Genomic DNA, 60,948 nt, shown 5'->3' on the forward strand with positions numbered 1-60,948 from the left:
TGCAGTGAACTTAAGGTGTCTCAGGTGGTTTAGCAGTGGAAAAGTGTGGATGACTGCAAGCTGCAACATGAAGTTGCAATCTTTTCAGCTTTGTCCTCTAATGATTTGGAGTGATTCATTCATCATGTTGGCTCAGTCCCTGGTTTATTCTGAAGGAAGTGCATGCCAAAACAGACGGTCGTGTGAATATCTGCCTACTTTCCAACACTGACTGCCACATTTTTCTAGTAAATCAGAAACCCAAGCAAGCTTAATCCAGTTATGACTTTGATACCTGCACCAGTTATCTGTGCACCCAACTAAATCTATGAAATGCAGCTAGAAACATCATTGCTGTTTTTATTAGATGCTATTAATGTTCATATGTTGCATAAAGCAGTGGTGATCCATCAGGGCTTGCTAAAGATGCTGAGCTCAGACACTAGGGAATCCCAGTGCCCAGCCCTTCAGTCTTACCCCTTGCTGGACTTCATACAAATAGGTTCATACCACAAGATACATGGCGAGCAGACCATTAACCACGGCACAGGCTGTGAGCACCCTGGCTCACTGCAACATGCAGCACAGTGCTCTGGCTACAGAAAGCAGCGTTTCTGCAGTTCCAGCAAATGAGAGAATTACCTAAACTTCCTTCTGTCTCTATTTCATCCACAGACTGAGCTGGCAACACAGAGGCATGTATCCGCAACAATTATCTGTGGCAACCTTTGACATGATAATGGGAAATCTGAGGGAGCTAACTCAGGGAAAACCTCAAGAATTCATGGATCACCTAATATCTACCTGCCATACAGATATGGTGATGTATCTCCATACAGCGCTGCCCTCTGCTTTTTGGGACAAGTTATGAGATCATTGCCATCACATCCATCGGATGTATCTGCTAGCCTTTGCAGAGTTAAGCTTTACAGTGAGGGATTTTGAATCTCCTGCCTAGAAGTAAGTATTCATTTGCTGACATGGATGTTTGACTAGTATTTATGAAAGGGATCTCATCTTTAGCTTGGTTTCCTAAGAAAACAGATAAAGATTTTTACAGTATCCATCCACCCATCTGTATGTCCAATCACCTGTCCATCTGTACAGATGCCTGTTATTTACCCTCCAAAAATACTTGTAAGACCATTAGGCTTTTTTCAGTCCCATTGGATAAAGTATTAGAGAGAGCTCTGAGGCATTAAATGCCCAACTGCATTGTGAAAATCAGTGGGAGAGTGCAAGAGCAAGGTGAACAAAGGCCACCATCATCACACAGCTGAAACCAAGGATCCCATCCCTCTGGAGGAAAAGGTGGCACCTGCAGCATTAGCATCAGCAGCAGCATTGCCACCACTGTGTGCTGGCATTCACCCACCAAGGACCCCAGGCTTGGAGGGAAACCCTGGGAACAGTGGAGGAACTGGGCAATATAGAAAACGGGTGGAATTTAAGGAAAAGTAGGACAAAATCTCTAGGAACTCAGGGAGAAGGCTTCTCTTGTTCCTCTGTGCAGAAGGCAATCTGCACAGTTGTTAATTTTACCACATATTTCACTTCAAAGTAATAGAATAAATTGAATTAGCCTGTGAGATAGCAAGCTGATTTGTCTAATGGTTTCTATATAGCACTGAAATCCAGATGGCTTTTCCTGGTAATGCTGTCATTGCTGTTGCATGTGTATGTAAAAGATGCCCAGGTACATTATGTATAATTAAAGGTGAACTCCATTACTTATCTTCCTAGAACATAAACTTTGCTTTTCCCTGAGATACAGGGTTGATCCACAGATGCCTCACATATCAATACCATTCTAGCAAATGGAAATACATTCACAGACTGTCCAGTCTGGGCAATGTCAGGAGCAGGTCATCAGCAAATTATAAAATAGGCATTTTCACTTAATAGATCCTGTATCTGGAGATAATGTATAGGTGCTGAGACAGCCCTCCAGTTTCCAGCATGTCTCAAAGCACTGGAAACATTAACAAAATCATATTCATGTCTGCATTATTATTATTTATTTCTTTTAGGAGAAAACTAAGGCAAAAAAAAAAAAAGAAAAAAGAAAAAAAAAAAGGAGCATTGAACAAGAAAACATATAGCAAACCTGGGCATCAAAATTCACTTGTGATGATCCTACTGTTTACTCTTAACTCTGAGATCATCCTTCCATGATGTAGGAGCAGTTTCATCACAGATAGGCAGAGGATGAGAGAGAAACAGCCCAATACTAAGATCGCAGCTGTAACTGCAACCAAAGCTGGCTGCAGCTTCTCATACTAGAGGTCATGAGTTTGACAGGTTCCTGCTGTACAAATCCCTCAGCAGTACAGAAGCAAAACCCAGATGATTTCCATCAACTTCTTATAATTGTAAACAAAAGACAATGAGAAACATCAGGGAGTCACATTTCACTGGAGCACAGAGACGGTGGGGGGCATAATTAGCATTGGAATCACATCTGCATCGAATTGAAAATTAGTAAAAATAAAGGAAACTCTTCACTTTGCCACTTTTCGGATGAAAAGCAGCAATTCTTCTACACATAGCTTTTTCTTTTTTCTTTTTTTTTTTCTTTTTTTTTTTTCTTTCTTTTTTTTTGGGGGGTGGGGTGGGTAAAATTGCTTTCTTACTACTTACAGCATTTAAATAAAAGATCCATAAAAACAGACAATGCATTTATCCACCCATCCAAGGGCATGTTCCCCACATGTGCTATTCACGCTTTTAACAAAGAAAGGTGGATAGATACCTAATTGTTGCTGGATGATCATTTTTCAGCAGCAGTCGGATCAGCTCTTTTTGCTCCTTCCTATTAGATTATGATCACTTTAAGAAAGCTGATGCAGGCACAAGTCACACCTCAAAGAGACAAGACAGAAAGCAGAAATTTGCAGCTCCCCTGCTCTTTTTCTGCCCTTTGCCACCCAGATATTGAGCAGTGCCTGGATGTCTGTACTGAATCAGGTTAGTGGGGAGATGTGCTCTCCTGCACGGAGCATCACCCTGGGATTCAGAGGACAGAGAGCCTCTTCTGCCTCTGACACTGTCTCACTGGTGACCTTGGGGAAAAGCTCATCTAATTCTCAGACCTTGATTGCCTTCAGCTGTAAAATGAGGTCATTGCTGTCCGATTCCCATGCAAAAATTATGGATGAAAAGGTGTTGTAAGAGCCACCAAAGCACTACTTCTCCCCAGGGTGACAGGTGGCAGAAGGAAACCCAGAAGGGAGTGAAGCCCATATAGATGCTCAGGTCTCCTTTGTCAAAGTTATCTTTGGACCTAAGTAAGATGCAGTGTACATGTTTAGCAGCATCCATATTAGACAAAGCAATACCTAAATTGTTGGCCCCCGTCCCTGTTGGGGGTTCTCCAGATAGATGACTGGGAGATATGTCCCAGTAGGACAACCCAAAAGCCCTCTTCTCAGCAGGGACACAAGGCTCAGGGATGTCCCTGGACACCTCTTCCATGTTCATTCTGGATGTCTGAGTCAAGGCAGCGCATTTCTTTCCTCACTCTGTCGATACTGAGGAGCACAAAGCACTCCCTTAAGCCCAGGGACTGAGCTAAGAAGTGCTCAGATGTGAATTGTAATTCAAAGCTTTTACCTAAGCACTCTTTGCTAGCACAGATCAATGGTGGAAGCTGAGCTGACAGGTTAATCCCATTGTCAGGGGACTTCAGTATTTCCAAAGCAGGTTTTGTCTGGGTTTGGAGTGAAAACCCCGAGGCTGCTGTTCCTCCTGGGAGGGAGCAGATTCCCTGTCCGGAGAGCTGGGGCAGCCCTGGGCTGAGAAGCTAGTAGGAAACAGGACAGGGCTCAGCCTGGCCTGCACCCTGCCACAGCTGTTTCTAAAACTAACCTTTTGTGGAACATTTTGACCTTGTCAGCTGGCATTTCCAACAATGAAAATGCTTAGTCATTTTATTTTCTTTCCTGAGCAGCTCTATTCTGACAATATGCAATATGCATTTGTCCAAAAAGATATCTACAAACCACTAAGCTTGCAAATTTGCGTCTGAAGACTCAAAAGCTCCACGACCTCATTGAATATTTGGGCTCTTTCATTCGGCTGCTGTTTTGACAACGTAGATAAAGGCCCAGATGAGAACAGCTGCTCTACGACAGTTTTCCACACAGAGAGAAAGATCTAAATGCTGCAGTTTAGCACCCACCCTGCATACATCCCTTTGATTACACACATCTTTGATTACACACATCTGATCTGTACCCATATAAGCACAAGCCCAACCTCTGGCTAAGGTTTGAATGCCTCTGAAATTATTGTTCTTATCTGAACATTTGAACTTATTGTTCTTATTGAAACAACTTGCCCCAGCTAGTGGAAATCATTTCACAATAGCTTGTAAAATTATATTTTTTAACTACCCAAGCCCCAGCAATACAATAAGGTAATAAATCTCACCAATGAGTGATGTGTGGTGCAATTGACGGGAATACGTAGACAGAGAGTATAAATCTAAGAGTACATCTGGAGCATTTGAACAGGTGACGTGCACAGTGAAGGGGACAGACCCAGGCATATTGCACTTGGCACCTCTAAAATATTTTTGTTCAGCTTAATTATAAACATAAAATCTAATCTCAGTTTTCCATCATTCATTTGAACGTAACCTGATAATTCCAGTACAGCTGATGATGATTTTTGTGGCTGAAAAGTAACATTAGGTCACAACCCTTCTTCCTCGTTTTGATGCAAACTTGAACAGCATCTCTAGATCATCACTGTATCACTCCAGAAATAACTGTGTATGTGATGCTGCAGTAAGTCTGTGACACCTACACAGGCACGGCTCAGCTCAGATATCATTTCACTAATTTGTACATGGTCAGCTGGAAAAATATTGTGTTCCCTCCTGGTCACCGATAGAGTGAGTTGTTTTAAGGAAAAGGATTTTAAAGTGGGTTGAGGAAGGTAACAAAACTCTGCTTGCAATCAACAGTGAATTGTTTTTGGCAAATGCAGAAGCACTTGATAATATTAGCACACAAATAAATCATTACAAAGAACAGGCTTTCCATTGCAGAAAATGTTCTAAATCTCCCGGGTATTGAAAAATAATGTGCATTTTAGCATATTTTCTTGTTTCAGAGCACATTGTTAATAATTTCTTACCAAAATATTATGTAAAAAAGCCATCGTTTGTATCTGTAAATGAATGGCAAATCACAACTTAAATGAGACGGAAAACCAATCTGCTGTCTTTGTGAATCTGTCTCTGAATATTACTTTTTAATTTTATAAAAGGAAATCTTTTCCATCCAATAGAAGTGTTTTGCAGTTAGTTAGGTAAATTTACATACTGTGGAATGAGGAAAAAAACCAATCTCATCTCCCTTGGTGGAAGGAGATGTCTGGAGGTTGAATTCCATAGCAACACCAATCCTTCCCTGCTCTTGCTTTCTGTCTTCAGGTCTTTTCTCCTTTTTTGATGTTTTCCACCCAGCCAGGCGAAAACTGTCTCTTGAGTTAGTTAGAATATTCTGCTTGTCCTTCAGTCTCATCCTCCCCTGAGCTGGAGGTTGAATTTAATACAGAGAGAAGGAAGGACTGTGATTTGCGATAATGTCTCAGAGACTGAGGCGCATGGGCCCACAGAAATGTCACTGATTTGTGCTTTTTGCCTTCCCCAGGCAATTCAGAAAACTGTTCAGTCATGCATAGTCCTACCAGCACTGGACAACTCATGTGGTAGAGCTTTAAAGCACTTTACTTCGCTGCACAGTCTTCTTAGTAGGAAAAGTTGAAAATGTGGCCACAGATGTCTCACCATTTGAGGAAGTAAAGACTAAGATCTTTAAGCCTTTGGCTTAATTATTTCCTGTGATGTCACTTCTATGGCAGATTCCTGAGGGATTCATGAGTTTTCTTCCTATAGCTGTATGTTGTTTTTCCTTACTTGAAACTATTTGCTGGGCAAACACATCATCAGCCTGCAGTTTAACAGCTAGGCCTCAGAATAATTAATCATGCTAAATAAAATAATTACTTCATTTATTTGAAATGAAAGAAAAATAGGTTTATATATTATGCTGTGTTTTAGGAGGAAAAAATTTTATAATCAATCATGGCACATAAATTGCTTTAGGTATATTGTTTAGGTGCTCTTTGAAGGTGAACTTGTTATAATGCTTTCAAGAATCTAACAGAGTTTATAGGCTCTCACAAATGTGCAAATCAGGTTTCTATGTGTGTATCCTTTGGTTTCCCAGTTTACTTTTTCTTTGCTTTACAAACATCTGCATTCAAAGAGTCCATATTGCAGCATCAAGTTGTGGGAAATGAGTTTACAAATTGAGGTTGGTTTTCAAGGAGTTCCTGCATGCTTTGTATTTCTGTTGATGTTTTTCATAGTTGTTTTTTTTTATTTTTTATTTTTTTAGATAAAAAGAGGCCATGCGGTTGGGATAAAAAAGCACATAATCAGATATTCTGAGGGTGTTTTGGTTTCTGGAGAGGGGAAGCTCTGGCAGAACACTAGAACTTGCTCTGGAAGCTGCAGAGGACATCAGGCAGGGGAGGAAGGAAGGTTGCTGTACATAAGCAAGCACGAGCACTCAGTTCCTGTGGCTGGACTGTAACAGCACTGTAACGCTCAGCCCTGCTGCCTGCAGCACTGATGGTTGACTTCTGCGGGACATGGTGAATTATGGAGGGGAAGATCCTATAAACAAGCGAGCAGCACTATTTACTGATTTATGGCTTACTTGAAAGAAAGGGAAGAAATGGAAAGAACAAAAGTTAAGGCTCAAATAAGAGAGTACAGTGTGTCTCCACTGTGCAAGGCTTCAGCATCTCCAAGGACAAAATGGGTTATTTGTGTGCAGCATGGCGGAGATCTTAGCAACACACAAGAAACAAAAGCATCCCAGTTTGAAGCTAGTACTCCTCTCAGAATCACAGGAAAGGCTTCTCACCTGGTGTATGTCATAACACTGCATCTAATTAGATGTGTCAAAAAAGTAAAACTTGCAAAAATCACTTCACAACTGTTCTATTCTTTGATGGGAAGAAATTCTGCCTTCTGAGGATGCACACACAAACACAAATAAATTGCCCTGCTGGGAATTTTGGAGCTTGAGTGTTGTTATTTCTCATTTGTATTATTCCTTTGTGGGTGTAGCTGAATGGAGGGCAGTAAAGGCAAGCCCTAGCACTGGAAAGTCAAAAAAAAATGGAACTGTTGACCCTCTAGCCAGGTAGCAAATAGAAACCAAAGAGATTGATTCCCCTTGGGCATAGCAGGGAAACGCATCCTCCGCCCAGACTTCAGTTCTTCAGGGGCATTAATGCAGGCTGATTTTCATGCAGTAACAGTTTCTTCTTGCCAGTGCATGTCTAACAGCTCACCCTGTGGCTCTGCTCTATTAGCAGTGATGAATTCCAGTCAAGGGAGGCAAGTCAAGCTGCAGTATCTCTTGAACTTTAAAACAAGAGAGAGCATTAATGAGGGAGATGACTGGCTTATCTCCGTAGAGTGTTGCCTGACACTTCCTTTGTTTTCCTGCTCCCTACAAGTAGTGATTTGCTATTGTTTCTCTAGAAATCAACCCCTCCTTCCCACGATGTTGCCTACATGTTGCAATAGATCTTGTATGTTGCTGGGAATGACTTTTTGTCAGCTGTACCTGTACTAGGAGCCATTCCAAGGAGAGTGTAGAGTGTGAGAGCATGTAGAGCATGGAAGCCCACAAGGACTGGCCATTAATTCAGTAGCATGTGCTGGTTTCACTGCAAGCAACACACATGCTTTCTGCTTTGAATGCCTCCTGGGCCTGCACTGGAGATCTGTTTCTATTCCCAGTCCTTCCAAGAAATGTTTGAATACATTCTCCGGTTGGAGGATGAGCTGTAGTATACTCTTGTGTGTGTGTGTGTGTAGAGCTGACAAGGAACAAAGACACTCTGAAAACTCATTAGACTAAAAAAAACCCTGACATAATCAACATAAGAGCTAGCAGGAAAGGTTTAAACCCACCACAAAGGCTGAGAAGCTGCATGCTAAGACACAGCACGCTGTGCTTACCCCACATCACCCTGCCTTGGGGCTGCACTAGGCAGTGCACCACAGCCGCAGCAGCCTGTGGGAATGAACCAGGGTGGTGACATGATCCTCCAGGTCCCCTGGAGGGCTCTTGCTTTCTCCCATGCTTCCCCTCGCAGGGGAGACACTCCCTGCAAACACCTGCAAAGTCACCTCGGTTCTTTTCCTTCCAGTCTGCCTCCACACTCCTCTGCAGGCTGGAGGCAAGCCTGGCGGGCTGATCTGCAGAGGTGCAGCCTTTTCTCAACAGTCTTAGGTAGCTCCTGCTTCTTGTCTGCCTGCTGGGGCTGGGGCTGTCTGCTCTTCTGGGTTTGTGCAGCAGCTGGCACAGCATGGTCCATCAGGCAAATGGGAAGACATATCTCCATTTGCGTTCCAACACAGCAGCTGGTTTTAAGCTGCCTCCACAGTACAGTGGATTGAATCTTCATATTTTTCGTGTTTAGGCATTTTCTAAGCCAATACTCACGTCTATGCAACTGTCACATGTTCAGGAAGATTGTACCACCTTCGCCCAGGGCAGGAAAATTCACATCGAGGTGTCAGGTTGTGCTCATGAGAAGGAGACGCAGGTATGTAACATCAGACTTATTTGAGATGATTGAACCAGTACAACAAATGCTGGTAAGGTCATTTCTCAGATCTTAACTGTAGCCATCTGGAGTGTTGGAAGCATTGGGCTACCCTTTAACTTTTTATGTTTTTTAGTCCCTTGGGAGCTAGAATTTTTAAAGCCAAGCTAAATGTGATTTCCAGGCGAGCCAGGAGCGGTGCATTTCCTGACCATGTCTAGTAGAAGGGCACCTAATGGTGCTGTGGTTCTTGGCATGAGTAGCAGTGGATGAACTCCTTACTCCAAAGGGGTCTATCTTTTGCACTAATACCCATGTTAGTATGCCTTTCATTGCTACTGGCCCTAAGACTTGAAGAAATCTATGAATAGGAAGATGTCTATCACCCAGAGTCACTCGTTCCCTTAGCTGAATTTTTTTTCCTTCTAACGTTGTCTGTGTTCCCCCATATTGGTCTTTGTTAAAAATTCATGTGAATTAGCCTGATTTCAATGAGCTTTGCATTCCTTCCTGGAGAACAGGAAATATGGGAGAGGAAGAGAATTAATTTCAACTGATGTTAGCTATGTAAATGTCAGACGAGGCATCTCCACTGAACCAGTCATTCAGGCCCTGCAGCCATCAGTGGAATGCCGCCTCTGGAGATGGCTTTAGATTTACACCACAACAGATGCCCAAAGCTCATGGGCACATCCTCTGCACGTGCTCATCTCCCTCTGTGCACTGTGGAAAGAGCCTGGCTGACCTGATAGAACTAAACTACTCACTTTTAGGTCACTGAGGTCCCTCTTTGGGTCGCTAAATCCCACTCCCAGTGCCTTTAGCAGAGCCAGAGATGGCTGTTGGTTCAGTTGACTGATGTTAGTTGCCTCAAATAAGGATGGCTGGACAAGAAGTAGTGTATCAGGGTTTGTTCGATGCACACACTCTGTGCCAGTCAGACCCCACAGAGTCTGTGTACAGGGCCTGGGTTGAACATGTCCCTACAGACTGGTGGGGTCAGGGCTCTACTGTATTCCCACAAACTGCAGCTCTGTTTAACTCCTGTTGTTTGCCTTTCAGCAAAAAGTCGTGCTCTGAACTGGGCAAATACCTGCTGCTAGTATTTGACCAGCTCCTGGGGAGGTGCTTGACTCTCACTGAAGTGCACACACGGAGCAGAATATGCTCGCTGTGTCCGTGGGGCAGCAGTAGGACAGATGAGTGAGCCTGATGCAAAGGCAGCATTAATGGGAGGACTAGGCTCAGCTCTCCAGCAGCACTGCTGCTGATGGAATATCCAGCAGAAAGAGCAAAGTACTGCTAGGCAGCCCATTTGCCCCCATGGCATCTACAAACCACTCTAAAAATCCTGCATTTTAATCAGCAGCAAGGTGTTACTGCCATGGATGGAAAATCACCTCATGCCTTGCTTGTGTTGTTACTGCCTCCAACAGCGCAAGGGCATCAGGCTCAGTGAGCGCTCGTGCTGACTGATCCTTCTCCCAGCTGCCTCGTTCCACACGTGGCAGAAGTTAACAGTGCAAAAAATCAGATCTCCTCCTCCTCATGACACAGGGGCATTATCATTCCTCCCCGCAATATATGTATTTGGCCCCTCAACCACCAAAGAATCAAGTAATGTTGCTTTTGCAGCTCCCTGAGCAAGCATTCAATGATTTAATAGGTCTCTCCATTCCTATATTTTCACTGATGTCTTCCCTGCATTCTTTTCACTCCAGTGGCTTGTTTTTTGTGTTTTTGTTTTTTTATTATTATTTTTTTATTATTATTTTTTCACTTTATTTTATTTTATGCCTGGGTTTTAGTATAATTTTTTGACAATAACAGTTTGTAATGGACATCATGACAGATGTGAGGCTCTTAAAACCTTCCTTTACAGTGGAAGGAATGCTCTGATAGATTTCTCTTCCCATGCCAAAACCTAAATTGGCATAAATCAGCATGGTTTCATTGCCAGGCATGAAGTCTGCACTCATGTACATCAGCAAAGGATATGTCCCTGAGAACTTCAGTGCACCGTATAACAAGGTTAATTTTTTTTGTTATTCTTGTTTCTGAAACCACACTGAATTTTAAGATTTCTGAAATCCACCTCAGTACTCACCTCAGACTCATTTCTTTGAGTCAGAGTTATTGTCAATCAAATTAATCTAAAATGAACAAGAAGAGAGCTTGAAGAGAGTTTTTCTATTTTGGATGGGTTTTATTGTGTTTGTCCTTTTTAGTGTCCTTCCTCAGTCCTAAATCCCTCCCTCTTTCCTTCCCTCCTTCCCTCCTTCCCTGAAATCCTTCATGCTGATGCCTCTGAAAAAATTGGAAATCAGAGTACGTTCTTTTGCTTTGGTATTTTTTCCCCAGTTGTATCAGCTAGCACTGTATACATCATCATAATTGTGGTAAGATGCTGTCAGCATCACTGGCTACTTTCACAGATCGCTCTGCCTGCTTTCCAAGCATCACTAAGAATAACTAGAGACAGTGATGTATGAGGCTGAGTGGAAATCTGTCACTGCTACGGCTCCTCTCTGCCCATGGACCTCTATCAGGTATTGCAAAAAGAACAGCCTGCAGAATTTCCTCCGGAAGTTTGGTGAGGAAGACGTGGGCAAAAAGCAGCAGAGGTGCATGTTCTGTGTTCCTTATATCCTCTGACTCTGAGCAGCAGATACCATCTGAAGGAGGTTATCGGTGCACTGTTTGTTCATTCTGAGCAGGGAGTTTATTTATAATTGTTACTCTGTACGGTTGTGTTGCTTGAAAATCAACACAAATGGCATTTCCTAGAGTAATGTCCTTGCGAAGAAAAGCAGCACATTAAAGCTGCTGTTTATTGTGAAGTGTTCAAAAATGGTTATTCCATAAAATATGCTCGTGTCTTTCACTTCTTACAGAGACAGATGCAGTGATAAGTTCTGCCTGGCTAGAAACCACACATGCAGATGTGCACACTCCTCAAGGTCTGCTGTCGACCAATTCGTATTTCAGAGCCACAGAGACTTCTTGAAATGTGTGCAAACGCCTGCTCTTTCTTCCCTTTGTTTGACTTTTATGCCTATTAGTAAGGACACAGCTAATTAACTGCGGACCAGCCATTCCACTGATGAAATCTGCAAACCTGCCACACAGCTGTAGTGAAAGATAGTGCCTTTGGGGACAAGGAAAATGCAGATATTTTTTTTTCTCTCAGACTTCTGTAAGAGCAAATGGCCTTCTACCAATGTTTGTCAGCCTCTACTGACCTGTCTAAAGCTTCTCTTTCTGACAACAGGCTGAGACGTTCATGACAGCATTTGAATGACTATTTTTTCACAATATTTCTCTTTCCTTCTGTGCACGCAGTGCACAGCTACAGGAAAGGTGATGGAGCAATGGTCGGTGGTGGATGAAGGGTATCTGGGCTCTGTTCTCAGTGCTGCCATGCTGTCCTTCTGGATCACACAAGTCTCTTCCACCATTTTCATCAGAAAGTGGGTTCAGCTTTAGAACCAGGCTGATCACAGGGGGTGATACCTCTTGTGTTTTAGGCCAGCACTGGCATGTCTTCTGGGGCAAAAAGAAGAGAACCTGGGAGTGTCTGGATCAGCGTTAAGAAGCCAATGTCCACTCTGCAGCAGGGGTTAACTCCCTTTAGCAACTGGGACACATCTTCTGGTTTCATTTCATCCCCAAAGACTCCAGGCTGTGTGCCCAGAGCCTCCTCCACGATGTGAACCAAAGCAGAACAAAGCAGAGAAAACAGATACAGCTGATAGCTGCAAACCTCGTGTTGCCAGAGCTGGGCTGAGAGTCCCATCAAGCAGCTAGCTGTGCAAGTAGGACAGGGATGTTTACCTGATGCTAATTAAACTACTATCTGTAATACTGCCCATGACCCTTGTGTCAAACCACCCCCTGTCACTCGGAAGTTTGTGAGAGGGGACCAGGAAGGCAGGGGAGCCTCCCGAGGTTGCTATCACACTGCTGCCATTCAGGAGCTTGCCGTGAGTAGTAGAAGGGGTGAAGACTGCCAGCCCACACATCCTTCAGGGAGGAAGGCTCATCTCCACCAGATCCCCAGAGACAGCCGCAGCCTGCTGCTTTTCTGGAACGAAACTTGCAATTTTCCCAAGTAAGTACTCCCAGTTGTAGCAGCAATTCTTCAGTCACGTCATGTTTTACTAACTTTGCATGCCTTTTATGCTGGGTTGTCATCAAAGGCATACATATGCCTTGATTCAAAGTTATTCAAGATGTGGAACCTACAGATTTTATCAACGGAAAGGGGTAAGTTTACCTACAGAACTTTTTAAAAAGTCCATATCTTAAAATGCTGCTACAAAGGCATAGAGATGCTCCAATGTGCTTCTATCAAGCACCTGGTCTGAACAACTGCAGCTTTAAAAGTGCTGAATTCCATTCTCTTCAGAATTAGCTTTTGCCATCTATGAAATCTACAAGCAAAACCAAACCAAATCAAGCTTGAAATATCTAGTGCACCAGCCATTCCCAATTTATTGCCCACAATTTTCAATCTGAACCTGTGTGAGGGAAGAAACTTCCTCCTCCACCTCAGACTGGCATGGCACGAGGGCAGCCTGAACTGGTTTGGCTTACGTTCTCTAAACTGAACTCTGTTTCAAAGGAAAAATCCCTCCTAAAATAGTTTCTTTGATAAAAATGTGACCAGAGGGAGACCACAGGCCTTTGCTAATGCTACCAGGGTCCAGACCTATGTCCTTCAGAGGTAGGAGTCATTAGGCAGCATCAGACTGTGCCTTCAAGGAGGAGGAGGTGTGAGGAAACGCAGCTGGCTCAGCCTTCCTGGGTGTCCTGGGGGTTTCAGCAGCAGCTGGGGGTCTGGGGGTCTGGAAGGATGCCCTCCACGAGGGGCTAGCGATGGTGGGTGGCATGGCTGTGGCTGTGACTTCAGGGAGGCAGCAGCCATGCAGTACAGTCCGGCGTACCCATTGATGTGGCTCCTGGCACCACATCTGAGGAGAAGAATGTTGCACGGCTATTATTTCACCTCAGGCATTTTGCACTTGAAAGAGCCCAAATTTCAGCTGGTGTTGAACTAAAAATACCCTGTTTCCATAAAACTGTAGCCCCTCTCAGAGATCCATCCACCCAACAGCCGTGATGAAAAAGCACTGAGGAAATTATTATCTGCAGTCTAGGAACGGGCAGCAGGTGAACTTTGCAGCCTGAGTACATCCTTCATTTCTCTAACTTATCTAAGATCCACCCTGCAAATCTGATGGAAGAATATAGCCCTAAGAAATGAAGCCAAGTGAATAAACGTGAAATGAAGGATTAGCTTCACTTGATACCATATAACGGTAGACCTGTGTGCAAAAATGTACTTTTGAGAGAATCCCTTTTTTCCTCCCTATCCTGTTTCTACTTTGGAATATTTCATATGTCTCATCCAAGCTTATGGTATTTTTAAGAGATAAGCATGTCATCATCCAGCATGCAGCAAATGGTATGGAAGGACGAACAGGCAATATGTTTAACACAGTCTCCCTAAAATGGATCCATTTTATTCTTGATGATAACAATGTGTTTAATATCTTTAAACAGTGAGGCATTTTGTATATGGCCATCAGAAGCTTAGTTAATGTGAAACAGAAGCTTAGACCCAGAGCTGCAAGTGTGTAAAACAATCTTTCTCTCGGCCATCTCCTCAGTCACACACTGAAAGCTTGCCCAAGACTTCACTTTGAAGCTTACCTCAAAAGGGCATAACAAAACAGTAGAAATAGCACAGGAAAGAGTAAAAACTGAGAAGTCTTAAATTACTCCACTCTACTAAGTGTGTATTTGGTACTTGTTTTTGCCAAGCGGTAGTTCTCCAAAGGCTTCCAAATCAGCTGGCTTGCATTATTTAACTCCTTACATGGCCCTGAAAATATCCAGGTGGGTATAATACTCATTCAAAGAAACCATGGTGAATGCACAGTACAGCACATCTGACTACCATGCAGTGAGTCCTGCTCCACATGCTTGCGCCCCATCTAATATGGGCCCAAGTTCCCAGATGCCCCTAATTTTTCAAGTTTCAGGGAAAAGGATGTCTTTGAAAGTCTTCCTAAAATTCTGGGACAAAGACAGGGATGTACACCATGCTCCTCCAGCCCAGTGCATCTTCCTGCAATTGAGGTAAAAGCCAGTTTTGTTAGAACAATATTTATAACTGGCTCCTGTGCAATGATAGTCCTTAATATCACTGCAGGGTTACCCAATTGTCTTGGAGACCCCAAGATGGGGTCTCCATTAGAGGTAAGCAGCAGCCTGGGTAGCTGCACCGAGAGGAGACCACCAGACCCTCAGAAAAGCCTGTCATTTTCCATCACCACACCCTTCACCTTTACTCTTGCTCCGGGCTCCATCATGAAACTGTTAACTATTTAGGATGGAAGCAAAGGAAATGCTGGTTATAAATGGAACAGCATGTCTTTCTTCCTCTACATATTCACAGTCCTAGAAACAAGCAAGATGTGAAGATGCAGTTATTGAAGCAGATGAGCAGACATCATCGTCTTTCAAGTTCTGCACATGAATATGGAGGAGGAATTAAATCATGGGCAGTGTGTAATATTTTAACCACAGACCATAAATTGTCCAGAATATTTTCTTACAAGTTTGTGCTCAAGGAGGTTCCTAAACCACCATCCATCAGAATATTTGGATTTCTGCTTCAAGAAAGCAGAATAACAGCTTGAACTTGACAGAGCAACCTTCTTAATGTTTGCTCTCAGTCACACTGTGGCCTGCTGCATAATGGGAATTTCATTTTAGTGGCAGGCGGTTCTGTTATCCATCACTAGGCATGATGGAGCTACACACCTCCTAAAAGGAATCCTGATCATTTTATAATCATCACTCGCAGTAATCAACTGTCTCCTTTTAGAAGTTTCTGTTATTGGTAGCAGCCTACTTTTATTTCCAATCAACAAGATTTACAGGCATGAACAGCAAAGTGAGGACAGAGCACTTGCAGCTTTTGTTTCTAGCTTCATACCTGGCTGGAAGTTGAAAATGTGCCACAAAGAAAATATAGAGGCTACAGACCAATCAGACCAGGTCTTGAGGTAGCACAGTTGGGGTGGTAACATACACTCAGTATGATTTTCTGAGTTGACAAAGGGTGGACAGGGGAAAAAAAAAAAAAAAGGCTCTAGAAAAGTGATACTAGGGTGCTTCATACTCCAGCACCCTGGCTTTCAGATAAAAATCAAAGGCAAATCCAAAACCAATTTTATTCATCATTGGTACTCCTGGAAAATAAAATGGGGATATGTTACCCATCAGTTTCCAGGGAGTTTTGTCACTGGCTTCAGCAAAACCAGATTTTCTCCAAAGCTTTTTGAAAATCTACACATTTGGCAAAGCAAGTGAGTCAATATGAATAACAAACTCAACCTCAGACATCTCTGATCACCCTGTTTGATGCAGAAATCTATATGCCCTGCTGTTCTTGGCTGGCGAATATGTTCTCCAATAAGTCTGCACCTAGCTGGGATTACCATTTATTATCACTATAGGATCTGGGACACCCAGTTACAACCAAAGCCCCAACACGTGTGAGCTAATACCGCCACTGTGGGAGTGGAGGAGGGAGATGCCATGGCCAGGGTCTGCCTGTTGAAGAGCTGGGGCTATGCCGCAGTGCCCGTCTCCCCAGGGAGGATCTGCTGCCCACTGGGAGATGGCGGAGCCTGGGCATTTTCTGAACATAACTATAATTCAAGTTGGGATTTCTGAAAAATGTTTTGCCACCTCATCCATCAAGGTCTGATTTGATTCCATTGACAAAGTAGCTGAGTTATCTTTTTCTGTTTGTTCCTCCCCCGCCAACACAAATGCAAAATCTGTAAGTTGCAGGTGTCAGGAGATCTGAACATAATGTAGCAATGGGATGGAAAGGAAAATACATAGTTCCTCAGTTCCTGTGCATTTCATAACAGTAAAAATAGCACAAGGCAGGGCAGATAATACTGCCTTACTGCAACCTCATCTGCATGTGTACATGAATATAAATATTTATACTTTTATTTGGACTTTATGATTTATTCATTGTATACATAAAGAGATAATGAACAACACATCTGCATACTATGAATCTAGGTTTCACTGAGAGGTTTCTATTGACAAAGTAAACCCCCAAGGATGAATCTTCTGGTTTTTTTTTCCTTTTTTTTTTTCTTTTTTTTTCCTAAGGTACTGTATTTGGGACACCAGGAGTTTTTTTAAGTTAGGCTTTTATTTCAAATAGATACACAGACATTATGAGAGAAATAATACTCTCACACAGATAGACTATATATTCAAGCAGAGAACACCTTTTTTTTTTTAACATGAATTATACACCTGCTTTATTTTTTTCTATTACTGAGAAAACAAGACAAAACAGGAATTCACTAATCACAAGTGACTGAAGCTATAGTTTTGCAGGCATGACAATGGCTCAGTACAGCTCAGTTAAATTCAGCACAACTGCTCTAAACTTTCTCACAGAAGTCTGTGATGGTATATAGCTGTTGGACAACATGATTTTCACATTACTTTTCAGTTTTAATTGTTTTTAATCTTTTTGTTGATCAAGCTTGTTGGGATTTGGGGGGAAAACAGCATACATACCCTCCCCATCCATCACCATATGACTTTCTAAAACACGAAATTGTAAAAAAAAAAAAAAAAAAATTACCTTAATTTTTTTCCAGCAAGAATTTGCAGTATCAAAACCAGGTGTAAAATCAGTTCTTCTGGAGAAATAACAACACAAAAACGCAAGCCACTGTAGTATAACCCAGGTGTGTGAAAAAAAAATTCCATCCCATGAAAAGTTTAAACTTTTCCAGAGATCTCAGCTCAGCTTTGAACTCTAGTGAATATAACATCTGGTTGTCCAATACCCTCAGCCACAAAGTTCCAGTAAGTTACTGATTCTGATGCCTTCACCAATGGATGCTATAATTTCCATACACTCTCTGAGTATGTGTGCAGAAGCTGTAGCTTCCAAAATTATGCTTTCTTACCTTGTACCATATACAAAATGCAGAAGAGGAAATGCTCCTACAGCTTCAACGAACCTCTTTGCCCTATCCCTTTTCTCTGTAATTTGACAGGCAAAGAAGATATTTTCCCTATTAAATTTTGTAATTTAGCCACAGATTCTACATCAAAAAGTTGTAAATGTGCAGCATATTCTGTATGCTTATTTGGAAACATGAATACAGTGCCTAGAAACTTGTGGCCCTTGCATCTGAAGAAGCCTCTGCCCCATCCTTTGGGGAAGGTTTCCATTAATTTACGCAAAAGAAGGTCTCGGTATATTAAACATCATCCCATTGGTCATGTTCCAGCTTGCAGTAAAACAAGGCTGCTGCAGTCTGCTCGAGGGGCTCATGTAAAGCTGGTGGAGTAAGGAAAAAGTACCTCTGTTACCCTAACAGGTCTCTATCAGCCCCTGTTCTTTTGTTGTGGCCCTGGATACTCAGAAAATAAAGTGTGAAGGGTGCATAGCTTACGAGAAACGTTAGAAACTTTGAAATATATTTCATATATGTTAAAATTCTTCATCAAATTTGTACAGGGCTAAAAAGTTCCCATTCATTAGAAAGGATGTATTAAACGTCTGCTTTGGCTGATGATGTAAACTCAACAGCAGGTCAGGTTCAGTGTTTCCTGCATTGCTGCAGGTGGCTGGGAAATTTTCTTCAGGAAAGCCTTCACTTGCACAGCCACAGAGGCACGGGACCCAAGAATTGTTCAGGATACCTACCCAAGCTATCACTGCTGCCTCCATTTTTTTTCTCTAAACTCCTTCCTCCATTCCTGCTCCCAGGAGCTTCCACAGATTTGGCTGTCTGCACTGGCTCCTCTCATTATGTATTTCTTCTACATAAGGCCTTTTAATCATCAGCAGACAGTTTCTGCTCTCAGAAGAATGTATCAGCCCCAGAAAACATGCCCAGGAACCAAGGGAGAGCACAGGCCCTTGTAGGATGTTTCTTTACATTTCCTGAACCTTTCCGTCTCCTTCAGGGCCAGCAATCCCACAGACTTCAGGAGGAAAAGAAAAAAAGCTCCAAGAGATTTCGCACCTCTCATCTGGCTTCTCTTCTTGCAATATTTCCCAGTTGTAATGCTAAGGTAATTTTCATGCAAGGGGGCTGGGGTGAAGGAACAGATGCTGCTCCAGCGTCCTCCCTGTTATCATCCCACTCCCAGCGATGCTCCCATAATCATTCCATTGTACCCTTGCATTTCCTATAAAGCTGAACAATGAATAATGGATGCAAAAACTAAGTGGCGTTTCAGGTTCATTAGTATGCATATTGTTATAAATTCGTTTCAGTAGGTGCTGTGAAGCCACTCTCCTCTCTTTTGTATTTTGGTGTCGCTGCTTCAGGCTCTGCTAATGTTCATTTTGCATTCATTCATTTGTGTCTGTAGTTTTACCTGGATTGTAGGCTATTGTTCTTATTTGCAAAGCTTAGGTTTAATTTCCTGTAGGAAGCTTTTCTTTTGTCTCCAGGGCTCATTCTCATATTATCATCTACCTGGAGAGTACTAACGCACTGTCCTGCTGGTAAAATATGATTTATTTTGTAGGGTTCTAATGAAAATTTTGCCACTTCTGTCCTCAAAAAAATAAAGATAGAGATTTTCCCAATTTCTTATTCTAGCTGTCAGTAGCCAGGACCTCCTTTCCCTTCATTTTTATTCCTGAACACTGGGTAGCCCATGAGCTCCTCAAACACAGCACTGCAAATTCTTGTTACACATGTTGTTGCACCTGTCCATCCACTGTCAGAGGCTTTTCTGGTAACATTAGGTGCCTGAAAAGAATTTCTGCCAGCCATGCAGAAAGCAAGTTGTGTAAGAGCATTTTCTTACAAAGCTGAACAGACTCTACTTTCTGCTTTGTTTCAGGCCCCCAGCCTCTGTTACTACATCTTGCCGTTAATCTCTTTATTTATATGACTCTACATATTTTATTCATTCTCATTAGGCTGCTCAATAACAACCCATTGCCTTTCAGCAGATTCATAGCAAATAAAACCTTCACTTTATTTCCCCTGTTTTTGTTTCTGTTTTATGATATTCTCCCTCACACATCCAGATTTGTGCTTCCTAACAACAGCACTTCATAAGGTCTTGCCTTCAGCTATTGTTAACAATGAACTGATAAAATGCAGTAGGATGCTACAAAAAGTAGAGCTGATCCCAAGTCTTTTTTTCTCTCTGGCCTATCTATATTAGACTGATGGTAGTACAGAGTTATCAGCTCAAGAAAGTACCAAATGAACTCCAGTGACAACGGAAGAAAGAGACAATAGTGAGCTATAGCTGTGATCTCCCAGGACACTTTGCACAAAAGAACAATCACCCACAGCAGTCTCACTAAAATGGAATTTGCAGTGATAATATTCAGTGTATGCACGGTGCATATAAAGTAATACCATAGTAGCTGATAGCAGTTTCTCTGTGCATGAAGAACATCTCTTACCGAAACCGTTTCTTGTTTTTGAAGGTCTATCTAAAGACTTCTTAACATTACAGGCAGCACTGTGTGTTAAGGATAAAATATTCAGACCAAGCTGGCAAAGATAGGTGTCGAAACCCAGTACAGGAATGAGCTGTCCTACATTTAGAACCAGGAACCAGTAGCCACGTTTTGAACATGCTGGCGTCAGTGACTCTCTGAAGATGAAAAGGAGAGCCTGCAGCAGAGAAAAGGGTAAGTCTTCATTGCCTGGATCGTCATTACCTTTGTTCTCCTTTTTTCTTCCCACAGCAATAAAAAAGTCCAGCTCTCTAGTACTTTGGTCATATGAAGCCAGCGATGAAAAGATCTGCAAATGCTAGTAAAGAGCACAAAACCAGGTGAGGTGGGGGTATACGAAGCCAGGCTTTCACCAGGAAGCTTGCAATTTTACCTACATCCAGGATGCCTGTTCTGCTGAAGGTGACTGCAGATGTTTGTGCACTGGAGTCTCCTTGATAAGAAAACTGAACAACACATCCCTAAACAGAGTACAAGTGCCCATAGATAACTAGACAACATGGACAACTGGCAGATCTAAGAGGTGCAAGAGCATGAAATTGAGACATGTCACATGAGGAGACACAGATCTGTCATAAGCAGCTCGTTTCCATTTTTTTATGGTAAGTTGCGAGCTAATGGTAAATTGAACAGATGCTGGTCTCTGAAGTTTGAAATACAAAAAATTCACATTTCACAAAATATCATCTGTGTGCAGTTCCACTACAGAGATTATCACGACCATAGGAACAGGCATCTTCATAAATATCATAGCCTCATGCATCATGTGTGCGTGGTTATATATGGATATATACAAATACACTTAAGAAAACCCATACATATACACTGTAATATTACTCATATATAAATATATACTCACATATCTCTTTATATATAAACATGCTGGTCTCCTTACATATATATGTAGACAAGGACAAACACACATACGTATGTGGATAACCTAACAGATATGAATATTTAACATGTATTTTTTGTTGTTGTTTGTTTATTTGTGTTTTTTTTTTAACAGTTTTGTTCTTAGACATATAAATATCCTCTCTTGCATTTGTATTTAAGGCACTATACTCAGACACTTTTCTGTTTGCAAGGGACATTTCCAATGACACTTGCAGATAGCCTGCTTCCTTTAACTTTTCTAAATAAAGTTTTACTGTATATTCCATTGGGAACTTGACTCTATGCAGTAGGAGATAATCAGCTCTTGTATAAACTATATAACCTCTGTTGAACTGAGTGTTATGTGTGTTACTTAAAATCAGGGCTAGGTTTGTCCATTGGGCTCAAACTACACCACCGTCTACCTCAGCAGAGGCAAAACTGAGTAACAGAACAGAATTTGTACCCAAAATGAAAACGATCCTCTTTATAATCATAAACAAGGCAAAATAACAGACTGCAGAAATTCAGCTTTCAGGCATCTAGCTCCAGATTGCAAAACTGGAAATGAGCATGGTAGTGTGTTCCCTTTTCTTTCTTTTCTCTCTTGGCAACTTGGTCTTTGTTCTTGCGGTCTACTTGATTCTAGTTGTTTTTTTTTTTTTTTTTTCCAGTGAAACATTTAATTTTTCTTTTTAATACAAGACCTGGCACTGAGCACCTGCTGCAATTAAAGCGCTGGTATTTGGCTCCTGTGAGGTCTATTCTATTATGAAGTCTTATCCATTGATTGTAGACTAATGAACCCATCAATTCATCACAGCACTTCTATTACCCTGCTGCTGTTGTGGGATATTGTATTGCTGAGCATGGGTAAGAGGACTGACTCTCTTGCTACTGCCCCAACCATTGTTAAGGATGTAAAAAAGGTAAAGTAATCAGAATTTCAATGCAGTTCAACTTTGTGGCCCTTCTGTGGCATGTCAGTTTCTCCTATAGCAAGACTTTCTCATTTAAAGCAAATCAATTTCAGCAATACTTGCTGTTCAGAAACAGTGGGTCATGAGTGGAACTGAAGAGGGGAGGAGACTTGATATTTTCCTGGGAAACAGTGGGGGACAGACAAACTACCATTTTTTCACACGTAGAAATTGTCTGGAATGGGGCATCAGCAAAGTCCAGATAAAGGCAAGTTAAGCTAAATAGAAACAGCATGAAATGGCTTCAGCAACAATGTTTTTCTCCCTCTGCATCAGATGCTGTTTGTTGTTGCCATTGTTGTTTTTTTAAAGCCAAGTATCAGATCATATGTGCCAGATTTATTTATCATTCCATAATTTTTTTTTATTATTATTTTTATTTTCAGATTGTCTGGCATTGTATTGATTCAGCACAAAAATGCATAAATACACAAAAGGAATTGGGAAGAAAATAAAAACCAGGACCAAAACAGGAACTGCCTGTAAGCTATTACTTTAAAGTTTGAGCTGTCAAGAACTAAATGTAATAATGTAAAATAAAAATAATTTCTGTCAGTCTTCACATCTTTTTTGAGAAGATAGTTTGATGTTGAATTTGGAGGGTGAAGACTTATAAAGAAACATACTGAAAAATAAAAGAAACCGGGCTGTTCTTTGCAATTGCATCATAGAAATCACAATGCCTATATAAGAAGTGTGTAAAGAGAGGGTCTGCAGATACAAACTAGAGGAATGGAGCTGGCTGAAAAAAACAAGAAGCCTATAGAGAAACCACTAACAGACAGCAATGAATACAACCTTTTCAAATTGTATTCCTTGCTGAAAACCATTTAAAATTGCCAATATTGGCAAGCAACTGAAGCCAAAGAAAGAGTTTGAATTTAAGCAACACAAGCTCATTGAAAAAAAATATTAAAAAGGTTTATAAATTCCACATATCAAAAGATCTTTCCATCCAGCACAACCCCCATTTGAATTTAACCACCAACTCATTCACTTCTTGTTTTTTCAGCCAGCTGTTACAACACATACAGCACCCTGATTATCCAAGCATCTCAGTTCTAGGACTAGTTTGTGTTTCTAAAGTGCATCATCTGGTTCCACAGTGCGGACATGAGATTTGGGCAACATGAGTATTTTAATGCCATGTCCATCTTCTGCATGTGTCCTGACACAGGTTGTTCTGGATGTGGGAGACAGAGCATCTAGAGCAGTCAGAAACTAGTGTTCTTTAAAATCAAGGCAAAGGATTAGTTAGTAAATAGTGGTGCTGCAAGTCTAATTAATTAATGTTTGCAAAATGTTCTGAGATTCCCCAGATAGAATGTGTTACAGAAGTGAAAAATATTACAAGTAATCTTCACTGATGTATTAACAATATAGGATGTAGGAAAACGGTCTTGTTATAAAAAGGCTCATAATGGATTTCTCTTGCAGCGGTTTGCTAAAAGGAGCAGTCAGCTGCAAAGCAAGTACAAAGCTCTGCTCCAAGCTCTGGTGCCTCGGTGCAGAACAGGGGAAGGGATGTGCATGACACAGGAGGACTCATTTCATGCTGCTAACACGAAGCAGAGCATTGATAACGGATGCAGGGGCAGGATCTTCAGGTTGAAACCCACCCACAGGACCGGCGAGCGCACCAGTGTGGAGTCACTGGGCTCTTTCTGCAGACTGCTTTCCTTGGAGTGACATGCTGTGAAGTGACAGCTTTGCACAGCAGAGTCCTGGGTGGCTGCAACACACCCTCTATGCTCACTGCACCTGTGAACAGGCTTTGTTGCAGACTGCATGTCATGTTTGATTACTTCATTATTGTGGTTGCCACTGGTATGAATGAATATCCACACCCAGTTTCTTCCTGAGATCTTCTGATAAGATACACTCCTGCAAGTTACTTCTTTAATGAAGGTTTGTGGGAAAGTCTGCAGGCATCCCTGAACAAAACTAATTCACACTGAATGCAAGATGTGCAGGTCTTTACACCTGCACTCCAACCTCTTTAACTGTGTCTACAGCAATTGGATATTTATTTTCCAGCAAGTCCCTTGCAGCCTTCAGAGAGATCAATGAGGCTAAACAACTGCAGAAGCAGCACATAAGGTCAATGCACAAACTCCACTCTCCCCCAGCATGAGACAGTAGGGTATAAGTGATTTATAAACTGGAGTCAGAGGTGACTGCAGTCCTCAGGACTAACTACACAATTTCATTACCCTGACACTTGTTCCATGTTTGTCACAGATCTGACAAAATAAACTATGGGTTCTCAAAAACTAACTAACTAAATAAATAAAAATCAACAAACAAAGAAAAACCACCAACAAAAAAACATACCCTTACTCACTGCTGTGGAGGAAGGGAATTAAAATCTTGGATTAAGATCTGCTAGCTGCAAAGTTATGGGCAATGACTGTTAAATGTGAACAGCAGGGAGCGAGTGAGAAATACTCATCTTTGGTTCATCTCTGACGCTTGTGGGAAAGCTTGTTTTGTGCTCAACATAGCAGACCAGCCTTGCTCCTGAAGCTATCATCTGGCTCCACATCTTACTACCAGCTCAGATCATTATGTCTCTCCCTTTAGGAAATGAAACCATAGAGTGGCATCGAACTTTGTCCAACCTCTTACCCTTCTTCAACTTCAGTAGGGCTACCACTGCATTAAAAAAGTGTAAGTCACAATGGCCAGTCCCTGCCTGTTCCTGGGGACAAATGTGTTCCCCCTTCAGAAAACAGAATCATTTTGATTTCTTTTCTCCCTGCGCTTGTGCAAAAGGGCGTCCCTTCCATCCCTGTGAGGCATTGCTCTTCCACTGTGTTCCTAGGAGCACTTAAATCCATCGTCACCACCACAGCGAGACAGTCTGCCCCTGGACTGATCTCATCCGCTCCCACACAGCATTTCCTCTCCACGTTTTGTGCAGAGAGCTTGGAAGCAGTGTGAGGCTTTAGGTCTCTGCAGCCAGTTTTTTGGGTGGAGCAGCTGATGAGCTCATTGGGGCTGCACTGGCCCCAGTGGGGTATGGTGTTCCTGCTTGGAGGGAACAGCTGAGACACTTTAACCTTTGTGCTCATTTAGAGCCAGACGAGTGCTCAGCCGCTTTGGAAACCATGTGTAATTAAACTAATTGTTCTGTTCAAAAATAGCAAGTGCTGTAACATCTACAGAAGTAATTAGAATTGCCACACCATTACTATTAAGAAGCAATACTGTATCCCTTATATAGTCATTAATCTGATAATTACCTACTTTAAAAGAAATAAAATATCAGGTTTTTTTTTGATCTCCTCAGATATGAAAAGTCCAGAATCGGGGCTACAAGCCCCAGAGAGGTCTTTTTTTAGTGGGGCTTTTGGAGGACACCAGTCTTTTGAAGGGGTGAGGTTTCCTTTCCTTTCCCTGCACCAAAATCTCCCTTGTTCCCTCTATATACAGATATAAGATATTCATATCCACATGTACCTATATATACATCTCTTTCTATATATCTATATCCATATCTGTATCTATGTGTATATCTATGCATGAGTGTGTAACCAGGGCTCTCAAGGAAGCCGCTAGGTTCCTAGGGGTAAAGAACTTGTGTTTCTGCTCACCCTGAGTTGCTCCCCCATTATGGACAGTCAATGGTAGGTCTGCAGAGTCACCACTTCAACCTCCCAGTTAATTCCTCCAGTTTGGGTATTAAAAACACTCTGGGTCTACAATTTTTGGAGGATTCTTAGTTTTCATTATAATTTTTGAAAAGTGACCAAGTTGTCTTACTCAAAGGACCAAAGAGCAACCCAATATTCTAAAACTTGGATGAAAAGCACAAGAAAATGAGGATGGGAATAAATTTGCTCAAAATGGAGGTGGGTGGAGTGTTAATAACCAGCCAATGTTCTTCAGATGAAATCAGCAAATGCAGGTGTGCCTTAATTTTAAAATGTTATACCCAGGTGACTGATTATATTGGTCTTGGAAAGCTCTCAGGTGAGTGGGTTTACATAAAATGAAACTAATGACTGCTGTTCAAGAAAAGACTCAAAGATTAACTCATGGCTCTGTTGTCTGAGGTGCATCATACTGGCAAATGGATGCAGAAGAGAGAGAATGTATGATAAGTGTTGACAAAAAGATTTTCTTAGCATAACCTTGCTGCCTACACCGCATTCATGTCTCCATACAAAAACAAAACAAAAACAACTGACTTTAGGTATTGTGATTTTGGAGGCAGCAGTAAGTCTTTTTGACCAGTGAAAAAGGGATGAACTTTCTCCTTTCGAAACAGAGGTTTAACAAACTGTCAACGGATATCTTTTTGGAGCACATACTCTATGTTTTAAAAAATAATAATTACCCGTTCTTTGTCGTCATCGTGTATTATCACACACTGAAAGGCTAGCTCTGGCATGCTTTTGTGAAGCTGTTCACCTTCATGTAAACTTTATGGACCTATTGGAAACAATAGAACTTAATTTTACGAGGACTGTGCTTTCTGATCTTTGTGTAGAACATTTTTCAGAGGTATTTCTCCCCCAGAAAATACTGCTTCTATTGTTTTTGTTTTCCTTTTTTTTTTTTTTTTTCTCTTTTTCTCCTCCTTCTGCAGTATCCCCTCACAACTTTGTTGAATTGGGGTTTTCACCTAAAAATTCAACTCCAAACTCTGCAATGCAGAAAAATAATCAAAAAAATCCTCAAGATCTACACTGCCTCTTCTGTTCTCTGCAGTCAAGACCTTGCATTGAGAACATGCTTACCCCTGAATTGCAGACTTAGATTTCTACCTCCCCCCATTCTTTTTGCTACAGTATTAATGAAGATTAACTCAGATCCTTTAAACTGAAAACAAATGTTTTCCACAGTTTGGTTATGACCATGTAAAGCTGAGTCCACCCCCTGTGGCCCCCTGTTGGATCCAGAAGTGGTGGAGAGGGTGAGGCTTGTGAAGGGACAGGCCTTGGGGAGTAGGTCATGTTGTTTTTCAGAGTAGAGCTGGATGCAGCTGCAGCTTAAGAAAAACAGAACAGAAAAGCCCCAGTGGTTTGCACAAGACTTCCACCCAAGGTGCAGGAATTCTCACAAGACCATCTGGGTTTTCTGTTGTTTGGTACTTTTTTTTTTTTTCACCATGGATTTCTAGCTCTTAAATTGCTAATTTTAATGTGACCTAAAATTCAGGCTGAAGCTGTTTACAAAAGAAAAACAGCTTAATAATTCAAATCTAGCCAAAGCCGTTAGCAACTGAAAACTGTTTCTCTGGAGTCTCCTTGATACAGCCTATGTGAAATGAGTTCATCATCTTCATCCAGCCCTTAAATTCTGGCACAACTGAAATCAGTCTAATTTGGAAAACATTGCAGGCAAGAATATAGTATTGCCTACCCCAGAGAAAGGTCTTCACTGGAGAATAGGGCAGAAAAGAGTAATTCACATCATCCAGAGAAAAAGACAAAAGCTTCAAGAGCTTGCCTTGGTTAGCCCAGCAAAGTGAAAGCTGAAAGAGGAAGACTGTGCCCCGTACTGGGCTGGGAAAGACCAGCAAGTAAAGACCAAATAGCAAAAGAACAGGTCAGCGTCTACTGTTGGTCATAAATTTAGGAGGGAAATGAGAGAGAGGCTGATGATCACCACAGCAGCAGAACAGCCATGTAGAAATGAAAACTCTTAAGTAGTTTTAAGGCAGTGCTAGATCTATTCCTGGCGGAGAGTCTATGATGCATCTCCAGAGCAAGCTACATTCCCGGTGCAGCAGGTATGACTAGTTGGAAGTCACTGTCATTCTTACTTTGGAAGCTGTCACAAATTAACCCTTCTCATCTGCTATAAAATAGATAAAACCCAGATCCCAGTGTTTTGCCTGCAGGATTCAGATTACAGACAGTACTTTTTCCACTCTGATCATAGGGGCTGACTACTGGTGGAGTAGAGGGGAACGGACCACAGAAAGTAGCCAGTCTCACAGGGTCTTCCAAACTAGAACCTCCTAGTGCCACCATCATAAACAGAGTGCTGGCTAAGAAGGACCTTTGCTTTGACCCTCTGCATCGCTTCTTACTTTCTTTCATGTTCATAATTGCTTTCTCACCCAATGAAGTGAATCCTGAAACTCAGTTTTGTGATCATGTTTGTAGAGCAGTATCAGGAAGACAGACGTCAGATTCTCCGAGTACCCTGCAGCTTTTCTAAAGTGATGGCCAAACTTCAGCATAAGAACCTAGATGAGGAAATATCATGAGAATGAAGATGCTGAGTCCCAAAAATACAGTGGCACACAAGCAATGAAGACAGTGGGAAACATGAGCTAAATCACAGGTAGACACACTTATGTGAGAGGTCAGAGGGATTACTGAGGATAATGAGGCCTCTGAAAAGGGTAAGAGATGCAAGCCTGTTTTCAACAGGGTTATTCAAGGAAGAAGGAATAGCCTAGGAATGTCTGGAGGCCCTTCCAGATCTATTTTTTACGACTCAGTGATTTCTATGACTGTGGTTTGAAAGAGTAGCTGATGTCAGACAAGTCAGACTGCAGGGGAGCAAAGGATTTGGATACCAATCATACTACTCCCAGGAATAGAAGGCAAAGCACAGTCATGCTCAGACAGTGGGGTCTGTGGCTGCCGAGGTGTCTGTGCAGATGAGGACAAACAGACTAAATTAGGTTTGACTGGAACAAAGAGAAGCAGTACAAGGGGTGGGAAGGGAAAGAAATGTCAAGGATAGAAATGCTGGCAGAAAACTATTAGGAATCACCATTGTCTCTGGACAAAGATGTGGGGTGACTAGTCATGGCATACAACAATACATGGATTGGAGCACTTGAGTCCAGTGAGCACAGTAACTCACCCTGCTGTTCCCATGACCCATAAACACCGAGCTGGTGAATGTGACAGACAGGAACAAGAGGGGGATGCTGCAGTCACTGCTGTGTCTCAGTTCAGGTAGAAACATGTTTGCAAAGGGTACAGCCCAGTCACGAACTCAGAAGCGTGTTTGCACCCGCAGTCATTTATTCATCATCAACAGCATGTTGCAAACAATCATAGGAATGCCAGTTACTTGCCAAGGCACAAAGATTTCTCACGTCTGTCACTTGAGCTGGGCACAGCAATAGCAGTACCAGATTCCAGCTGTGTGCTCCATATAGCTTAGTATTTATGAGCTTTGCATTGTGGAAACATTTGTTGTGGCCCCATTCATCCAGGCACAGCAGCAGCGTGCCAGTCCCTGGGACTGCTCACACTGGTTTGGCACTGGACTGACTGGTGGCAAACAAAGCCTTGCTGCCTCCATCACAATGTGACACCTAAAGATGAGCACGGGCACTGAAAAGGGTTAATTGGCATTTGTGCTAAAGACACCCAAGAAGCGGTGGTACAAGCCACGATGCAGGGTTGTCATCTAAATGCACTCATGCAGTTAATAGGAAACCCTACAACCAGCTCCTCCTGCTGTGCTCTTTGTTACTCATTTGTAGCACAGCAGCACTTTGCCAGCTGCAGCAAAAGATTTCGCTGTGCTAGGTGACGTGCAAACACAGAGTGAAGAAGATGGCTCCTGTCCACAAATACTTAGCATCTAACTGCCTGGTGAAGTGTCACAATCCATACACAGCCATTCGCTGAGCAATCTGTCTGTCATCCCAACACTCTGCTAGGCAACATGACCATCAGCTTCGCAGCGCCCAAGTGCTTGCAGAGTTAATGACAATATCCAGCCAACCTCTCTCTCACGAGCACTGCTCTCTGCCAAGCCTGTGTGGCTCCAACTTAACAAGTTTGCTGTACACTCATGTTTTCATATAACTTTGTGTATTAAAGTTGATATTTGGTTGAAGCATCCACTACAAATATTTTGCAGAACAAGCCATACAAGCAATCACTGTGTTTTCAGCTGCTAAAGACTGACTAACAAACTCATATTATTCAGCACCCCTCAGACAGAGTGGAAGTCTCTGTTTGGGTTGGAAGAGTTGAGCAGTATGGTATGAAAACTGTATCCATGCTACAAGCCTTCTGATCATTCTGCACTTCTCATTTTCTTCTCCCAAATCTCCACTTGATTCTCTGCTCTCCCTCATCATCCAGAGGGTCCCATATTTCCTTCATTTTCTCTTTAAGGACTTCTGTCAGAAGTGCCTAAGGCACAAAGGTAAATCCCAAGGCAGGAAGCAGGAGCACGGGTGGTGTTTCAAGATCTCCCTGGAGGAGCCAGCCCCAACAGGAGGAGCCAGGAGCCACAGCTGGGTTCCTGCCTGCAGGGATAAACAGGCAGCCTGAGAAAAGGTGCTCCATGGGATCTGCTAAAAGTCATGAGACGTTAATCTGGGGAGGGGGGAAGAAGAAGAAGAAGGACTGAAAGGATCATGGTACGGCATCAAAGGCTTCATTAGCACAGATGCAGAGCTTAGCTCACTTTGTCACTCTGCCTTTCCCCAGCATGACCTTGAGCTTCACTGGTACAACAGCAATAGTTAAAGGAGAGAAGAAAGAGGGGCTGGGCAGGGAGGTACCCTTCCAAGCAGGAAGGCAGGAACTGCAGGAAAAGCATGAGGGCAAGTTCCCACTGAAGGCACAAGCACACTGCAAAAGAAGGATGCAGCAAAGCGTGTATGAATATGTATTGTGTGAGATAAAGAACAGGGAACAGGAAGGTACATCTAGCCAGGGCCACAGGAAAATCCACCAAGGGGTACTTCCCCACCCAACCCCACCCATCTGCAGGCCAGGACAGCTTTGACAGTGCCTGCATTTTTTTCTTACCCTGGACAGATTTCTAATTGTGTACCAACCATACTGTAGCAAAAGCAGCGCTAGTAAATTAATTAGAATTAATTGCACTCAACACTGCTGTAGCAGAAAATATGGGTTCAGCAGGGGGAGGCAGCACTCTGGGGTTTGTATGGAGGACTTTGACCCTCCACCCATTCAATTCAGGAATAGCTCCTGCCACCCTTATTAATGCTGAATAATGCTTTCCTGCGAGAGTGGTCCCACTGCAGCCAGCAGTGCTAAGACGCAACACTTACCCCAAACACTGCAAAAGCTGGCCAGTAAGGATGATATTCTTTGTTAATGCAAACGCCAAAAAATCTCCTCTGAAGTGAGTGGTGCTATACCCCTGTGGTTTTATATAATGATGCCAGACTGCTGTTTAAAACCCTAACTTGCCCCAGAGCTGTTTTGGCCATTCATCCCTGGAATAGGGATCTGGACATTTCCTGGACAATGTAGCCCAGAGGCAGAGGCTGGCCCCCGAAGCTGCATTTGATGAAGCAGTGAAACAGCCAAATCGAACATACCCAAATCTGTGCAATAAAAATCTTCCATCTCATCTTTTTTCTCATGCTGAAAGCCATGCAATTATCCTTTTTAATAGTTCCCCATACTTTCAATAAAAATAACCATTACAAAAATTAGCAAAGCAGAAGAAATGCTTTGGAAAACACCTTAATTGATATTCAGAAGTCAATTTTCATAGTTTATTATTAAACTTGGTATGAAGAAATTATCTCCTGTGGTCAGTCAGGGGGATTAGTGTGTTTTCACATTATTTTTCCCTTTTCAAAAGACAGAGTTTTGAGCTTGGATTCCATGTAGTACTCCAGATAATTGTTGGACCGGGTAGCCATTCCAGCCAGTAAACATGCCTAAATTGTAATTGATATTTTATAATTAAAGTCCAACCTGAGAAGGAATAATAATAATTAGTGGGGAAAGCACATAATAAGATAAGGAACAACAATATAGCCAAGATATTTCCTTTAGGTAAAGGAAGCAAATCACCCTGGAGCTTTGTTAAAGCAAAATCAGTTTCTTGCTTTTTGGGAGCGTTTTTTTTTTTTTGTTTTTTCATTTGAAGTACACTTCAGACTCCAATAGCCACTAAAGGGACGATGCATTTGTTTGAGGTAGAGTTAATAGTCTCATTTACATTGCTTTATTCCCAGATGTCCCAAACAGGAGCTGTTCATCCTCACTGCTAAATGTTGGGCAAATACAAAACAGGAGAGAGCATCTGCTCCTATGGGCTTCCTAGACAATGTGATGTCTCCAAACACAGAGCAGACTGCAAGTGCTAATAAGAATTTTTCAACTTCCACCTCTATAGGTTTCACCTTTAATTCATTCACAATAACTTTCTGATATGCAGTGTGACAAAGGGAAAATATGACTGAAGAAGTCTCTCAAGAACGCTTCTCAGAAATGTCCCCCCTTCATTCTTCTCTTCTTTCATTTTTAATCAAAGTCATGCAGAACGGTAACAAAGAAATTAAAAAATGGAGGAGAATGTAATATAAGAAAAAGATTTTATTAAAGCATTTTTGAAAAGTGTTTCTTAGTTCCAATTTTCTGGAGGCTGTTTTCCAGTACCCTGTAACTCTCTTTAGGAAACCCTAACAGGTTTCTTTCCGTCACTTGAGGTTCAAGGTCCAAATAGATTTTTTTCTTTTGATTGAGGAAATTCTATGCTTCTCCAATGCTCAGTTCCTTGGGCTAACCAACAGTCCAAAGCAAATCCAATCCACTTCAGCAATTACTTCCTTTAATTTATCAAAGTTTGCCTTTTAGAGATATCAGTAACTCATTTAGAAAGGTACTTAGATGTTTTTGTAACCTATCCAGTTACAGAGACTGGTTAAACATAATGAAATCATGAGCAACATTACAGTAATAATAACATTAGTATTATCTGGGAGCAACGTAGGATTATGAGTCACATGCAATCTAAGGCCAAACTGAAGAAGCTGTAGTCATCCCATTGCACCGTACTATATTACTAAAATATCTGACAGTATTTCTAATAATAGAGAAATTGCTGTTCATTTCTACGTGTAAGTATTCGCCAGAGACCTGTAGCATGATTCTGCTAAAAACTCTTCAGCCGTCCTTCTCTGAACTGAGTTTGACTTAAACATTTTTTCCATATTTTCTCTTCAAAATTTTGTCGTATTTCTTGCATTATTACAGTGCTTCCTCATGACATTTTTCTTCATTTCTACTGTTCCTCAGCAATGTATACTTTTCAAGGTCTGTGTTACAATTTGTATGACAAGTAGGACATGTTTTTATCATCTTCACACTGCCTAGTTTCATAATCTACAGTTTTAGGACTTTCTATTAGTTTCTGGAGCAGTTTCTTGGTGTTCTGCCCACCAGCACTGTCTTCTACATTAACTTAGGCTACAGACCCCCTATCTCTTCTGACAAAGTCCTCAGTCACATGTACCTGCTTCTTCAAGGTGCTGCATTTCACAGGTTCATCCTACTCTGCTTCTTCTGATTTCTGCCCACAGGTCACACTGATCTTTAACTAGTTTTTAATTTAGCTAGGCACATGAGCAGTTAGAGTTTTCCTATTCAATATCCATACAGGCATGTATAGACAATGAGGGTGGGATTTCACAACCGCATTCACAATCAGTCGCCTGTATATGACCTAGTCTTGCAAGCTCCTGTTACATCCAGTGGCAATTAAGTCACAGTAAGCACCAGAGCCTAGGGAATGGTTCAGTTCATCCTAAACTAGCCATCTAAATATTTATTCAGTTCATTCGGTATAGACATCCAGCACCATTTTAGATGCTCTGTGTTACATAGTGTAGCACCCAGTGTCCCAGAAGGGTGCATGTCTCCCGTAGGTCGTGTGCCACATGAACCCAACATCTTGTGTTCCAGTGGGCTGGATGACTATGTTTAATCAGCTGAAAGTGTCTGACACACCCTTGGTGTCTAATCAGCTGATTCACCTTCCAGCGTCACTGTCTGTAAGGGGATATGAGACCATCAAAGGTGGGAGAGTTGTCTGTGGGAAGCCAAGACTTCTTCCATAAGTTTTAGTTTATTTCTTTACTTGTTTTCTCAGTACTGGAATCAGTGAATGGAGGTTTATGTTAATTGGCAATAAATTAAAGTGATTGAAATTGTCTCATTCAAAACTATTTTTTTCCTCACAACAGCTGTGTTCCTCTAAAACTTTGAGAGTTTATACTAACTGAAGTAATTTTGGTAGCTCAGAAGTTTTGTCTTACTCTTCACCTCCTTCTTTCTTATATTTTTATTTATTCCTTTTAGTAATACTAAAAAAGGCTCTTATAGTACCTCACATCATTAAATACCCAGAAAAATCCCAACAGCATGAAAGTGACTATTTCTAAAGGAAGTCAGCCTCCTGTAGCAGAGCCGAAGGGGCACCTTGCACACAAATGTGGTTACACGAGGGCAACAGCCAACTTCTCCAGCTTTTAAAGAAGGGCCACAGATAGCTTTTGCCAAACACATGGCACCAGTCAGCAAACAATAAACCATCCAAAGGAAGCAAGAGCTTTGTGTGACCCATCTGTATTTTAGGAGTGGATATGTATTTCTGGGTGACTTTCCATGTGTTTGAGGCAGAGAGAAAGGAGAACACTTCTTGTAATATCAGGTGGAAGCTGTCTGGGTGACCTCCACCATCACAATCACACTGGTTAGCACTCTGACATCGCTCACCAGGGAGGTCTGTCCCATGTTCCCCCATGTCAGCTGAGGTATCTGCTGCACCCCCATCACTTTGGTCCCCTGGGGCAGTCACTCCAGGCCCCTTGGCAGCCATAGTCAGTCACCTCCATCAGCTGTGAAGAAACAAATAAACTACGCAAAATAGACAGACCATGCACCAACATCTCTGTGTGCAAAGAAGCATTTCAGATGCTTCAAATATACTGTACAAAACTAAAAAGATGATTTAATATCTTAAGACATTCTTAAGAATGTCTTTTTTGCCCAAGTTGAACTTTATCAAGAAAGTTTTGCAGATGCATGTTAATTTGTATGCAACCCCATCTGCCTTCATTTAATTTTTGCTTTAAAAAAATGCAATCATCTAATTAGAGAGAAGAAATAATGCCAGGTGACCACTGTGTAATGAAAATAATAGGTAATTTATGGTCTAATGAAAGAATTCCAAAAATACCACTGACTGAAATAAACAAATCTAAACTGCTAAGAATATTTGGAAATAATGAAAGTTGTTTTAGATGTAAGTTCTGCACTGAAGTATTGATGAGAAAGTTGACCTTACCTGATAGTTCATTTGCAGTAAATAATTTCACTGCCTCTACTAATTGAACACTTCTACACAGTCAACAAGTTTCATTAGATAGAAAAAAAGGCAAAGTGATGCAAAAGTATGTTCATCCAAATATCAGCTAAAGAAAAATGTTAAGATCCTCAGCTGCCCTTGAAAAAATGAAAGGCATATTCAAAGTAACATGCTAGTACAAGTCTAATATCAGAAAGGAAGGAACCACGACTATGTGAATTGATGGGGACTTCAAAATTGAAGAAGCTCAGCCAAAAGTCAACATATATTTCTGATGCCAGCTGAGGGGCAAGACCTATTTTGTAAACATGGACATCAGCACACCAAATCTGTATGAAGAGAAACCGGGCTTTTACTGAGACAGTGAGGGCTATACCTTTGAAATACCTGGGCACCCAATTACCACTGAACACCACTGAGGTCACTGTAAGAAGTAACTGGCAGAAGTATAAACTCCCTAGAGCCAAATTTTAATCTGATTACAATTGAATTTTGAGAGACTGGATAATAAACTCCCTAGAGCCAAATTTTAATCTGATTACAATTGAATTTTGAGAGACTGGGTACCTAATTCCCTATAAAAATGGCCCTAAAACTTTAATCCTGCTCTCAACTACAACATTTTAAACTGACTTCAGAGCAGCTATTTTGGCTTTAAATTAGTGCAAGTGCGATTAACATCGGAGCCAGAGGCAGTTCACACTCTGTGCAGGTCTCAACAGCAGAAAGACAGGGGCTGCGGCACAGTGCAGCTATGAGAGAATGTAAGAAGCTTGGATTTTTCATGGATTTTCGTCCTACATGTCTTAAACTACAAGGTATTTTGAATGTATGCTCCATCACACTTGCTCACCAACATAAATAAAATATTAGTAACCATCCAGAGCATATGACTTAATTTTGCACTCTGCTCTCTCTCACTCTCTCTCTCTTTTTTTTTTTTTTAATAACAACTTTAATTACTTGATAGTATGATCTAATCGATGTTTCTTTAAGTTATCTGTAGAAATTACTGGTTGGCACTTTAAAAGGAGAGGAAAGCCACTGAAAGAAGTAAACAAAGGTGAATGTGACAGTGTTTGCGTAGAAGCCAAAGGACAAAAAAGTTGTAGGCGTGTGAAGAATGCCATGGTATATCGAGGGCTCACATGGGAATTAATCAAGTAACAGAAAGTCTATAAGATGTTATTGAATCTATCTTTCCATTTCATGGTGGGATCAATTATTTCTCTGTGCTCTCTGCTAGGTGTTCCTCTCATCTGCTCTTCAAAACATCCTCCATGGCAAGTATTCCAGAGGTGCTTTCTTTTTCACAGTATATTTCCATTTGCCTATGGCATTTGTCACACAATTCCTCGGAGATTTTCTAACCGCATAATAAGGTTCACTTAAATGTTTAGTTAGCAATATACTTGATACCTTATATGCTGACTGAATCACGCGTCTCTACAGAGCTAGAAAATTACAATAAACCATCCCCTGTTTTCCATTTAGATTCATCTGAAATAAGTGGCTTAATTCAGAGCTGGAAAACCACATAGATTAATGAGATTGTCTTTACTAGATTATCCGCCTCAAAAATTGTCCTTTAAGTTGATCGTGTTATTTTAGAAGTGAGGTTCTTTCCTAAGTATAGAGGATTGCAGTCTCTCATATACTCCATCTACCTGAAGCACGGCTCCAGACTACCCAAGTGAAAGCAATGGGAACCTCCTGAGGTGACGCAGCCTGTCTGAAATTTGAAGCAGCAGGGTGACTGCCATCTGTGGGCTATGCAGGAGGGCTGGCATCCCGGCAGAGCTCAGGCAGAGTGGTGCCGCCAAACACACGCACCCCCTGCCACTGGAAATGCCTCAGACACCCTGCCAGGCCTGCAGCACTGCCACAGAGGATGCAGGTCTCCCAGGGGCTCTTCAGCATCATGTCTGTCTGGTCAGGGAGGATGTCTCAGGTACCACAGAACATTTCAGAGGACACCAGAAATCTATGCCAAGGTCAGCTGCTGGTAGCAAAATGCACTGAATCTTGCAGGGCATCTTTTGGCCATGCATTATGTTGGCTATTTTCCTTTCTTTCTAAAACTGTGGTTGTCCCCTTCATTTGATGCTGACCACAAATTTAAAATGGCAATTTTCTTAGATGAAAATAACCCATCACCTTTCTGCATTGATTGGCAGCATTTTGCTCCAGAGCTTTTTCTTGGTGCAGAGCTGAGGCTCAGCAGGAGAATTGAGACCCTCTTTGCTCCCTGACTCACCAATTCCAGCAGGGTTTGGGTGAGGCACTGATTTTGCTTCTCCTCCTTAATCTTCAAGCCCATTACCAGGCAGGGTAACTTGATTGCTATGTGCCTATTTAATACATGGTTGCTGCATTTAATACGTGGCGCCCTGCTTTGCTTTTATTGTAACATGTGCTTGCGGAAGCCACACATGTTCTGGGAAGAATCATGTACCAAATGACTACTTCCTTGAGGCAGAAAAACAATCTGAAAAGACTTTAAATTAACTGAGAAAAAGCCACTAACAAAAAAAATATTGATTGCATCCGTCTTTCTCACTTGACTCACCAACATCCATCTCTGGGTTTTATGTTTGTAGAAGTCATTGAGTTCAACAGATGTACTCCAATGTGAAGTGAGAGCAACACAGTGAGGAATCAGGCCCTTGATTTATCAGTTACTCTGTCTAAATCTCACTGTCTGGGATTTCCCTACCTTCTGCACGTCTCATTAAATGGGAATTTTTCTATGATATTGATGTTGTAGGAGTAGTCTTTGCCTCATTAATTGGTTAAGTTAGTATATTGACAATTTTCCCAGAGGCACTGGTAAAATATGGTGTATATAGTGTACATCAAAAAGTTTGCATTGTATAGATAAAAAGGTCATTACTATTTTCCCTGTTACTTTTCCCATATGTTTTGTATTTTATTTCTCAATGTTGTGTTCTTCCTTGTTTTCTAGAGAGATATTTTTGCTAGTAGTAATATAAGGGTAATTTAGGAAGCTATTGGAAGAATTTGGGAACATTTAGCTGAAACAGGAAAGTGTTGTCCCCAAACAACTATAGAAACAGACAAAATGTCATTTGTACATGCGTTTTCTATTATATAAAATTGCACACATCATATCCTTACAATTGAAGAAAACACAGTTTGAAAAATGAGTCTATGATGGATAACAGAGCTTTTTATCTGTGCCTCTGACTAAGTGCACTTAGCAACCCTATTGTATGATCCCAAAGCAGCTGGAAGTCTTCTGAAGTTCTTGGACAAGGAAAAAATGTCATTCTGATATCATTCTGTCATGCAATTATACCACTATAAGCACACTTGCTAATAACAAAACAGAACAGAACAGATAATCTAAGCACCAATGAAATATAATGGATATTTAGGTTTGAAAAAACAGTAAGGGGAAAATGCTGTAGTTTCAGTGATAAAACAAACTACTTCAGATTGAATCTTCTTTTCTTTCCAATGACCTTCAGCTTCCTCTTTACCGCACCTCCTAAGGTAATGAGTATGTCAAAGAAACATGAAGATAACTCCTGTTTTCCCAAGAACTTAGTTTGTCTATTAATTGAGATTCATTTATTTAAGCTCGTAGGTTATTTCTGGGAAAGACTTCTCAGCTAACTAATTCTGCATAGCAGTTAGCCGGTCAAGCCTGAAAGACAGTGGTTCATGAAGGCAGCCTCTGTCCATCCCACCAGCTCTTGGAAATCTTCTGGGACACGCGTCAGTCCCCACACATGGTTTAGAGCCAATGTCTTCTACAGATTCACACCAGGTAGCTATCACCTCTGAAACCACTCTCTCTTACCTCCATACACCATAAAGGAAGTGACCTTTTCTTCACAAGAAGAAAACTTTCTGCCTGGTTTCTTGCTGAAAACAGAAATGTTTCTTCCATTTACCTAGGGGGAAAAAAAAAAAAAGTGCACCTTGTGTTCATTCCATATGTGCAATAAGCCTTCTTAAGTGTATATAGTTCATCTAGCATCTCTTCAGGCATCACTCTCTTTCATTCTGCTGAGGAATGAAGGTTACAAAGTCATTTTTAAGAAGGGCATAATAATGTGAACCTGAATAATCTACTGCCTTATGACTCCAAAATCCACAATCAGGGTACTTAATATTCACTCAGAAAAGAAGCAGCCTTACGATCCCAGCTTGTTTAACTGACACCATCTGCATTTTTTAGCCTCTTTCTCTTGCTGACACCAACAGGTTTTCACCTTCTGGTTCGTGAACATGTTGCCAGAATAATCTCCGTCCCTGGCTGTAACTCAGCTGCCTTCTTCCTCCCTTTGCCATGCCTCAGGCAGAGCTTTCCCAGGAGCAGGACTAGAAGACAGGAGTCCCTTCCCCATCCTGGAGTGGGTGTGAACATCCCTGGCACTGCTGTGCCACACACCCTTGTGTCTGGGGAGCAAAGCAGAGGGGTGGCTGAAGCAGGGAGGTGGATCTTCAGACTGCTCATAAGCTCCTACCTGCAACCCTACAACTGGTTGGGCACCTCCCAGGCTGAAGATCCTCACTCAGGAGAGAATTGGGAAACTTGGATCTTTATACAACGGGGCTTTTAAAAGTCTGGGGAGAGGGAACAGTGTCAATCCCGAAACTTAAGCTTTGCACCAGCATTTTTTACTGCTCCCATCGCAAAAGTTTACATTCCATGCACAAGAGGCAAAATATTATTTTTTCATCCAATTTGGGCACATCTGTGAACATCATATTTCACTAATAAGAACCAGGCAAAAGGAAAACTGATTATTTCACACAGTGCTGCCTCGGTGTACCATCTCTCTCTGTACCAGTTATCTGAACCTGTCTTCTGTTGTCTCACGAGCTGTTGCTGATTACATCTAATACGTTATCTTTTAAACCCAGCATGAAACTAATTACTGCCACCCATATCTCCAGGCACCTTGGCTGCAGCTCTGATTATTCCTAGCTTTATATCAAGAAACCCCACCGACCCCTTATTGTATGAGTTCTTCATCTATAGATTTTCTCTGTGCTGTGCCGGTACTTCAGGCACCTTTTACACGTGGAAATGCAGTCAAGGACAGCTGTTTGCCCTAAGCATAAGCCTCCGCTTCCTGCTTTCCCAAAATGCTTTTTAATGCCAGTGACTTTAGCAGATTACCAGAGGATGAATCTCATGTCAGTAAGGGAAGGGGCTTTTTTGCCTTTTTTTGAAGACTCAGTTTTTCCGCCATTGAGAAGACTTTGATATCCCGTTTTGGTGTACCATACTTTATTATTTTTTCAGCATCCATGCATGAAACTCCCTGAGTGCAAAGTGAGCCTGTCTTTGCATTGCAACATCAGGCTGGCCATAATTGAGGGTGCGTTATCCCACCCTAACAGTCCCACAGAGGAGGGTCCTCCCACAGTGTGGCAGCTCCCTGGCAGCATTAGGGGCTAGGGATGCACCAGAGTTCTCTGCTTAGCTTTATAAAGTTTGGCAGGGGTTATTCTCAAAGGCTTCCTTGAAAGAGTGAGAAGATAAAATACTCTTCAAGCCAGAAAGCTTCTTTTCTTTGTCCCTCTTTTTTGGTTTTTTTTTTTTTTGTTTTTTTTTTTTTTTTGTTTGTTTTTTTTTGTTTTTGGTGATGGTGGTGGTGAATGTGGTGGTGGGTTTTTTTAAACTAGATTTGGGGTGGTCTTTATTGCTCAACTGAAAACAGGGAAAATGCAAGTTTGGATGAACTGAGACCAAATGTATTGCAAGGTGCTTTGCCTAGGTTGGCTTAGAATGCACCAGTAAGAATATTTTCACATTTGTGGGGTGCAGTGTACTTCATCCTACACCACTCAAGTCCCTGTCAAATTATTTTTTATTTTTTTTAAGACCTCATGAAGAATAGGAGAGGTACAGGAAGATGGATGAAAGGTGAACAGTGCATCTCTTTTGAAAAGAGTACAAAAAACTGAGGTGCAAAAACGGTTGGGAACCACTGACTAGGTGGGAGTACTGCAGAAATGCATATATACATTGTTGTAAATTGCGTGTGAGAAAGCAAACACCATTCTGGGTTGCCAAAATAGAAAGGTCTCTAAGACATTTGAAGTCTCCTCTATGCAGCACTGAAGGGCTAACCTGTAATACGGAGTCCAGTTTGTGGCTTACCAAGTCAGGGGGGAGATGAGCTTGCAGTGACAGACCAGAGAACGCTCTGAAGCCATGAGCTGTGGGGAATAACTGAAGAACTGAGTTCAGTTGGCATAAGCAGCAATGTTAGAGAAAGCATGCTAAGAGTCATTGACTCTGTAGAAGACTGCTGCAAGTTGGGATGAAATAATGAATCTGGAAATGCATTAGGATTAGAACAAGAAACAATGTGTTTAAGGTGGAGGCAGACTAGAAAAAACTTTGCAGGATTGGGAATAGTGACACTGTGGAAGAACTTCCTCTGCAAGAGAAGTTTTACCAACAAACAAACTTTTGTGGGCTTATTGTTCCTCCTTCTTTTCTCTTCTTTCCTTCATTTAATTTTCCTTTCCTTTCCCTCTCCTCCCTCCCACCTTGCAGAGGATGGCAGCTTAAGGTCTGTTCCAGCCCAGTGACAGTATACAAGCCCAGAGGTGATGAAGATAACTATTACTTTAAAGAGTGGGAGGAAGTGAGAGAGATTTGAGTGCAAGTTATGGATACATCTGACAGGTATTGTCACCCTGATGGAACTAGCAAAAGACATTTAATTTTCACTTATCAACAACAGCCTTACCCTCCAGGCAAACACACAAACCCATCTCGAAACCCACCATTTAATTACTTCAAGCTACCCATCAAGCGCTGCCTTTCACCTCCAAAGTCTCTGAGGGTGCCCATGCCTTGCACATGCTTTCAGGCTCCCAAATGTTACACAGAGAACTGAAGTACAGTGCCGGAGTGACTTAGGGAGACCTCTCTTCTGATGTCCCAATGAAAACAAGGCCCCTGGGTCTTCCCTATGGAAATAGCAGGAGGGAGATGAATCCCCCCAGAATTTGGCATCGGGTATGATTTAAATTACAGGTTGGTATCAACACTGACAGGCAAAGGTCCCAAATATACTGCCCTTAGGAAATTCATGTGGAAGGAGTCTGAACAATTTTCTTCTAACAAATCCCTTCTAGCTACAAAGTACAATTCTTTGAAGGGTTGTATGGACTTCCCACCCCCTTCCCCCTTCCTTCTTTTTCATTTTATTTTCCTCCTTCCCTCTTTCCTTCCTCCCAGAGGCAGCAACCTCCACTGATCTTGACTGTGGAAAGGTAACACCCAGAAGGACACAATCCCCAGCCCTTGGGAAGTCTCCATCTGGAGGACCTCAGTGCTGCCACCCCTCTGTGTGTCACAGGTCCCCCAGGGTCCCCCTCCCACCTCCATCCACCACAGCCGGGGAGCACAGGACCAGAGGACACACACCACACTTCTCCACACTAAGAACAAGGGTAGTTTTGGCCCATCTGAAGGTGTTTTCTTTTTGCAAATGTTCTGCTTTTTAGATGGTGATTTCCAGCTCCTTTGGGGTTGTCACCAATCCCACAGCAGAAGAGGTAACAACTTGCTTCCAGCCATTCCTTGGTGTGGCTCATTTCCAGAGGACCCTGGGAAGCTTCAGGATCACCCTGACAATAGCTGCCATGACTCCTGAACCATAGGATATTGTTTATATTTATTTTGATGAAATATTTTGTATTCTCATCCTCCTGAGTCTCAGCACAGGAAAGCTGACATGGGGGTCTTAAAGGATTGTCAGAAACAGGTTTGTTTCTTACTCTTCAGAGAAGACTTAAGCCGCCTAGCTGAACTGCATTTTACACCACACTGCAAAAAAAAGTCAATGCAAAACTCATCAAACCATATTTAAATCTGGCTTTGATTTTCCTCTCCGTTATTTCCAAGGGATGAAATCACATTTTTAGTGATCTGGGTGGAGATGGTTCTGAGGTGCATGAGCCCCAGAGATGCTCAGGAAACAAATTTTGCTTCCTGAAGTGCAGGGCGCAAGGACACTAGAGTAAATGGCCAGGGCACAAGTTCAATTCACTGATCTACTATAGGTCAAAGAGAAGCTAACTGGGTGACACTGTGCAGGATGTATCATCATCACCATTATTCATGTTTATTGTGCTAGCGTCTTAAGACCAACCATGGATGGATCTTTGTAGCACAAGGTTAGCTGGCAGTTTCTGACCCATGGAAGTTACAGTTCAGTAGCCAGAAAGTTGCAAAAAGCACATAACACACACAAGCGGAAACACTCATGCATCATATTGATCTCGGAGTGCTTAATTTTATTTCTGTCTGTGTGCGTGTAGGTTAAATAAGCATGGATAAGATAAATGGAAATGTGAATACAGGAGAGATGAGAAAGAGCAGATGAGACAAAAGGGACAAAATACACAATTTTAAAAACTGAATTTCTCTTTGACCCAGAAACCCTGCATTTCTGCCAGGTCTAGGACGCAACCCACATGTTTGCACACACATTCTGCACCCACAGCCCCATCCACCTGGGGAGGGACTGAGGAATTTGTTGCGTGAGAGATGCAGGTTGTCTGTCAGCCATGCAGGTTTAGAAGTTGTTCTGCCTGTTTATGTCTTTCATCCAGCCACAGGAACACAGCTCTAGTTTGATCTCTGTTACTGGCAAGTATCCACCCGCCAGTCCCATCTGTTATGCTTAGCCTGCCTGACACATGCAGCAGATTGAGTCCTGAGGGCAGACTGTCAAGGGGCTGGTGCACACTTGCATTTCCTACCAGTGACTGAAATGTATATACCGGCATTTTCTGCAGATGGAAAATGGGAGAGCACCCAAATGTCAGGGAGAGGTTTGACTTCAATACTTCTAATACTTCTAAATACTTCACAGACAAGATGGCAGCCCCATTTAGACCTTTTTATATTTCTGCTCCTAGTTCTACCTCCAAATCAGGTCTTGTACCATCATGCCTAGGAACTGCTAACGTATTTCCAAATTTTCTCCTATATCATCCAGGGATGTTCAGCAAGTTTCCTCCCCTCTACTTTCTGGGTGCAAAGGATGTGATGTCAATCCACACAGGTGTTCAGCAGCTTTCGGTTTCACTGCATTTGAGCTTCCCTCTGTTTGGACAATGCTGTTTCTCATGACCCTTCCTTCCACATCAGCTATCAGTATCATCTACAGGGTGTTTTGTTTGTATAGAAGATTTATTTCTGACCTTTAAATTGTTTGTGAAGAGGTAGTGCCTGCTCTTCCCGTGCTGTCTTTAAGTACTGCATAAGCAACTGTGTCTTGAAGTGCTGCAAATGACCTGAATTCACCTTGGGAGGTGAAAGCACTGCTACTACTAAGAGAGGTGACATGTAACTGCTGCAGTTGTATAAGGGAGAAATAGAGAGTAATAGAGAGCCTGAAAACACAACTGATAATAGACCAAATGAGCAGAAAACTCATGTCTGTCGTCAGATGAGTTCTGCACAAGACACACAAAGTATTGTGTGGAGGAAATTGTGTGTGTGAATGAGGCACTATCCGAACGTAATATCAGTGATCTGACTCTAACTGAATAAAGGTATGGCTAGTGATTGGAACTTCCATATACACTAAATGTATGGATATTTAGCCAGTTAAAACAACGTAAAGTGGGTGTATGGTAGGAGATGGCAACCAAGGAGAACACATGAGGCAATGTAGAGAAGAAGGATAAGTATATACATAAGAGAAAGAAATCCTCACTTTGAGTATAGGTTGTTGGACAGTCAGATCCCATCTTATGTTGCCTGGTCACAAAAATATATGTGCAAAGTATACGTGTAGCTGCTTCTCACCAGTATGGAAACCTGCCTGACGTACCTGATGTACAGCTGAATTGTGCAGTTTATGAGGCCTAGTCCTGGGCTGACACCAGGGACACCATCTGCAATAGCTGGCAGTGGCAAGGATGGAGCAGCTCCAGCACAAAGTGCAGTGTGAGGGTCCTGCTGCACTGCCCGCATGTCCCTGACCCTCACGCTATGGAAAGGCTGCCCAGAGCCCAGAGGCTATCAGAACCTCCAGCCAAAACCTTTCCAGTACCCCCATCTTCAGAGATCCATCTGCTGCCTTCCCTGTCCTCACAGGCAGACTATAACGTTCTCTTATTAAACCAGCTACAAACTGATTTCCACACTGGATCAGTGCAGCAGTGTAACATACCTGCATGCAGCTTCTAGAAGGGCTGCAGCTAAATGACACCCTCAATCCATGCAGATGTTTTTCCTTCCAAAAATCAGTGTAATGCAGTTTCCCTTAAAGGATTGGGCTACCTTAAAGGTATCAGTCTGGTTGTAATGTAACAGGTATAAAATTGTATAAAAAACCAAGCAGTTTTCCTAGTAAGAATTGGAACCCAATAGCTGCTCTGAACAGCAATTACCCTCTGTGGCAGACAAGCAGGGCAATATCCCTGGGTTCCACATCAAAATTTGCACAGCTTATTTTATTAATCAGTTTTCTGCAGGTCATAGCTCTTTCCATACCTTTTCACTAGTCACACAGGGAAACATATGGCTCTTACTCATAATTGCTTTGTATTTCCAAATTCATGTATGGATCCCATTGCTACACCACTTCCAAGCTGTTGTTTATTAGAGCTGTGAGACCCAGGTGTTTCTTCCCCCTTTGTGCCAGAGGAATAACCAAAGGAGAACAAGCTATGATCCATAAGAATACCAAGAAGAAGCACCCACGTTGCTTTGTCACCTCTCCTCTTTACAGATCACTGGGTTTAGTAGGTTTTCAAGACCACAGCTATTCTTGTTTTTGCACCAGGGGGAAATCTCCTCTTTGCTGAGGGAAATAAGTGACAGTACTGGTTCAAGATGAAATCCGTGGGGTTTAATGAGCTTTACCATGAGAGTCTGCAGTGCTCCATCAAAAATGACAATTAAGCAGTGTAGTGAGAAGGAAGAGGGAATGGACTTGTGAAAAGGGCTGTTGAGAAAAATGCAAGATGAAAAGGGTTACCTCTCTACTGGTCTTTAGTACAAACACGAGTGTCACATTTTGTCCATTCTGGTCTGGATGTACTGCAGCGAAGGAAACCCAGCTCTAATGGCTGATACATATTTTCTACAGTTTCACAAGGTATTTTGCCTCAGTTGGTCTGTTTTGTGTACAATAGCTTGTCTAATGGAGTCATTCTGTTGTCCTTTCCAACAATTTTGAAGTACAGCATGTGTTGATTATCTCAGTTGAATGAATCTGAGTTCATTTATAAGTTGCTTTGTTTTGACATATTTTTTTTCTTTGTTCCTCCCTCCTCTGTCTAAAGCACAAAAAATTGTTTGTAGAGAGAAAAACATATAAACACTGTGATTCAATACAATAAAGAACAGCTTGTTAAAAATGTGCTTTTAGTATATGTGGAACCCAACCTTTTCCTCTTTCTGTCATGCCTTGGTACAGAAAGTTTTTTGCTGAGGTTGTTCTGGGACTTCCATTAGAAAACTTTTTCTTCTGCTTATAAAAGCCTGAAAAATTCTCCTTCTCAGTTGAAATGGTCTGTGTTTTCCTTTAAGCCAAAGGCAATATTTTTAAAAAGTCTGAATCAAACTCACACACCTATTTTTTAGTTTTATGAAAGTAATGAAACTTATCAGAAAATATTCTTTTTGCAATGGTTAGTAATGGTAGGGAAAATCTCTTTATTCCTTTCTTTTCTTTTTATCCAGCTCAAAGGAAGCTGAAAGCTGTGCTGTCTTTCCACTGAAACAGAATCAGATTCCATTCCTTCAGCTGAAAAAGTGCCTGTGCCAAATGTGGGCTGCCATTAAAGCTGACTTTAACTCGTGAAGTGTTGAAGTGACTGAACACCTACTTAGTGCATGCAGTCGTATGCATTCACTTAACATCAGCCTACATGTCTGGGGCTACTCACTGACATAAATACATCTAATGAATGTTAATTATGTGGTAGTGTTTCATTCTGGAGATCTATCGCTGCATAAGCTTCCTTGAAAGAGTAAAACTGTCTCACTATTGAGGCTGATGTGTTTGGGCCTGCTTCTAAGGTTTCGCTTGCCCAGGCAAACAAGAGAAGCAAGAATGTTCTGGATAAAAAATGCAAAGCCCACATGCTTTGAATAACAAATAAATAATGGCATACAGGTAGAGATGCAGCTGTAATGAGTAGAAGGATGAAGACTGAGGTATTTGCCCTGAGCCACAGGGACAGAGTGTGGGGAGCAAGGGTGCTCCACTCATGGATGGATGTGGATGGACAGAGGTGGAAGAGCTCAGAGGCAGGGCTGCATTTGCTGCAGAGGGGGCATCACTGATCTTCTCTGGAGGTAAAGATGTGTTAAATAGTAAGATCTTGGTGTGGAGGCTAGAGGTTAGGATACAGAGCACCAAGACAGGACAGGGTGGGCAGCAGATGTGTGGGAAGGGATGAATGAATACAGAAAAGAAAGGGGAATGAGAGCTAAAAATACTATGAACCACTGGTACAGAGGAAGTATTTCAGGGCCTTCTGTTCTTTCTTTTTATAGCAAAAGGGAAAAGGGGACAGACTCTGGAAATAACAGGCCACGTATTCCTGATGAGGGAATCCGTTTCCAGCTGCAGCCTCGCGAAACTGTGGAAGTGCTGCTGCAGGAGGTCCTGCAGGCCAGGGTTCAGAGAGGGGCTAGACTTTTGTGCCGCAGTCAAAGTGGTTCTTTGGGAACTTCTAGCCCGTTAAGGAGCAGGTGTTTTAGAAACTTTCACAGAAGAGCTTGGTGTCATGAGATTTTCATCTTAATTTGCAAACACAAGAGGCTGAGGTGCTTTATAGATACGTTTTGGAAGAACATATTTTTGGATGCTTATGTGTATATAGAATCCTCCAGCCAGGGCTTTGCTGGTCTCTGGCAGAGCCATTAGGATGAAGAACAGCTTTTGCCACTGTAGATACTCAAAGAAAGCAAACATGATCGGGTTCATCAAGCTGCTCCCTCAGCACAGCATGAACTTTAGCTTCAGAGTTTCTGAGAATAGAATTGATCAAATAGCCTCTTGAAGACAGAAGCCCTTAGGTAATTAGGAAGATGTCATTATTCAGGAACCTTTGCTTTTTAGTACCCTTTTCTGAACAGTTGGGTTTGGGTAATTATAGTCCCTCGGGGATAGGTTTCCATGACTGACAGCTCCCAGCCAGGCGTAGGCCCCATGCTTCCAGCTGCACAGGGAAGTGAAACTGCACACAGAAGCAGGTTTTGTTTGAATTCACAGCAGCAGGACTTGTGTGTGTGTGCATCTGTGGTTTGTTTTTTAGTTTGTTTGTTGGTGTTTTCTTTTTTTTTTTTTTTTCAGGTTTATCAATCCCAGCTATAAGAGAGAGGTTATATGCACATTTCCCTTGCATCAGCACCAACACCACTCTGGAAGCCTATAAGCAATTAATGTGTTGAGAAGTTTTTAACTCCTTGCTTGCTCCTCACCAAGCCAAGTGGAAAATCCATTCACCTCTATGTACCATGAGTACAGAACATGAACAAAAGGACAGAATTTTTTTGACACGTTTAAAAAAATGTGTTAAAAAAGCATTGCCATAACTAGTGGATTTATGCAATTAATTTATGCAATTATGCAAGACTCCTGTATATGAGAAAACTTAAAACTTTTTAGCAGTTACATCTTTCTTAGCACAGTATGTAAATTTAGGAGAAAAAAAAAAGTACTAGTGGCTGCCACTGCTCTCTGGTTTGCTACAAAGAATTTTTGTCTGGGACAGAACGAGCTACATTTCTTGTTCTGAATAGCTCAAGGTATTTCAGTATTTCTGGAATTTTCCACATCCTTTTTCAATGACAGAGCTGGGAATTCCAACATAGTTTCTGTTCAGTTATTAGGTGTTCTTCTTTTTCTTATTAATTCAATCTGAATTCTGAATTTCCTAGATTCCAAATATCTTTCTGATGTAAGATATTACCCATCAGGTTACTGACGAGTACACCTAACCTCAACACCAAGTTAGGTATGGGGTTTGATTGGATTAGCAGCTGTTCATTAGACTTGTTTTTCTCATTTTAAATTAACATTTGTGTTTTTTTATTTAAGATTTTGTAATACCAAACAAAGCACAGGGTAATTCTTAACATAAAAAAAAGTTTTAGATGCATAGATTACAATTAATTGTGAGCTACCTCTGGAGCTATTTTGAGATTTTTCGTTTTAGGATAAACTATGTGATTAAACAGTCATCAAAGTGGGAACCAAGGACTCAGATTTATGAAAACAAAGACCAGAAATGCCTCAGAAATGAAGTCTCTGGAGATGTAGAAATTTACTCATGGAGGTGCCTTGCAGGCTCTCATTATGTATGGACATGGACCAGGATGCATCAGGCAGAGGTAACTGATCGAATGAGCTTAAACCCTGGGAAAAAAATGAGCCATATGAGTAATCTGTATTAGGTCTGGCAAAGAAACTGTCTGCAAAGGCAGTCTTTTGTTGTATAAATGTACCCTGAAGATATGCCCCATGACAGCATGGGGATAGGGAAGGTGAGGCTGAACATTTGAAGGGAATGAGGAATCTGATCCAGAGATGAGCATTTAGGTCGAAATACTCTTTCAGAAATTAGAGTGAAAGTCTGCAGTCCAAACACAAGGCCATGTGCAAGTTGCTGTCTCTCTGATCTCCCTGCTTCGCTCATGCAGCCTTCCTGACCCTGCACTGCAGAACATAAGCTCTTACCACCCAAGGCAGTTTTGTCAGATTAGCAGCCACTGGTGCAGAGCTGTCCGACTGAGCTCACCCTCACTGTTACATACATTGTACTGCCTAGTCAAACACCTTGGTGCTCCCTGCAGCACCTCCTGACCATGTAACATAGGCATTATAGAAAGCTACCAGTGGGCCTAGGGACTTCCATATGCTCAGAGCTCAGCTTCCTACAATTTTATTTTCTGTGCACTCTTTTATCCCTCAATTTGTGTGACACCACATGAAAGCCCAGAATTTCCCATACTTTCTCTTCTTACTGAAGATGTTCCCGCTATATTTAAGTTCTTGCGAGCACAACACAGGGATGCATGTTTGCATTTGCTCCACTTGAATGGTAAAAGCATGTACAAGGGATGCTGGTTTGAGACCGAGACAACAAAGGAGCAGAAATGGATGCTGCAGCAAATGATCACTAGCCTGCAGGCTCACAAACATGTGGCAGTTATTTGAACCTGATGGTTTCTTACTTTTCAAGTCCATCAAAGACGGGGATCATATTGTGATGCAGGGCTGGCCACAGTAATTTTGTATGCATACGGTGATGTGTATGGTGATGGTTACTGTGGTGCTCAGAGGGCATGACTGTGGCCGTTAGAAGCACAAGAATGGTAAAAGAGATCAAGAAAGCAGCAAGCAAAGCAAGCAGAAAGTACTGTGTGGGTGGAGGGTAGGTAACACATATAGCCCCTCATGGGCAGTAGCCCTTGAAACAGAGCAGTAGGTACCTGTGCAGATGCTACATTCTCCATCTGTTTACAACATCTGTATCTTCTTTAAGAGCTTTATGACATCCTCTGATGCCGTAACTTCAGTAAGATTATGAGACTGCTTTGCCTTTGTTTGCCTGTTTTCCTCTCCATCTCTTTTTACTCTATTTTTTTTTTCTCTAAAAAGAAACTTCCTTTCTGGTGACAAAACATAGAAGACCTGCAAGGTTTGCAGAAGTAGCACAAACTATGAATACTGTGAACTGTGAATACTCCAGCCAGGTGATGCTTTGCAGCAGGAATCGAAGCTGTGCTGAGGCCAGGGTTTGCAGGAAGACTGCTGCAGAGGGCTGTCCCCACTGCTGTGGGGCAGCTGAATGAGGCAAGACTGCCAAAAACCGGGTAATGGGTAGCCAGAAGAAGGAGCTGCATAACAGGAATGCTGGTATGTGACTGCCACAGGCCGTCAAGGTCCTGAGGGAAGAAGTACATGTGGAGATGTGAGATTCCTAGATCACTGTATAGCTTGGGTATTAACAGGAACAGGACTCACAGAAGTGGCCACAGGCCAGTGCAGAATGGTATCTTCCTGTGGTAGAGGAACTGTTGGCTACATAGGAACAACAAGAGGGAACCTACCAGAGAACTTCTTGGAGACTGGCCCAGAAAATTAAAGGGAACTAGATTATCCTTAAAGGTCATTGTCTGCACATGCACCATAGCTGCCAAATAATGAGTTAGATCCCAGGGCTGGCCTGCAAACAGCCTATTTTGCTCACAGAACGAATGAAGGCTCTGAGCCTGGCTTTCTCATGGCTATGTAAGACTCACATATTTTCCTGTTGTCTGTTCTAGACAACAAACGGGCCTCACACATGGCTTCTATGCAACGCCAGCAACATCAGTCCAACAAAACTTCATACTTATACTTTGCTCTGTGCAAGAAAGACCCTGAGGCTTGCCATGCAGAGAAGAAGGATTTTCCCTCCCTTTTTCTTTCTGTGACAACTGGTTGATGATAAGATCCTTGCTTGGAAAGATGTGAAGCTCCTATTTGGTAGCCACATTGCTGGGCATCTCATGACTTTTCTTTTAGAGGGTGACTCTTCACTAGAGCTGGTGCTGGCTTGGCCCAGAAACACTTCTCAGTCTGCTCATGCTCCTTTCCGTTCCTCCTCTTCGAGGATGATGGGTTTGCACAACTCTCTCTCTCTCTCCCCAGAGGCTGGGGACTCCCAGTACCTCTCTTCCAGCCAAGTAGAATCACGAGGTTTCCAAGCATGCTACTCCTGATGGGATGCCACAGCCTGGCTGTTCACAAGCTTGAACAAGCAGAGAGAAACATATTTCCAAAATGAAGAGAGACGTGAAACGGCATTCTCAGTTTCAGTCAGCTCAGCCTTGCCCACTGACACTCACAACCACCGCTGGAACAGACTCTGCTGTGGAGTAAGAGCAAAGCTGTGCCCTTTTTGGCTTTGTGTCACCAGCTAGATTGTGTGGGGGAGCTTATGCCATTGAGGAAGGCAGCGGTGTTTAGCCAAACAAGCCTTGAGTGTTAGTGGCCCACAGCCACTTTATGTGTAAAATGAAGTTTCTTTTGGCAAGACTTCTTAGTGCAGGGGCGGCTGCAGAGGAAGCAAACGGTGAGGTAAGAGGGATGGGAGAGAAAAAGAAAAACAGGGCAGGAGAGAAACAAACAAACAAAAACCCTAGGTAATCATCCAGGTTACACACAGAGGGGGCTGGAGAGAGAGGTGGTCCCAGAAGTAGTCTCACCAGGTCTGACTGGTGTCTTAGCTACAGTGTGAACCCACAGCTCAATCCTGTCTTCCCTAAGAGAAAAAGATGAGCTCCACCTCCATACCTGCATTTTTCTCTAGGCAAGGAGAAAAGAAGGATTCATTATTTGGCTGTCAGACTGAGTTTCTCAGCTTCTCTGATTGCCATGAGGGAGGCACGGAGGCAAGTGCTCAAGCCTGCTCCTGTTCCAGGGACTCTCCCACTGCTGAGATGACCCGTGCCTACATGATGCATAAGCTTTGAGGAAGATCAGTGTATCTCCCTAATGAGTAATTTTGACCATTTTTTTTGTACAGATGCTAGCAAACACCTTAAAACCTCAGTGTGGGATCTCTGGTTGCTGCTCTGTATCGTTAAAGAGGCTTGCACATAAATTTGGTTGTTTGCTTCTGGTTTTCTTTAACCTTCCTTTTCATTGGTTACACATCTGCAACTAACAAACAGCAGCAGACCAGTGAAAGTGAAGTTCCTAACAATGCTGTACGTTTTTTGGGGGGAATGCATTGTCCCACAGGAGTTTGAGGTCCCACTTCAGAACCCAAACAAATGCTGAAATGCAGGAATCCCCTCCTGAACAATAATTCCAATCATACCTGATTCCCAGTGACTGTGTCTGCAGTCTAAGCCACCTAAAAATACATGTCCATCCCACTACACTGACTGACTGCACAAGAGGTACACTTGGAGCACTCACATGTACTGAGCAATAGAACACGTGCAGCCTCCTGGCTTAGTCCCTGATCTCTCTCTGTAGCAGAGGTCATTCAGGTTGCTCTTAACAAGTTCACTGAGCTCATTTCTCTGCAGGACCACATTTTAATCTGGGTCACTCAGACGGATGACCACACCACATGAAGAACAGATGTCTTTAACACTTAGAGGCATGAAGAACAATGGGCAGGACCGGTACCTCTCCAGCCAAAGTAGGCAAGTTTGTTTCACTTGTAAGAAGATAGACCAGAAATTTATCCCATAACATTGATTCTTCCTTAGGCTATTGAATTTTGGTGTCTACATACTCTAGCGAATGGTGGGTTAACAATCTTATAATATCAATAAATACAGCGATTTCAACTGACATGAAGACCTGGATAGTGTTGAAAGGATTTTGAAGGAAAAAATATCTATATAGGGAAAAAATATTGGGTAAGAAAAACAAAGATTTTAGCGTTACTGACTGGACTCTGACTGTTGTTGCTGTATTTTCAGCAGATGATGGGAACTGTGAAATTAATTTGAAAAAGAGTATTTTCCCTGTTTGGATTAAAGCCAGACTATCTCTATCAACTTCCCTCATCAACCTTTTGAGAAGCAAGGAGTTTCTTGTTAATCAGACCCTAGAGGAGTGAGTTTCCAAGAACCACATATGAAATTATCTTGAGCACACTACACTGCATATCCTAGCCCACAGCCAATTCATTGGCGTATCTAAATGCCATTTTATGTAACAGGAGAGGAAGGGTGCTGCTAAAATGATCTCTTGCAGCCCATCCATATGGTGTGGGTGCTGGTGGTGGAGGAGGTGAACACACATCACTGGGGCTGGCCTGCAAGCTACAGGGCTCACAGAGGGAACTTGTTTTTGCAGATGGTGGGCTGTGGCACAGCACCAGCAACGCCTGGCAGCACTCCAGGGAGCAGTGAGGTGGCTGGCAAAAGCCCCTGGGGGGATCCCATGAGGCCTGGTGCTCTTCCAGGGCAGCTGTGCTGCTGTAAGCCACAGGGCATGGGGATCCCCATGACAGGGCAGTGGCCAGCCATGCACTGGAGGCAATTTCCAGTAGCTGTGAGCAGTATACAGGCATGCCTGTGCCTGCTAATACGCCAGCAGTGCTTGCTGGTGGATCCTCCATCGCCAGCCCTGCTTTCACCTCCCTGAAACATTTCCCCATCTCCTACCACTGCCAGCTGCTAGGGGAATCCACGGGAGCCAAGCTCCACTTCTTTGGCAGGTCCTGGTGTCCCGTGATGACTGTGGGAGCAGCTGCACCTCCTGCCTCATAGATGTTGTCCTTTTCCTCTTCAAGAATAGATGTTTTCCTCAAAAGCCTGCCCTTAATCTCTTTGCTACTAGTTATTTCCTGTTTGGAGGAAGAGACGGCACAGGAATACAAGTGCACCTGAAAGTCTGCGGAGTGTTATGGACTAGGCCCAAAGCATACAAGAAATGTCCTCATTGCTTTCCATCATGTCATGAAATCTCCACTAATATTTTTAGGAAGCATTTAGTACTTCCCATTTGAGTATTTTAACCTAGTACAAAGACCTTAATTACTATTTAATTAGGAAAAAAAAATTAAATTAACCTCTATGGGAACCATCTTTCTCTGCCTTGTTTCTCCTATCTCCTTCAGTTTTTACACCATAAAATATTCTCCCTTGCTATGCTTCAGACTCCATACACCAGTTTCCCTCCACCCTTCAGATATTAGGTAGGATTCTGAATAATAAGTTCTAAACTTAAAATACTCTCTTGAGCACAAAGTTGTCATTCTGGTTTTTGCTATATGAAATTGTAATTAAATGTGGTTATGCATAAACAGTTCCCGTGTTGCTGTTAGGCAACACTTCAGCATAAAATTTTACCCTTTTTTTTTTGGTCAATTTTCAACTCTGCACTAACACCTAAATTGATGAAAAGCCTGATTTAATTCAAATAAGATAGACTTGAGTTGAGTTGAGTTGAGTTGAGATCAATATTATTAACACTGCTGTATATCTTCAGGATTTAAAGAAGGTTTAATTTATCTTAGGATCAGTCCAGCCTACTGAATATAATTTAATTATCATTATTTCTTTTAATCTTGCTGCTTCTCTGTTCTGGGTCCTGTTATAACTCTTGTAGTCTAAGCTACAGGAAACCACAAAATCCCTTCACCTTTTGCAATACTGTCAGTCACTCACCATTACTACTTCTCTGTGCAGACTCACACAGTTCTGGTCTTTAATATAAGGGTGCCTTATTAGATACTGTGCACACAGGGCTCTGTACACATTGGCAGGGATATATCTGACCACTGACTTGATAAAACCCCAGAAGAGAACAGTGCATAATGTTTAAATAAAACTGTGCTGCAGCGGAGCAGTTCCAGCAAGGCATGGCTGTCTCCTGGCCTTGCATCTGTATGTGCTTGTATACATCGCCAGCTCCAGCTACCAAAGTGAGTAGTGATAAAAGATTTATTTTGAGACAGTACATTACCTTGAATAGCATCACAGTCCTGGGTACCAGTGACAAATGAATAATGGAAGTACTTCTTCTGCCAATAGCTTGTATATTTGTCTACTGCAGCTCCTGCCAACAAGTCTCTGAACTAGTGTTTGTGTATCTAGGGCATGAATTTACATACAGTGTGAATAGATATTATTTACTGTGGGTTGTTTTGCAGATGCAATGCATTTTATACTTTTATATCTTAAACTGTATTTCTCAAAACCTGGCAAGAAAGCAAGCAGTTTTTAGATGATTTTTAAACCAATAAATGCAAAGTGGCAAAACATAGGATCAGTCCTACATCTCCACAGTAAGTCTTCTTTTCAGTTTAGAACTTAATATCCTTATGCAAGTGATCTTACCCTTTTGTATGCAAACTGGCTACATTGCACACAAGAAGAAAGTAAATGCTGTTTCGGGGTGAGGGTGTGTGTGTTACATTTACAGTTTTGTAGGTAAACTTTAATATGGAACTTTTATCACTCGGTCTATGCACTGAATGAAGATTAAAACCTAAATGACTGTTTAATTAAAGACTACACATGGACTTTCTGGGGTTCTGTAGGAGCCCAATGTTCCCCCCACACACAGACACACACACACAATACTGACCAGTATGCGTGCAATGTGTGCAGTATCTGCACCCTCTGCCACAAAAGCTGTCCATGGTTGCATGAAGGAGGCTGGGACTACATGCCTCCCTGAGACCTGGATCATAATGATGAAGCAGAAGGGAAAGGACCGACTGAACCTTGGCCTCCTTCCCACCCCTTTCTGAAAAGATTTCTGCCTTGGAGGAAAGAAGGCACAAGTGGTCCTTACTTATGCTGATGGACCTTGGCATGTCCAAAGAACAGGTTTGGAAAGCTACTGTGCACCCATGCACCATCCTGTGCAGTCTGTGCAAGAACTGCTGGCACTTCAGTCCTCATTAATTGAGACAGACAGAGACAGGACTTTTAGAAATGAGTCTGACATATCACACTCCCTCGGCGATAGCCAGTGCCAAGTTACATTGACTTCTGCTGTTTCCTTCCCAGTCTGGATCTCACCCCAAGGTTATCTCAAGGTTGGAAGGGACCACACACCTCATTTCTCCTAGCCTGAAGAGCTGATCTCTTCTCATGTTTGTTTGTGAAATGATTTTCTCCCTGGTTATAGCTGTCCCCTTGGCAGAATGCCACATTTATTTTCATTGAAAATTATTTGAAAAAAACATCATGTAGTTTGGGTTTCTGCATTTATTGCTAGCTATTTGTTTGTGCTATACATCCCTTGATGACGTCACCTCTGCACCACTTTCTGCCTCCTTCCCCTGGACCATCACCTTCTAGTTTCTGGTCCATTTCAATCACTCTCTGTCCCTTTGCAAGACATCCACCCTGAGTCCCCATCATTTTCACTCCAACCAAATCCCCAAACCAACCAGAAGCAGCTTTATAGGAGGCTATGGGTAACCCAACAGGGGTGGAGCACGCAAGTGGCTGTCACTGAGCAGGAATCTTACCCTGTGTGGTCAGGCAGTTCTGGGTATGGTGAGCAGAAGCTACATGAAAATTCATGTTAAAATCCAAGCCTCACCAAGGCTCTCTGTAGCAGAAAAGTCTTGCCTCCTCCCAAAAGCTTTTATTGCACACTTCTTCACTGCTGGGAGAGTTGCTAATCAGGGGATCATAAGACTTTACTTGCCCAGGTCTGCAGAGCTTTCCGGGATGCTGAGCAGCTATATTGTCTCACTCACTTCCCTGAGAATTTTTTGACATAAAACAGCACACTGTTTAAAAGAAAAATATTGATGAAAAAAAAAATAAATCAGTGCATCTGTGGAACTGACTCTACCTCACACTGATTTCAAAATCAGATTTTATAGGACGGCAGATTTGTGCAAGTCTCTTGCTCCAATTATACTTTCAGTTACAGCAAGCAATGTCGGCTGAAAGGAAATGTGATAATAGTTCCGCAAATGCTGAATCACAGTGGACACCTTATAACTAGCCTATCTCATTCCAACATATATAAACTGGCTATTGTCATTTTCCCTGTAGTGACGGGTGACATAATACACTAATGTCAAGACAGAATGGTAAGAAAGTCCAACTCAAAAGAACACAGTCTTAGTATGTGTTAGGTTTGAAGAGGGATTTATAAAGCTGCCACAGCCAATTCATTCACGGTCTTCATTCAATTATTGTGTGCAGAGAAAAGAATGTCACAGAGCAGAGCAGTGCTTCAGCCTCCGCAGCCATGCCTGATGGCAGAGAACAGCCCAGTCCCCAGGCCAACGCTATGCATTAGTCACCCGGCGCCTTATATATTTGAGCTATGGATCTATGCTACATTTTTAACAGCAAAGGAAAGGAACAGTAGCTGAAAATGAACAATGATGCATGTGTTTCAATCTGCCTGGCGCCAAAGGCCTCAGCCCAACTGGAGACTGTCAAAAAAACACCAGTGTATTTGCTGCCTAAGCGAGCTCAATTAGCAGTGCCACCCACTGCAAAGGAGAGATGCTTCATGTCTGTCTCAGGCCTTCAACACAGCTATCATCACAGGATTTCCATTTGCAGAGAGAGAACTAAGGCACAGAGCAATTAAATGTCGAGAACTTGTCTGAGCCGAGGCAAGCCTCAGCTCCTAAGTTTGTGCTGGCCAGAAGAGGAGCACAACTGATATCCAGACTGCCTTCCTTAGGTCTCTGACTTAAACTCTGACCCCCTTCACTAGCAATGGAGAAAAGTTCATGTTTGATGGCTCTGCTTGCCCTGTATGAAAAGCCAGGCAAAGTGCTTTGCCTCCTGTAAGAGACTGTTTCTTTCAGAAAAGCCCTGTTGTGCATAGTGGTGTGACCTGTCCTGGTCCCGAGCCTGGTGAAGGACGAGATGGCTGCACCGCCGGCCCTGGAGAGGCTGGTGCACCCAGGCACAGGGCAGCCAAGGGCAGCTGCAGCCCATCGAGCTGTGTCCCCCTCCTCACAGGTCATCACACCACATGAGGCCTCCTAAGTTCCATTTTAAACCAGCTCAGTGAGTTCTTCCTGTTTTTAAAAGCCAACCACAGAACTCACTGCTCTCATTTCACAGAACCTTTCTCATTTCCCAACCAAATATATTCCTGACCAGGAAATACCCACCTCAACCAGCAGGCAATGGCCAGGCTCATGTTCTTCCCCTGCCAGGTGCCTCCTCCTACCCTGCCAGATGCGGAGCACTGGGCTGGGTGGACCTGAGGGCATGTTCTTCTGTTATTTCCCATGCATGATGTGTCATCCCAGCATCTGAACAGCTTCTGCACACTGCTGACATCTCCACCACATGGTGGTACTGTGGGGGTATTCCTTCAAAAGCAGAGATGCTTTGGCACAGGGAGGATGGCAAAGCTCACGTCGAATGCCGCAGTAGTGCTAGAAGAGCACAGACCTCAGAAGCTGAGCAGTGCCACCAGGCTGTCCAGGAATGCTCTTTTCCTTCATGTGAAATATCAGGGATAGATGGGAGGGTGCTGATAATGTTGCTGTGATGCCCTACAACAGGAGTGCTCATAGACCTCTGGTGTCCCTTTGAGAGGCTGCAGGTGCTCCTGCCCTGCCTGGCCACTAGGTCCTGTGAGGCAGCAGGGAAGGTAGCATGGACACCCTGGGGGTTAGGACAGGCTTTGGCATGTTCTGGAGAGGACAAGGGAAAGCTCTTTTCTCCCTTATCTTCTTTGCACATTCATTCAGTGATCTGGCTACAAAGCTGTAGATCTGTGTATCTGTTAACACATCTGGAGAGAAGAAAAAGATACATTAAATTCCCATTAAACCGACCAAAAAAAAAAAAAAAAAAGAAAAGAAAAAAGCAACAGAGGGTCTGCCTCTACTGAGTCTGGAACAAAACTAGAAGCTGCCCTCTCCTCTGTGCAATTGGTAAAGCAATGGTCAGGATCCCGATGACCTCTCCCTGTGGATTGACCCATGGCTGCTTCTGGGAAGTTCAATTGTGCTGCTGCTGGTTTACTTCAAGGCAACTGAGATCTGCACGAGATCCAGGGTGTTTTGAAAGGTTTAACATAGGCCACAGCTTGGCCAAAAATTCTAAATTAAAAATCTGCTTCGAAGGTTTTGGGCAGCAGCTCCAGCCGTCACGGTGGCAGGCTGGAAAGCTGGGCGTGCATCTGTGCACGGCTTCCTGTGTCCAGGGCCGGAACATTTTAATTGGGGAAGCGTGGGGAAAGCTGAAGGGACGGAAACCCTCTCAGAAAGAGGGGTATAGCTGGAAGGGTTTGGGGATTGCATTTGTGGAAACAGAGCTGTGGGCTCTTGAGCCCCCCTCGCCCTCTCGTTGTTGGAGGGGAGCATCCCAAGGAAACAGCCCTGGTGTAGCAGACACTGGATCATCATTTTACTTGCTGCAGTGGTGTCCCCTTTAAAACATATATAAATAGAATAGAGGATGTGTAAATCCTGCCTGAGCACTCAGACACTGCATCATTTAGTCCCTCCTTCCCAGTGTTGTGCCAATAGCTGAGCTCGCCATCGGCACCAATTATTAAGTTCTGCCCTCTTCCTGGAGCAGTGAGTTTGGCACATTTGTTCACATCCTCTCCCAAACTTGAATACACTCTTCCAGGCAAATATTTCAGGCTTCAATATCATACTGGCTGACTTCAGCTAGGAAAATTGATGGAAAACAATGTTATGATAAAGGAGTAAAGTATACAGAAGGCCCAAATTTTGAGCAACTGTTTTTGGTTTGCTTTTTGCTCTGAGTCAGCTGCTGTGTTTCAAACATTTCAAAGGTGCTATGTGCTAGATACCTTGTCTAATCTTTCCCAGCCATGCCCATTCAATCTAATAAAAGACAGCCTGCAGGGGAAAGTCTGAGAGTTACAGAGAGCGGTGAGGCACCCAGCTCCCACCACTCCAAAATATCCCTGCGCTGTGGCAAGGTGGCTCTGATAAAAAAGCTCAGGGGGAAGACGAGCCCAAAACAGAGGTGCTTATTTATGAAGGCACCTCTAAACAAACAGCTTGTCTTACCCATGTCCTTGTGGTTACAGCAACACTCTCACTGATATATTTCAGTCATGTCATCCACTTGCCATTATTCTGGTGGAAAAGAAAGAGAGGACTCACATTTCAACTGCATGGCTGTAGTCTGTGCAAGTAGAAATAGCTGCAGTACCAAGTGGAAATTTCCAAGGGCAAAACACAAGGTGCTTCCTCTTTTCTTTCATAACAAATGTCTGTCTGTCAGCTTCCAGGTACAAAGATCTGTGTTAAAAAAAAAAAGGGGGGGGGCAATTTTTAACTCTTGTATGCTTTTCTTTCAATGTTCTCAAAAAAAAAAAGGCAAAAGGAATCACAAAAATCTTCAATTGGACTAAACAACCTTCATGGCATACT

General features: G+C 42.4%; 2 long non-coding RNA genes across 5 annotated transcripts; one reads left to right on the forward strand and one right to left on the reverse strand.

Annotated features, from left to right (window-relative positions):
* Positions 1-8,258: 8,258 nt before the first annotated feature.
* On the forward strand, positions 8,259-27,182 carry LOC308191700. Of its 4 annotated transcripts, XR_013948216.1 has the most exons (6): positions 8,259-8,622; positions 11,517-12,733; positions 20,411-20,499; positions 21,879-21,984; positions 22,422-22,517; positions 23,473-27,182. It is a non-coding gene; the product is annotated as an uncharacterized lncRNA (long non-coding RNA). The 4 variants fall into 4 exon arrangements; XR_013948214.1 differs by having other exon boundaries at positions 20,411-21,984; XR_013948215.1 differs by having other exon boundaries at positions 21,879-22,517.
* A 5,085-nt stretch (positions 27,183-32,267) lies between these two features.
* LOC308191701 lies at positions 32,268-60,143 on the reverse strand. Its single transcript, XR_013948217.1, has 3 exons — positions 58,696-60,143; positions 38,930-39,023; positions 32,268-34,633 (listed from the first exon to the last, which is right to left on the reverse strand). It is a non-coding gene; the product is annotated as an uncharacterized lncRNA (long non-coding RNA).
* Between the last annotated feature and the right edge of the window lie 805 nt (positions 60,144-60,948).

The sequence above is a fragment of the Anser brachyrhynchus genome, assembly GCF_964034855.1.
Source record: "Anser brachyrhynchus genome assembly, chromosome: 3".
In the NCBI taxonomy this organism is placed as follows: Eukaryota; Metazoa; Chordata; class Aves; order Anseriformes; family Anatidae; genus Anser; species Anser brachyrhynchus.